Source organism: Glycine soja, chromosome 5 (genome assembly GCF_004193775.1).
Source record: "Glycine soja cultivar W05 chromosome 5, ASM419377v2, whole genome shotgun sequence".
Lineage (NCBI taxonomy): Eukaryota > Viridiplantae > Streptophyta > Magnoliopsida > Fabales > Fabaceae > Glycine > Glycine soja.
This window is the reverse complement of record NC_041006.1, coordinates 30,384,735-30,456,823: the sequence shown is the minus strand read 5'-3', so window position 1 is coordinate 30,456,823 and position 72,089 is coordinate 30,384,735. Positions and strand designations below refer to the sequence as shown.

At 35.0% G+C, this 72,089-nt stretch overlaps 2 protein-coding genes and 1 non-coding gene across 3 annotated transcripts; all 3 read right to left on the bottom strand.

Moving 5' to 3' along the window:
- Positions 1-5,739: 5,739 nt before the first annotated feature.
- On the bottom strand, positions 5,740-6,481 carry LOC114412495. Its single transcript, XM_028376419.1, has one exon. The coding sequence runs from the start codon at positions 6,425-6,427 to the stop codon at positions 5,867-5,869; it is 561 nt and encodes a 186-aa protein (XP_028232220.1). The 5' UTR covers positions 6,428-6,481; the 3' UTR covers positions 5,740-5,866.
- A 14,063-nt stretch (positions 6,482-20,544) lies between these two features.
- LOC114412494 (U-box domain-containing protein 30-like) lies at positions 20,545-23,003 on the bottom strand. Its single transcript, XM_028376418.1, has one exon. The coding sequence runs from the start codon at positions 22,357-22,359 to the stop codon at positions 21,025-21,027; it is 1,335 nt and encodes a 444-aa protein (XP_028232219.1). The 5' UTR covers positions 22,360-23,003; the 3' UTR covers positions 20,545-21,024.
- Positions 23,004-33,688: 10,685 nt separating this feature from the next.
- Positions 33,689-33,795, bottom strand: LOC114413841. The gene has a single exon (XR_003666987.1). It is a non-coding gene; the product is annotated as a small nucleolar RNA R71 (small nucleolar RNA).
- Positions 33,796-72,089: the final 38,294 nt, after the last annotated feature.

Sequence of the window (72,089 nt, the reverse complement as noted above, 5' to 3'; positions counted from 1 at the left end):
TTTTAATGACCTTAACCTATCTAGGGATTCACCACACATCCATTCTATTGGTCCATTCGGTGTTAGCCACAACGACAATCTCCAACACTAGGTTGAGGGCCTTCTCAGCATGCCTAACTTACATACCTACTCACATGCAATGTCACTCATCAATGCATGCATGTTATGATCATTCAAATCAATATCATACGTCATTATAAATTCATTCACCAATCTCAACACCATAAGAGGTTATAATATTGTAGATTCACCATTCATATGTTCATCACACTCATGAACCCACATATAGTTCAATAAGTATAGCAAGTCATTCAAACACCATGAATTCTTGCAAATAACTCTCCAAAAACTCATAGGAATATGAATCTCATGATCTCAATATAGCGTCAACTGTCATAATAAACAACATCATCTCAATTGCATCTCATATCATCATAAATTTATTAAGATCTAAAAATAATAAATTTATGCAAGGAAAACAAACATTAATGACATCCACATCAAAACTGGTCACTCGACTCAAAACTGGTCATTGGACTAAAAATGATCATTGGACTCAAAACTGGTCTTTGGATTCAAAATGTTCACTAGACTCAAAACTAATCATTTGACTCAAAATGGTCACTAGACTCAAAACTGGTCACCGGACTCAAAAATAATAAGTGGACACAAAACTGGTCATTACATGCACAACTGATCAGTGGACGCGACATTGGTCACTGGACGCGAATATGGTCATTGGACACGAAAATGGTTAGTGGATGCGAATTTTGCAAAATTTCAAAATTTCTATAAAATTTCTTCTCATGGCTTCCAAATTATCCAAAAACAAATCCAAACTCTTTCCTATCAATTTCAAATACATAAAAAACATCAAAACTCTTCACAAATAAAAACTTTTGATCAATATTCATCAATTAATCAACAACCTAAATTTCAAAACGCAAAACCTCAAATTCTTAAACCTTTTTTTTTAACAACATGATTCATTTTCCAGTAACCTTGAAACCAATCTACAATAACCTAAGCATAGAAAAAGATAAAGCTTCCCTTACCTATCAAACCTGGGAACTTGCTTTAAGATAAAAAAAAAAGGAAGAAAGGAGGGAACTTTAGGTCCAAGGAGGAATTTTTCTTCAACTCCACTAGCAATTCAAATCCACACCCAAAACCAACCCAAAGTTAGATTCAAACCCAAAAACTAAGCTTTTTCCATGGAACTTTCATGGGCGCCCTACTGAAAAATGAAAATGGTGTTGGACCTTGTGGCCTCAATAATCTTATGAGGGATAGGCTTAGAATGCAGAAGGGATAGGCTTAGAATGCAAAAGAAGCAACAATAATCAATTTAACAATGTTCTTTAAACAAGCAAGACACAATTGATTGCAACAAAATAAATAACATAAGGGAAGAGAGAATGCAAACACAATTTTATACTGGTTCGACCACTTCCCGTGCCTACGTCCAGTACTCAAGCAACCCACTTGAGATTTCCACTCCCTTCATAAAATCCTTTACAAAGTCTGAACCACACAGGGACAACCCATCCCTTGTGTTCAGATGCTTTACAACAAGAGACTTCATAGTCTCTTAGCCAATCTCATTGAATAAGAAGAATGGAAAAAGAAATCTCTCTTAAGGAGAAGAATATTACAATGAAGATCATGCAATAATCCTTATAGATTTTGCAAGTATTTGGTCAAGGATTTCTTTTGAGAGAGCATTTGACAATGAAGTTCTTTTGGAATCTCTCTCATTATCTTTTGAGAGGATAAGACATTTTTGCTAAGCAAAACTCTCTCTTAATTTCGTCCCAAGTCACACATATATATAGGCTTTTGATGGCCATCCAAAATCCACTGAAAAGATGTGATTGTTGTCAGATTTTCTGAAAATTCTCCACTGGTAATCGATTACAATGTTTGTGTAGTCGATTACACAGTTATAATTTGAAGGGTCATGACTTTTGAATTTGAATTTCAGAAGTTTCGTTGCTGGTAATTGATTACAGACATATGGTAATCGATTACATGTTGAAAATTCAAATTCAAAACTTTTTTCAACAGCTATTTCTCAACCCTGTCTTCTGGTAATCGATTACACTTCCTGGTAATCGATTACCAGAGCCTTGCATGTCTTGAAAGCACTTTGTTTTAAGGCAAGGCTTGATCTTTAGTGAATCTTGAAACAAGGCTTTGTTTGTTGAAGCACTCTTGAATTATTCTTGAAGCAAATGCTTATCATTTGAAGCAGCCTTGTTTGATTCTTCTTTGGCATCATCAAAATCATGTATACATACATTCACAAATGGAATATAAAAGAAGGAGAAAAGGTGTTTACCACACAAAGGAACAACCAATGAACACTAAAGAGATGAGAAATGACTTCCTTTGAGAAAGACAACCAAGCTCTCAAATCTTCAAGGAATGAGTTTTCTTGGAGAGAAAGAAGAGAGTAGAATAAGAGCTTTTGTATTTGTGTTTCAGATTTTTGTGAGTTGAAGGAGAGTTTAGGACTCTTGTAATTCCTCATTTTCACCCCTAAACCTTACTATATACACTCACCTCTCCAATCATAAACTAAAGTCCATCCTCTTAAGCCCAAAACACTAAAAACTCACTAACCACATACACATAAAATCAAATCACCAAATTTATTAATTAATTCTTTGAAGTACTTAAATTAAATTAAATTTCTCTTATAATTTAATTAAATCACTTAAACAATCAATTGATGAAACACAACGTTACAAAGGGTTTTTACCGAAAACCTGTATGTATATGTAGGTGATGACTGTATTGAGTACAATTGTATGGAGCTTAAAGACGACAATTAAGTAGGAAGATGTTTTTAATTTTTTCACAGTTTAATTCTAAAGGTCTAATCGAGTTGTATGCAATGGTTGGTTGATCTCCAGAAGAAATACTTGTCCTACTGTATAAACAAGGAAAACCAAGACCTGCTGAAGATATCATTACTCTAATGTGTGGATCAATGGCGAAAACAAGCTCTAACTCTATTTAGTCATGTTTTTAATGGATTTCATTTATGTTAGTTTTTGTTTCTTTTCTAAGTTTAATCGAATTTTCATTCTTTATTACATTACTAGGCGTGTGTCGTTTAAACATAAAAATAGGACAAACATAAACGACTAAATATAAGTTCATAGAATACAAAAATAACTACACAAACAACATCATAAGTCGAATACATAATAATAATAAAAATAATAACACAAAATGACAAATGTTGTTAACCATGCTCAATTGCCCTTGCAGCCACCTCCCCTGCCACCTATATTAGGTTTCTTCCTCAATGGCAGTCACTCCTCAATTGAGCTACACCCAGTTGCAAGACCTTCTTGTGCCATCAACATAAGCTATTGTATGGCCTGATGACTATTTGTCCCTTCAGGTACAACTCTCATGTTCAATAATCTTTGTGTGGACACTGACATCATCTGTAATCAATCCTATATAAATATTAAAGAATACAATTAGTAGTTACTTTTTCATTAAAAAATAAAACAAAATGATTAAAATATTTTTTGTATTACCTAACAGGGGTAAACAACACCTGGTACATAATCTGGTATCTAACCACCACCAAATTATGGATGAGGTTGAGGCTACAACAGAATACGAACAGGATTATGTGGTGGTTTTCCTTCCTGTGGCGGAATTGATTATGGATTTGAATGCTTGTAATACCAAGGCAGGTATTATATAGTGCAGGCCCATGGAGCCCCATGTGGAACAACCTTGCCAAGGCCACCAGATGCTGCTCCCACTCAACACATGCCTTACAACATTTCCCATATGCAGCAAGACACTTGGGTGGGTCCAAGGGAATCCTCTGTACGTACCCAAACTGCTTCAAAGCCCTCTTTGGTAGATACGATGCCATGTCTGTCCCAACTCTAATGTAGCCAAAGTAGTATATGTCTAGTCCTCAAAAGGTTTGATGTCTATGCGTGATGCATATGGGGATCAAACAACATCAATCATTTACAACCGATCCAACAAATTGTTTGGTCCTAACAACCTTATTGTTACCCCTCAACAATAACCACCTAGTTTCAAGTTGCTTCTTACGATCATAATCCAAAACCTTATCACTACAAGGAATGGTTGGCAGATGCTCAAACACCTATGCCAGTAAAACATGAAATATACTTTTAGCGTCATATAATACTAAGTAACAATTATGTACACACAAAAAAATCATACCATGAGTAGCATCATATAACCTTCCATCTACTTATTGTTATACTTGCACGCATATGAAAACTGGTCATAAAGATAAGCCAACGCAGCTACCCCCCAAGCGTACTTGTGGTTGCGATCTAGATCGTTGAGGTACTACAAGTTGTAGATGTGTACATGCGTCGCGCTCTTCTTGAAAAAATAGTATTGCTGAGCAAATGCAACAAATACACAGTAGTAGCCTAGACTAACGACTCACTAACAACGTAGGTGTGATACAACTCATGTAACAAACTCAGAGCCACCCGATTGTTGTTTGTCGTCACAACATCTCCTCTTGGTCCATCATAATACCAAGTTCTGACCTCAACAAACCTTTGATTTCTATCCTGGTGTAGGTTGTGTCTGTGTAATCAAGGAAACAACCCAAAAGAGGAAAATGTAAAAGACATGACACATCATTGAGGGTGATGGTCATCTCTTAAACTTGAAGGTGGAAGGAAGAGGTCTCACTATGCCATCTCTTGATAAAGGCATTGATTATGCCTTTATTCATGGACATGTACCACACATCAAACAAACTCTTAAGCCCTGACCTATCTACGTACTGCTTCACTTTCGCCTGAGTAGGGTAAGACATAAAATTGTCACCATGATAGGGAGTGGGAGAGAGAGGCACATGTGGGGAGGAATGCGAGAGTGGAAGAGAAAAAGACGTATGAGAGGAAGTGAAAAGGGTGGGGGTGAGAAGAAGAGGGTTGGGCATATGGAGAAGGGAAGGGGAAAAGGTGGGGTTAGGGGAAACCGCCTTAAGACCAATTTCGTATTTTCACTACCATTTTAAAAAAATGGTAGTGACAATAACAATGGATGTAGTGGGAATAGCAGTCCCCTGATACAAATACTATGTTTGAGAACGAAGATAATGCATACACTACTATATTCAATGAACTTTAGTTAAAAAATAGGCAACTCTAGAAGGTGTAACCAATGAATTGTTGAATGAGATGAAACATAATAGAAAAGGAAGGAAGTTGTGATGTTTAAGGCAGATTTTTTATAAAAAAAAAAAAACTTATGATTGTGTGGAATGAGAATCTCTAGATTATTTTGTGCAAAAGATGGGATTCTCATTGAAATGGAAGAGATGCATAGTAGAGTGTTTGTCTACATACACACTAATAGTAAATGGAAGTTCAACATAAATCGCGTTATTATAAATTCACTTTTAATTAATATTAATTTTGCATGACACGAATTCGAATTTGTATAATCAATAGTTCGTGATAGCTTTTTTCTATTCGCACCATAAACACTTCATAGAACAAGCAAAATCAGAACAAGATAATTAACGACTCCTTAACTTAGTTTCGAAATTGCGACCGGAAATAAGACAAAACATTTAGCATGAAACAGAAGAGAAAAATATAGATAATCAAGGCGGTTGGACAAGTTTACATTAAAGGGACAATAAAATTTTGTAGCAACAGTTAGTAAATTTGTTGTTTTGTCGGCATTTGACTACCCATAAAATGATAATAAAAGTTGAAGGTTTTCCGATTAATAATTTAACTGTAATAACAGTAACAAACTAAAAAACAAAGTAGAAAATGGAACAGAAGTACATATCAATATAGCATATAGAATCTTGTAAAAAGGCCTAGAGAACCTTCCCTGGTTCCAAACTGGTGACACCGCTTGGGCTCAAAGGAGGAAAGAAACAGAAATTACTATACGAATTTGGTGAGAGCAAATTCATTCCTAGAAAACCCGGTGCCATTGCTCCATCATTATTAGTATTAGTCTCCGGAGAATTCATTCCTAAGAGAAACTCCTGGTACCATTTACCGCACGTGTCTCCGCCTGATTGGTTTTGCTTCGGTGGCACATTAGGAGCATCAGCAGATTCAGCACGTGCGATTTTGATTTGGAGATGCTGCTGCTGGGACTCGTGCTCGGGTGCACCTGTGAGCTGCTGAACCACGTCACGGAAGTTTATAGCGTCCACTTTGTAAACTTTGATCGGTGTTGGTGGCATTGGTGCCACTGGTGCCTTCTTCCACGGCTTTGCTGGTGTCTTTCTCACGGAACGGAGCCACGAATTGTGATTTTGAAGAGGGTACACTTGCTGTTTCACGTACCCTTTTGAGTCCTCATGGTTGTTTTGGGTCAAGTATGAAGAATTGGATGACGAGGAATAAGAACTAGAATAGGCTTCCATGATGAAAAGTCCTGAAAATTTTATTATATGTAATTGCGATCACAAGCTGAGACTGACTAGTGTGTTGTATTTATAGATTTTTTTTTTGAGTTTGAGTATGAGCAATGAATTGTGGGCAAGAGTAAGTGTGTGTTAGGTTTGATCTTAAAATATTATTGATTTTAAGTTTAAAATTAATTTTAGATATATTTTTACATGTTTAATTTATGTTTGAGAAAATTTTAGAATTGATTTCAGATTCATAATTAATTTTAAGTTGAATTCAAAATTTTATATTAAATTTTACTTTAACTTGATTTTATAATAAAATATTTAAATTTAAATTACATCACTTTAAAATTAATTTTAATTAAAATCAATTTTATAAAATTAATCCTATTTAAAATTAATTTTATCGGCATTCAAATAAACAATGTAACTGTTGGGTTGAATTTCAAATAAGACCAACGACTTGAAGATGAGGCAGCCGGGGGAATGAATTGAATTGAATCTTGATAGAAGAAATTCAAACGTGGATTTTGTCGTCACCGTCGGCGGATAAATAAAATTAATTCATATAATGTATAGAATGTTAGTGACATGAGCGGGCCAATCCTCTAAGGTCAAAAGAATAATGAGTTGGATGAGTTAGCAATGAATTACAGTATTTTATAAGTTATGAAAATCACTCCAAATTTGTCTTTCTTGAAACAATAATTATATATTTTTTTCTTGAGGAAAAAATCACGGATATCTTTTCATCCATTAAATCATAAATTAATTTCATTTATAAAATATGATTGTCATTAACTAAAAAAAATTATACAAAATAAAAATTAAATATAATTTTTTCTCTAAATAAATCATTTTCAATAGATCAATACACCAATCCTTTACAGCAATTATATATGTGAGCTTAAGTCAGGCTCTACTCAAAGTGACTCAGGTAATTGAGATTCAATTCAATGAGTTGAGTCATTACTTCAAAAAATAAACAAAGGAAGCAAGAATAGCCGCCTCTGTTGTGTGTCCTGTCGTATTCAGATGGGACTTGCAAGTTATTACTTCTACAGTTCTACTAGAACTAGTGGCAGCGTGGATGGACCGCGAAGGCTTTTGCGGCCCAAGCTATTTATGTTAATGTATTTCTTTTTTACGCATACCACGACGGTTATGTGACATGTATTATTAATTATTTTCATCATTCCCTTTGTTTATAAAGAATAATTTTAAATCTATATACAATATGCTATGCTAATTCTTTTATTTATTAGTTAACAGAGTACTGTATTATTTTCTATATTATTAAGTAATGAATATGTTATTCTTTTATTTGATGTATTTTTCTATACAAAATAAAAAATATAAATAAAAAGATATTGTAAAAAAAATATAGCATTACATGTTTATAAAACCATCAATTCTCACTTGATGATCTGGTGGTGAAGAGTTAAAATAGATGTATAAACTATAAAAATTTAAGATCGATCTTTTTTTTGGTCATGCATCATAAGATCAATAGTAGTTTTTTTAATAGTAATAAAAAAGTTAAATATCACTTTTTTGTTTTTTATACATTAAATTTTAAAAGTCTTATTTTGATCATTTATATTTTTGAAAAATTTTGTTGACTCTTTTTTCAATTTTTCATTAACAATGTTTGTGTTTCATTAACTTTTAAATTTTGAAATAATTAATTTAAAATACTAATAATTTTTTATCTATATTTTGATCTTATTGGTCTTCTTCAAATTACATCCACCATAATCATCACAACTTTCAATAAGTAATTCATTTTCAACCTCACCACCACATCCGTGTGGCCACCATATAGCCAAACATAGGCGACACCACCCTCAACCCCATTAACCTAGATTTGAGTGACTACCACCACCCAAACAACACTACAAGTGTCCATTGCTATCCTTAATCTCATGAGCATAAATCCCCTGACCACCACCACTCAAACATCGCCACCCTTAACCCCACAAACCCAAATTCTCGTCACCACCCTTAACACCCGCACATGCATCACCACACGCCGCCAGCAACCCCAAACCCATGTTGGCAAAGTGCCCATATTTGAAGATAATGGATAAGATAATTTGGAAGAGGAGGGTGTAGAAAAGACTTAAATATTAAAGAGAGTGGACAAACAATTTTTTTATTTATAATTTTTAAAATAATAAAGATAATCGTTGATTTTAGTTGACATTATGTTAAATTAATTAATTCAAAATTTAAAAATTAACTATACACAAACATTATTAACAGAAAAATAAAAAAAATAATTTAAAAACAGAAAAAATTAAAATGAAAATTTTAAAATTTAGTGTAAGAAAAAACACTAAAAAAATTACATTTAGCCTAAAAAAAGAAACAATTGATCCTTTGTTTCCTCCTCCAGGACGATTGATAATCGTTTCCACATAATGTATTCAAGATATTTTTCATCCCCACTTGAATAAACATTAAGTTATTAGCGTGCTATGAGGCAATGCCTACCATGGGAAAGCTAATAAAGTTTCCCACAACACAGTGAGAAAGTATTTTATAACTATTTGATATATAACATTTTAATCAAATGTCAAGATTATTCTCTATTTTTCCTTTTTTTTCTTCTTATTTTATCTGCCTTTCCTCCCTTTCCTACTTTTTCCTCTATCCCCATCTCTCCCACGAATCAGCACCAAGAGCCAACACCGGTGACACCACTGCAATCATCGTGTCAACAACATATGTGACACCCCCTACCCCAATATACATATTTATATAATAAAACACATGAAAATGCAGAATTACATAAAATGATTTTAATCAATAAACATAAAGGAATTCACGTGGATAAAAGGTTTACATTCGTGTTAATCACCAAATTAAAAACTTATCAATTAAGGGTATGAAAATATTTCCGACTCAAAACAAGGTCATCCAAAACTTCAGAGAATGAACTAAAGACTCAGCATATGAAACAAAAATGATGAAAACTACATGTTCAAAAATTCATGCAATTAATACAAAAATCCATGCCCTAATGTCACATCACCCACCTTTACTGTACAAAGCATACATTGAAAATCAAGTAATTATAATAAAACCCTATTGTCATCAAATAATGGGTTTATTTTATTTTATATGTATGAAGCTCTCAAAAGAAGTAACCCAAAATGATCGCGTTGATCTTGTTTTGAGAGCAACCGGTGGTGTCCAAAGTCTGCCATGCATGCACTAACGACATCTCTGTGAAAGAATTTGATTTCAATTTCTAGTTTGGAAAAATTTGTTTTTTCTTGTTCATTTGGAAATAATAAAGTTAGTCTCTACCAAAATTCAAATTTGATTGGTTCTGGTTCTTTAATTGATCATCTATATATACTAGATGTTATTTGTTCCTACAATGAAACACGACAAACAAATTCACCTGGTGCAAAACAAAAATTAAATGAGAATTCACTCACCTTATGGCATAAACGCTTAGATCATATCTCTAAACAGAGAATTCAGAGAATTTAGTCAGATGAAATTCTCGAACCTTTAGATTTATCAGACTTTGAAGTCTGTGTTGAATGCATAAAGGAAAAACAAACAAACATGAGGAAATTAGGTGTTGAAAGAGCTAAAGACATCTTGGAACTAATACATACGGACATTTGTGGTCCTTTTCCAACACCTTCTTGGAATGGACAACAATATTTTATCTCGTGCATAGATGACTACTCTAGATACGGTTGCCTATATTTGATACATGAGAAGTCTTAATCCCTAGACGTTTTTAAGAGTTTCAAGGCTAAAGTTGAACTTCAACTTGGAAAAAAAAATTAAGATTGTCAAATTTGATCGTGGTGGTGAGTACTATGGCAGATATGATGGATTAGGAAAACAACGTCCAGGACCTTTTGCGCTTTTTCTCAAAGAGTGTGAAATTATTCCGCATTACACTATGTCATGCAAACCTAGCATGAATGGTGTAGCAAAACGATGAAACCAAACTCTTAAGGATATGGTGAGAAGTATAGTTAGTCATTCTTTTTTGCCAGAGTCGCTTTGGGGAGAAGCCTTAAAGACCGTAACTTACATCCTTAATAGGGTGCCAAGTAAAAAAATTAACAAAACCCCTTATGAACTTTGGACTGGCAAAAAGTCAAGCATTAAACACTTGTATATTTGGGGTTGTCCGGCTGAGGCACGACCTTATAGGTCGCATGAAAGAAAGTTGAATTCAAGAACAATTAGCTGTTATTTTGTTGGCTATGCCAAACGCTCTCAGGGCTATAAGTTTTACAATCCTACTTTAAGATCCTTTTCTGAAATGGGAAATGCGAGATTTCTTGAGGAAGTTGAGTTTGGAAAGGAAGATAACATAAGAAATGTTGTTTTTGAGGAAGAACTTGTTATTGGCAGTGCTCAAGTCCTCATACCTATTACTGTTTAGGAAACAACCCCAGTAATAGAAAACAATGTTGCAAGTATTTTTTATGACATTGTTCAAGAAGAAGACTACAATGAGGTTCTCCCTCAAATACCTATACAACAACCTCAAGAAGTGCCATTAAGGAGACCTGTTAGAGAGAGAAGAAGTTCAATCCCAGATGATTATATTATCTTTCTCCAATAACATAAGTATGACATTGGTTTAACAGAGGATGATCCAATCAACTTTAGTCAAGTTATGGGTAGTTCTAAGTCTCAAAATTGGATCGATGCTATGAAGGATGAGATGAAATCTATGCAAGATAATGATGTTTGGAATCTTGTCAAATTGCCTAAAGGTGTGAAACCTATTGGTTGCAAATGAATATTTAAAACCAAAAGGGATTCAAAGGGCAATGTCGAGAGATATAAGGCTCGTCTAGTCGCTAAAGGTTTTACTCAAAAGGAAGACATTGACTATAATAAAAACCATTTCTCTAGTATTTTCAAAGGATTCTTTTAGAACAATAATGGCACGGGTAGCTCATTATGATTTAGAGCTACATCAGATGGATGTTAAGACTATGTTTCTAAATTGTGGCATTGAAGAAACAATTTATATTGTGCAATCAGAAAAGTTTGTGTGAATAATGCAGGTTTTGATGATCCTGAAACGAATTCACTTGCTAATGATTGTCATCATCAAAAAGGGGGAGATTGTGAATGTATGAATACATGATTTTGAGGATGTCAAAGAATAATCAAACAAGGTTGCTTTCAAGATTACTTCAACAAACATTCAAAGGTTAAGCATTGCTTCAAGATTAATACAAGGTCGCTTCAACAAACAAGCATTGCTTCAAGATTCATTCAAGATCAGTTTTTGCCTCAAAATGCATTGTTTCCAACATATCAAGGCACTAGTAATTGATTATCAAGCAGTGCAATCGATTACCAGAAGACAAGTTTGCAAATCAGCTTCTTAAAAGGGTTTGAAATTTGAATTTTGAAAGTTATAATCGATTACCATTGATGTGTAATCGATTACCAACAACGAAACTCTTGAAATTCAATTTGAAAAGTCATGACCCTTCAAAATATAACTATGTAATCGATTACCAGTGAAGAATTTCAAAAAAAACTTTTTGAAAAGACACATCTCTTCAAACCATTTTGAAAAGGCACGAAGGGCCTATATATATGTGTGTCTAACTTCGAAAAGCAAGAGAGAGATATTCTAAGAAAACTTCATTGTCAAATGCTCTCTCAACAACTCTTGGGCAAACACTTGCAAATCTATTGAGAGTTCATCCAGGAACATCAAATTGTATTATCTACTCTAAAGGAGAGAAATCTTTCTGTTCATTTCAGAAAGTAAGTTGTAATCAAGAGACTGGTTGTCTCTTGAATTATGAGTTTCCTGAACATAAGGAAAAGGGATTCCTTGGGTGTTCAGAAGTTGTAAAAAGGTTTTTTACAAAGTTAGTGAAAATCTCAAGTGGGTTGCTAGAGGACTGGACATAGGCACGAGAAGTGGTTGAACCAGTATAAATCGAGTTTGTATTTCTCTCTTCCCTTATCTCATTTATTTTATTACAATCAATTTTATCTTACGCATTTAAAAGAACATTGTTAAATTGATTGTTTCTTCTTCTTCTTTTTCTTCTGCATTCTAAGCCTATCATTTAAAAGGGAGGTTAAAGCTTGTTAGTGAGAAAATTGTGAAACTTAATTCATCCCCCCTCTTAAGTTATTGAGGCCACTTGTTCAACAATTTGTATCAGGCGACTCAAAGTTTATGGTTTGCAAACTTATGGTCTGAAACAGGCTTCCCGTCAATGGTATTACAAGTTCCATCAAGTCATTACCTTATATGGTTTTGAGGCAAATGCAATTGATGATTGTGTATATCACGAGTTCAGTGGGAGTAAATACTTATTCTTGGTATTATATATCGATAATGTACTACTTGCTAGCGGTGATATAGGCTCATTACAAAAGACTAAAAAATTTATGACGAAAACTTTTTAAATGAAACATCTTGGGAAAGCCTCTTTTGTGTTAGGTATTAAGATACTAAGAGATACTAAGAGATCGCTCTCAAGGTATCCTAAGGTCGTCACAAGAGAGTTATATCGATAAGGTCCTAAATACATTTGGTATGAAAGATAGTAAACCAGGGGATACCTCGATAGCAAAGACAAATTTAGTCTCAAACAATGCCCCAGTAATGACCTTGAAAGAATAGAGATGCAAAAGATTTCTTATGCGTCAACAGTACGAAGTCTAATGTACGCTCAAGTTTGCACTCGTCCCGATATAGCATTTGTAGTAGGAGTTCTAGGCAGATATTTGAGTAATCCTAGAATGCAACATTGGAACGTAGCAAAATGTGTGATGTGTTACCTGAAGAGAACAAAAGGATACATGCTAGATGTCAAGATAGTAAACGTTCCACATTTGATACATATTTATGTTGGCTGGAGGAGTTATCTCTTGGAAGTCTGTTAAATAGACTCTCGTAGCTTCTTCGACCATGGTCGTGAAGTTCATTGCTTGTTTTAAGGCATCCAACCATGGGATATATGGCTGAGAATTTTTGTCATCGGTTTGCGCATGGTCGATGGCATTGAAAGACCATTGAAAATTTATTGTGACAATAAATCAACAATTCTTTACTCCAACAACAATAGGAGTACAATCAAATCAAAGTTTATTGACATTAAGTTTTTGGTTGTTAAGGAAAGAGTTTAAAATAAACAAATTTCCATAGAACATTTAAGGACTAATGATATGCTAGCTGACCCACTTACAAAAGGTTTCGTACCTAAAGTTTTTCATGAGCACATTGCTCATATGGGTGTGGCTCCTTATAGTATCTTAGTTTAGTGGAAGTCCCATTTATGTTCTATGTTTTATGTTTTTTAGATATTTGTATAGATTGAATTTTCTATAAAATAAAGTTGAAGTTTATCATTTCATTTCGAGCTTGTTTTATTTGTAATACTTATGTTGTGTTTGGATTAATCTCTATAGAATAAAGTTTGAACTAGTTGGAAATGAACATGAATAAGATCACATTACATGTAATTTTCATGCCGCTTATCCATATTTGATCTATGTCATCATGTATATGTAACATTGGTAATCATTGTAGCTCAATCACATTGGATTGTGATGAAAACTACAACGGTTTCGTGTTACTATATAAGATGGACTAGATTGTTTAAGGGAAGTCTATAAGTAAATAACATACTGTTGTGTGCCTAAAGACTTTTGTAGTATAAATGATTAAAGTTAATGTGAAGCCCAAGTGGGAGATGGTTAGGAATTTTATAATTTCTAATTAATAATTAATGTGGGCTACATATTATAACATTTATATTAGTTATTTACATTTTTTATAGGCTCAATAAAAGTTATCTAATTTGGTGAGTCTATTAGACTATCATCAGAAAATTAATATGGGCTTAATAAGTGAAAACCAGTTTGGTCAGTTAGGGAATAATGAGAACTCTAACAGGTTAAAAATCTAAAATATGGTTGTGGTTCCCAATACATCAAATCAAGAAATCATATTCTCTTCTCTCCGTCTGATGAGAAAACGAAGGTCCTAACAAAGGAAACATTGTATTCTCTTCTCTCCGTCTGATGAGAAAACGAAGGTCCTAACAAAGAAAAACAGTGATTTGGTTAAGAAAGATCATCAAACTAATCACTCCTCATAATTGTTAATTCCGTTGTGTACTATGGATCCAGGTATTCTTCATAAACTCTCTTGATAATCTAATATAATATGTTCCGGGTGATTATTGGTATTTTATAAAGAATCCCTAAAATTCCAATAAAAATTGATCTAACAATTCATTAATCCTAAAGAATATTAAGAGGTTGATGAATGAAAAAATCTCACTACTTAATTAATTTCATTTCAATTTGTTATGAAAATATAAAATTATGCCATATAGAAACAGAGTAAACCTAAATAAGAAAACAAATAAGGATTGTGTCTTTCTAATTTTCCTAATTAAATAAGAATCATATCTTCTTAATTTTTCAAAATAAAAAACAACAAAATATAAAAAAAATCCTGAAATAAAACAACAAATATTCCTAGAATTACAGTAAGTCATCAGCGTGAAGATTGGATCAGCTTCAACCCCATTGACATTGTGTGAAGCTAGAACCCAAAGTCAATAGAGCACGCTTAAAACTAGATATAGTTAACTGATTTGGTTTGTTTTCGTTTTGTTTGTCGTAATAAAAGAAAAATGAGATAAACAATTATTTGGTTGAATGGTGAAATTTCTCCATCCTGAGAAAAATGAGAGTGATTCACGAAACTGTAATATACTATGCTAATTTCTTAATCCTCGCCTATACACGTATAATTTGTAGGGATGGTGCAAAACGTAAATCAGAGATTGAGCAAAGGATGCATAAGGGGGCTGAAGTGCTGAAGAAAAAGATGGTTTACACTTCTACTCAAAAACTCTTTGTATATATTAAATTTAAATTATTCAATCATCAAATTAAAAGTCTTTAATGAATATATCAAGTCTATAAACTTAATAAAAAAATTAAAATTATTTGGTAATTCAATAAAAAATTATTTTAATGAATAATGTATATTTTAAAATATAAGTAAATATCAACTATAAGATTATCTAACTATAAAAGTTTGATTAATTAAAAATTTAATGAGTATGATCAGTAACATACTATGTAATATTCATTTTTTATCATTAAAATTTAGGGTTTATTATCTTTTTAATTACTAAATATTTTATATTTTCTCTTCTAATTCCTAATTTAAATTTTGACAAGTCAAAGTATTAAACTTTTTTTCATTATCAATTTTTAATCTAGATTATCAACTAATAATATTAACTAAGAGTGACATTGATAGTCTAATTTGTTATGCCATTGTCTAAGGGGACAATCACATGTATTATTTTTAAAACTATGTTTTTAATCTTTCATTATTTAAAACATCAATATTTACACTTTAATTTATAAGAGATTAAAAATACACTTTATTCAAAATATAGTCATGGTTATCGTGTCACACTCTTTGATATTGTGAAAAGTTATTCAGATATTAATGTCACTATTATGTCATTATTATTGTTACTAGGGACTAAAAGTGATAACGGAGAAAATATTCAAGAATTTTGATCGGTCAAAATTTATATTAAGGACTAAATACAAAAAATTTGAAAAACTTTAAGAACCAAAAAATAGTAATAAATCCTAAAATTTTATATTTAACAAAAGTCGACTATGAAAACATAAAAACAACTAATAACAACAATCAAAACAAGATTACAAAAAATAATAGATAGTGAACTTAAAATACTTACAAATTCAAATTAAAACCTCATGTAGTCCTCAAATCTCTTAAAGATTCACAAAACAAAAATCAAATCTAAAATATATCTCAATTATCATATTTTAATATATTTCAACTATAATGTCACTCTTCTTCAATATTGTCACTAACCCAACACCATCACCACCATAGTAGTTGTCGTCACCATGATTACCACCTCTAGCACCACTAGAGGTGAAGGGAGTGAACCCACCCCCTGCCCCCCGCCCTCCCAAGATTTTAAAACTTTTATGAGTATTATATATAAAATTATTTTTGGTTCCCTTTTCCTTAATTTTCTAAGTTCTTTTTAGTAATATTTTATTAACATATTTTATTTAAAAGTGAATTTTTTTTTCATTTTGTACTTTTCTTTATTTGACAATCATATTCAGTTTCTCATACATTTTTGTTTCTGCAAAATGGAAATTTTTTTTCCATTGTTACCTTTCCTACTTTGTGCTATGAATTTCTTTTACTATGCTTCTAACATTTTGCATCTTGCATTTTTTTTATTGTCTAAACATCTAGTTATAATGATTAGCTTTAAATTTGCAATTGCATCCTAAATGTATGTTTTTTTATTGCATCTTGTATGTTCTTTCTTTTTAATGTGTATTAAAGGTTTTTGCATTGCATTCCATTCCATTATTGTGAACAATTTTTTTTTCTATTTTTTTATTCTTACTTATTAACTTTCTTTCATATTAATTAGACTATTATGGTAGTGATAGGATTAGGCATCCACTCAAAATCTCACATGTGCTTAGGCTTTGTTATAAATAGTCCTTCTATTCCTATATATAAGATTCATTGACCTAATCCATTAAGATTAAATAAAGTGATTAATTTAGTTGGATAAAATAAAGTGATTAATTTAGTTGGTAGTAACGTATTTGTCCTAATTTTTTTATTCAAAATCATCATTGTCATTAATACTCGTCATTCTCTTATAATTGTTAATTTGATATAAAAATATTAATGTAAGAAACATTATAGATTGAATCTTGTCAACAAGAACAAGCATCACTCGTGATTTAGGTCCTATGAATAAGAATGAAAGGAGTTGCAAAATACTTAGAACATCAATTATATGGACGTTTATAACAACGGACTTTTTTAGTAATATTTTTTTTGTAGATTTATAGCTTTTATTTTTATTAATGATACATTTATACTTAGTTAACTAATCTAAGCATTTGTCAAGTGTAATTCATTTAACCAAATATTTCTAAGAGTTTTTCATGCGTAACATCAAGTATCTATTTTTGAAATATTTTGAACAATATGTTTTGACTATAATGAAAATTTCCTTTCAATTAATTTAAATGAAATTTTTTCTACTTTTTTCCTCTTTTGCATTCTATTGATCTTTGGACTTTGGACACTTATGTGTTGGATGCACTTTTTGATTAATATCTCTTTTATGCTCAACACAATTACATTTTTTACTCAAAAATATTAGTTATATATTAAATGTCATACATGTAAAATTTAAAATATTTATATCTAAGTCGTGAATTTTTTATATCGATCCCCCTTTTATAATATCCTTGGCTTCTCTCGTGACCACCACCATGACTATTGTTGTTAGTACCTCCATGACCACTACACATCACTGTTGCCACAATCATCATTATTGTTGTCACTACCACTATCGATGGTGACAACTACAGTTATAATAGTGATGGCGGTCATGGTGATGATAATCATGATGGTGATGATAAAAATTTTTTAACTTGACACCCTACAAAAGTTTTTCCATGAGGTGAAAATATTACTTTTTTCTAGTTAAAATTTTCTTTTACTACAGTAAAAATATCATAATATTTTATTTGATTATTTATTATGATAAATAATTAAAGTAACTAATAAAAATATTATATAATTCTTTGATTTCCAAGAAATTTATCTGAATATTTCTAAAACATTTATAATCAACCGAACAAATATTATTCATTACGAGGAATCATGATTATCAAAATTCATGATTATCAAGGATCATAATTTCCGAACATGACAAAAAATTTCTCTTGTCAAACATCCCATAATGTTAATATAAAAAAAATATAATTCTCATTTACTTAAGTGTTTCTAAACAATGAAAAATTACGTTCTTCTCATTTTAATTCTTCCAAAACAGTAATTTAGATTAATCAAAACTATTGTTGTTTATCAATTCACTTTTACTTTCTATATACATTTAATTTTGGGCTAATTGTATTTCCAAGCAAATCACTAATACTATAAAGTATTTCACTATAATATTTTGTTTTTATTTTAGTTAACAAATTTTTAATCTCTTTTATTGCCTACCTTTAAACTCATAGTGACTAAAAAAATGAATAATTTTTAATCATATATACTAAAAATTAAAATTTGTATAACTATAAAAGAGAGGTGAAAGTGATTGCAACTGAAGAGGAATAAAAATAGTAGGGTAATGATGTTTGGTGTGTGAAAGAGAAATGAAAGTTTTGAAATAAAAGTGAGTTTGATGGTGTATTACTTTCATGTCAAAATGAGATTAAATGAGACGAAAGTCACATACTACCATCACTCCCCGTACATTAGGGAGGAGTTCTCAAAATTGGCCGCCCTCGTGCTCCTCCGTAGGCCGTAGCCATGCCCATCCCACCTCACTTTAGGAAAGGCCGCACATGTTGGATTGGAGTGGAGATGATAACTATTTTTTTTTTGTGAGTTTTTTACTCCAAAAATAAAAATAAAAAAATTGTATAATTAATACGAGTTCAAAAATATTTACCAAAGTGATAAAATCACTGTTCATAGATAGAAATTGATCCTTTTCAAATCGATTTCTCACCATCCCACTTTTATTTTTTTCTTCCCAACATTGGAAAATTGGTTTTCCACAAACCGATTTTGCAATGTGCATTTTTTTTGTTTTTCTATTTTGTGTTTTTTAATTGTATATTTATTTATTTTGTTTTTAAAAATATTTTTTTTCTATGTTTTAGAAACACAAGCTCTAACAATGTTAATTTTAATCTTATGTTGGATTGTTTGTATTTTTAATTTTTATTCAAAACAACAGTAATTTTAATAAAAAGTTGTATTATTTGTAATTTTTTTTTCATTTCATGTTAACTTAATCTTTTTTTTTTCGTAAAGTTGTGGGCTAAATACAAATTTTATTATCAACAAATTATTTTTTTATAAATATTAAAATATTTTTAAAAAAATGAAAATGAAAAAAAAATAAAAACCACTCTATAAAAAAATAAAAAATGAATAAACAAAAAATATAGAATTATAAAAATGAAATAAAATAAAAAAAAAGACATGTTGAGAAATCGGTGCATGGAAAATCGATTTCCCAACATTGAAAGCAAAAAAAAAGAATTTCATACACTTTGAGACATCAGTTTGAGGGGACCAATTTTTCACTTTGGCAAATATTTTTACACTTGTATTATTTGTGTAATTTTTTATTTTGTAATTTTGGGATAAAAAAACTATTTTTTGTTTTGTAAAAAATGGCAAAAGAAAGATCCTACAAATTCTACACAGATAAACTTTATTTTTTAATTAAAAAACGATTTTTGTTTCCTAAATATGATATCAAAAGCACTTTTTTTTTACTCACATCTAACCCGTTCTCGATAGTAAAATTAAAACCTATTTGCACAAAAAGAAAACAATTGTGCCAGCTGTTAGAATTGGAATTTTTATGCTCAGGATATTATTACAAGCTTGTATTATTGTTCTACCAGCAATTAAAAACCAGCAATTTTTTTTAAAGTTGGAGAAAAATTGAAATTTTATAAATATTTAATTTTAATCATTTTTTTATTATCTATCTAATCACTTAAATTCAATTTTTGTTTTGGAATCTCTTTTGTCTATATCAAACAATCTCAATCTTTTTTCATTCCTCATATACTTTCATTCCTATTCATTCATATCAACCAAACACACCTTAAGGAGAACCAGCTCTTCAACGTTCCTACTCAGTGAGAGGTATATCCTATCCTTTCTTTATTTCCCATCATCCGGTGATTAAGTGAGAAGTAATTTTACATTGGGCTTTTGTCCTCAAATTGTGGCACAAAAAGTATGAAAGTTGGCATACATGCATCCGTATGTCTACACTCAAACGTCAAGTCATCCAATAAATGGGGTAAACTTAAGGACATGTGATGAATGCTATCTCTCTGCGGTCCAAGCCTTTCACTGTTTGCTCCCCTTCTCATGTCATTTCACTAGCTGCAGAACACAACTTAATACATGAACAAGGATGCAGTTTCTTCTCTTGGAAATGACAGAGAATAATTGAGATCAAAGAATTAATAATATCAATATAATCGCTTGAAGAATTTGCAGGTGCAGTGTATACTAAGAATGGTTATTTCCATTGTACAGATTTAATGAAAATTTAAAGCCATAGGGGCTCTACATCTGCATGTTTGATGTCAATCCCCGTGTTCTCAAGGGAAAATTGGAGGCCTCTAAAACCCCCAAAGGGAAGAAGATACAATACAATGAAGCCATGGAGCAAAACAACTTAACAATGATAACTGAAATTACAAGCTCCACATTAATTGCTATCCCTCTCCTAGGTATCTTTATCCAAGAATAGCAGATTTCTTTCATCTATACATGAGTTGTGTCAAGTCCTTCACTCAAATATCAATTGTTGGAATCAAAACACGAAAAAAGGTATATATACATGAGTGATTTGCATTCCCATGCCAACTCTTGGGGCTTTTTATTAGCTCAGTAGTGTGGGAAGTAGCTGGTCTTTTGCTTCTCTTGCCTACAAATTTACAAATTGTTGATTGTAGATACAATACAACCAGGTTAAAATCCAGGATCATTGGATTGTTCTAGTAAGCTTGCACTTGGAAATGAAGATTGTATCTGAATAATTCAAACTACACAACTTCAAAAGCTCGGTGGATTGTTGTTTCAATATAGGATTGCAACCGCTTTGAATCACAAGGAGGAGCTTTGCAGCAAGTCCTGCTTCCACAGCAATCAAAGAGCACTCATCAGGTGCAACATTGCACACAGACCATAGTATCGACAATGCATATTGAGTGCAGTTCTCTGAGACCCTCATCAACAGTTTCACCATAACAGGTATGGTATTAGAACAATCCTTCAAAGCTAATATGCCTTCAGGGACTGATGCCAATGCATCCAAAATTGAAAGAGCCAATTCCAAACATTCATGCTCCAAACCAGGCAACAATTGAACCAATTGAGAAACAGCCCCAATGCTCACTAGCAGACTCTTAACTTCTGAATGCAAGCACAGTGTTCTGAGGAGCCTCAGTCCAGAGCAGATTCCATTTGTGTGCCTCTTGTCCTTCACAAGCCTCATCAATCCAACCAAAAGGCTATGGCTCCTGAAAATCACCATCTGAAAATCCTTCTCTTCAATCAGTGTCTCAATCAGCCACGTGCAATTGATCTTCGTCTCAATTGAACCCTCATTCAAAATGTCCACCATCAGTGAAACCTTTGCAGGCTGTACTAGACTCCTCTTGGACTCACAATCAAGGCTCAAACTCACAAGAACACCAATGACCTCGGCCCCAACGGTGTGCGAGGTGAAAGGACTGAGCAACGACGACACCACAGAGACTCCGCCACCGTCAACCAACGCCTTTCGGGCAGTAGCGTGAGCAGCCACCACTTGATGGAGCTCCTTGAGGGCTGAAACACGAGCTTGACCCTTAACTTTCTTGAGAGTTTCAACGATCTCCAACACCCTCCCCTGCACGTCTTCTGATCTCTTCTTCATCACAAGGTACTTCTGAGAAAACCAAGTGGATATCAAACGGTGGAGGGTAGTGTTTGGAGTGAGGGAACCGTCCCAAAGCTCTTGCATTGTGGTGGGGCAAGTGAAGTGCCCCAAACTGAACCATTTGAGAATGTTGCACCTCTCATAGGTCTGGCCAGTGCAAAGGGTCACAGGGTCCTGCATTGGCTCAAGGGAAATTGGGCAAATGAACACAGAGGGAACTTCACACAGGTCCAACTCTTCAATCATTTTCCCAAGATCCAATTTTTCACCAACCCCAGTTCCCACAACCCCAGTATCCACACCACCACCCAAAACCCCATCTTTCACCGCCGTGTCCAGATCTAGAATCTGGCCCTCCACCCCACCCCTCTTACAATGAGGCTCAAACATTGGCATTTTCAAAACCCCTTTGGGAAAAAGGAACCAGCTTTGGAGAGAAACCAGAAAACCAAAATCACTGCAATGAGAAACTGAAACACCCTTCAATGGACAACAGCATTACACACGTGAAGCGGGTAAAAGAAGAATAATAAAACTCCCGAGGCATGAACAGTTTCCAAGCAACAAACTTGCTTTATTGTAATTTTTTTTTCTTTTTCTCTCTCTGCTTTATCTTATCTCTTTTAATGGTCAAAAGAATCATTACCATCATATTTCAACATCATAACTATATAATTAAGCTTGAAAGGGGGGGCCTTAACAGTGAAGAATGTAGACCAATCAAAGAGCAAACAGTGAAGAACAGTGGCCTAGTAACCAGAAGAAGTAAATCAATGGCAGAAGAAGATTCTGACAAGCTGTTGAAAGAGGCATTGGGGTAAATAATTGAAGGGAAAAATGGAAAGAAGGGGTTGGGAGTGATAGATAAATCAAGAGGGACCGTACCGGCATGGGAAAGAAAGAGTGGGAAGAAGAAAAGACAACACTGGCACTGCCAAAGGGAAAGGAAAGGCTCTTCCTACACACAGCCAGACTGCCACTGAACACCTCTTCTCTTTTCTTTTCTTTTTTGACAGATTTTTGTAAATTGTAATCACCCCTCACGAAATAGTGAGCAGATTAATTTAGTTGAGTTTTTTTATCCCAAAAGAAATTAAAAATTATTCAAATAATATAACTCACGAATAATCTACACAAATGATACATTCTATTGTGCTAGGTATCAAATGGCTTCCCCCCAAACTAATTTCACAGTGTGCTTTTTTTTTCAACGTTAAGAAATCAACTTTTTAGGAACCTATTTCTTAATGAGATTTTTTTAATTGATAATTTTGTTGTTTTTAATTGTTTTTGTTTTTTAATTATTTTTTATGTCATTTATTAGTTATTTCTTTCTATTTTTTTATGTCTTTCTAAAAAAATTAATTTTTTGTTAATAAAATTTATATTTAACCCACAAATTTACTTGAACTAAAAAATGATTTTAAGTTAACATGAATTATAATAGAATTACAAATAATATAATACTTTGTTTTTGTTTTTTAGGGGTGTAAACGACCAAACACTTTTTTCTACTAAAATCAATGGAAGATTATGAGGTCTACTCTTTGTAAATAGATCCAAAATATTTTTAGAAGTTCATTTGAAGTGGCTTCAATCAATAAAATCCTTGTTGCTTTGATCCTGAAGGTTAAGGATGCATTGATGTTTACTCAATTCAGGTCGATAAGTCTATATGTAATCAATAATCAATAATCAATAGTATTTGATTTTTTTTCAAAATTTATATGTAATATATATATATATATATATATATATATATATATATATATATATATATTACATATATTAATAATAATAATGTAATACAAATTAATGAGTCAATGAGTTGGGACAACGGGTTCACATATTAAAACCCATGACCCAACCCAAAATTCAACGATTTTGATTGGTTCGGTTCGAATTTGACTCAAATACAAAAATTATCCAACCCAAACTGTTTGGATCAATTCGAGTTTGCGGGTGACCTGCACCTAGGCATGACACCCGCACGGGGTGGGGGTGGGAAGTACTCCCCCGCTCCCCGTCCCCTAACCTTACTCTGCTCCCCGTCTTCGTCCCTGCTTCTCGTGGTGGGGGTATTTTTTGTCCCGTCTCCTTCCCCGGCTCCCCGCGGGGACCCCGTTTTACATTAAAAAATATAAAAAATTATTAACAATTTTTTTTTGTTTTATCTCAATTTTTCAACAATAATAAATTTAAGGTTTAATTCTAAGTTCAAAACATGACTAAAATACCAAAATAAATCAATAATAATATTAATAAAATCACACAAGCATAAAAGCATCCAAGAAATATCCAAGTACACATTAATGTTACAGTATTACACAATAAAAACAACAAAACTAGCATAACATTACAAGTCTTCATACAACAAATTAACATCATCATACTGAATCAAGTCTTCATACTTCCATCCAAGTGCAATGAAACATCTTCAGCATCAAACCTACACAATGAAACATGTAAATATGTGTTTAGAAAATATAAAAAAGTCATGAATTAATATAATAAAATTTTCATACCGTTGGCGTTGTTGTGTCTGCATCGTCAACTATTGAGCAAAATTCCATCTTTGATTTTAAGGAACCTAATGACACAATTATACAATCATTAAAATAAACTAATTGCTTGGAAGAAAAATTTACATGTAAAATTAAATTTATTACCTTCAATCTCATTACGCAACCAATCTTGAGAGCACATCAATGCCTCAACAGTGTCTTCATTTAATTTGCTACGATGTGGAGTCAGAAACTGTCCACCAATGCTAAATACAGACTCTGAAGCAACCGTTGAGATAGGAATAGCTAGAAATTCTTTAACAATCCTTTGCAAAGTAGGATACTTAACCCCAATGTTTTTCCAATATCCCAAAATGTCAAAGTTACTAATATTTGATTGATTAAACAATACAGGCTCCTCCAAGTATAAATCCAATTCAGATTTAACACAATCACCAGAAGAAGTTTCTTTAACATATTTTAAAAAGTTAGAACTCCAATCAACCTTTCCACCATTATTATCCAAACCAGGCACTATTGAAGATGAAGTGGAAACAGAAGTATTCCTCTTTTCCCTAGATTGATATTCAGAAACCAAATCTTCTAATAATTTTGTCACCTTATTCAATTGATTTGTGCTTTCACTTCCATACATGAGAGGGAAAAAATAATTTAGCAACTTCATTTTCAACCTAGGGTCCAAAATAACCCTTATTGCCATCACCCCATTGATCATGCCCCAATACTTCTCAAACTTGGGAATCATACTGTCAGTCATACCTTGAATGGTGCTATTAGAAGAAAAAATCCATTCATTCAAAGCCAATCGAATTTCACATGCTTTTGGAAAATAAACATTTGAAGTTGGATATTGTGTACCTGAAAATAACTCAGTAACTTTATAAAAGATTTCCAACTTCTCATAAATTTCAGTTGCCATTTTCCAATCATCATCACTTGGCATTGACTTATATTGAGGCTCTCATTGAGTCAAATGCTTGAAAACTTCAAGATATGGCAATACAGAAACAAGCATTAAATAAGTTGAATTTCATCTAGTTCTACAATCCATCCTAAGTTTCTTTGAATAAGGAATTTCCAATTGTTCACAAGCCTCAATAAATTTTTCTTCCCTCTTTGGTGTTCCAACCCAAAAGGAAACACTATCCCTAATCTTCTCAATGGAATCATGGATAATTGACATTCCATCCTTCACAATCAAGTTTAAAATATGGGCACAACACCGCATATGGAAGGAAGTCTCTCCCAAAATAAATGAACTATGTCCAAACTTGCTAATAATTTTAGGAATCATTGCATCATTAGTACTACAATTATCATTAGTTATTGTAGATACCTTTCTATCTAGATTCCATTCAAAAAAAATGTTCAATTATAATCTCTGCAAGAACTTCAGCAGTATGCGGTGCAGGAACATACATAAACCTAAAATAAAATAATTATTCATCTTAATATACATATTACCAATTATATAAAATTAAAATCATAAAACTTTCAAGTGAATGATTATTTACCTCATAAGCCGACTTTGCAAATTCCAATTGTTATCAATGAAAGGGGCGGTAATAGTTATATAGCCTTTGTTTTGATTCGATGCAGTCCACATGTCTGTTGTTATAGCTATGCGACTTGAATTTTTTTGAATTAACTTCATAGTTTTGGCCCTTTCACTCTCATAGAACTTTAGTATATCCAGCTTCAATGTATTACGGGATATTACTTTGAACAAAGGTTGGACAACATTACAAAACCTTCGAAACCCAATGTGATCAACCATAGCAAGAGGGTATTCATGCAATGCAATCATCTTTGTCAATTCCATCCTAGTAGCATCTTGATTAAAGGTATAGTTTCCAACTAAAATAGATTCGCCTCTATCTCCTACTGAAGATAATGATTGTTGAAGAGTTTTTAGTATTGATTGCTTTGGACCCCTCACTGTTCGAAGCTTACAGGTTCTAATGTTGTCGTGCAAATGCTTCGTACCTAATCTTGTATCACCACCAAGTTTCTTTTCACAATATTTACATATAGCTTTCCGTTTTCCCTCTATTTTCTTTCTTTTGAAGTGGGTCCAAGCAGCGGAAGTTAATCCTCTTTTATTTGGACTTCTTTCAACATCTTCAACTTCTTCTATATTTGGAGAATTTTTTGCTTCTTCCATCGGATTGCTTTGTGCATCATTAGCAACTTGTTGTGTTTCTAATGGAGTAATACTATTAACGGATGGATCAATAGGCGTACCCATTTTTTGTACAACAAACAAGTAACAAAATTTACAAATATGAGTCATGTAAAATTGTAAATGCACAAATCTAACTCTTATTGCTAGATTACAAATTTTTAACTCAATGAATCAGCCAAACCAAAACATTACAATAAGCTAGCAACAAAACAAATTATTGAAAATATAACAGAAACAAATAAATAAAACAGAGGAAGAACATACAATATAGGAAGAACAATTTGAAGTTGTGAAACCCAAAAATGCATGGTGCGACTCGAAGAAGAAAAAGGTGCAACGAAGGCTTCCACGAGTTCACGGCTGAAACGAACAATGAAGAAGGAACGGTGAAGAAGGAACGATGAAGAAGTGAAGAGGGTGAAGACACTGTGAAACGGTGAAACGAACAATGAAGAAGTGACGAAGGAACGAAGGTGAAGAAGGAACAAAGGTGAAGAAGGAAGTCAAGGAACGAAGTCTGAATGTTTGATGCAGCGTTTTAGGGTTTGGGTAATATTTGTGTCTTTGTGACGTCTAAGATATTACTTATATATATGATAATTTTATTTTACTAGTAAAATACTATATTAACCCGTATATTTATGTTATAAATATTATAAGTTATGAGGGTATATAAGTAAAATTCTATATACGTGGGGATACGGGGACCTTGCGGGGCGGGGAGCATAGTTCCCGTCCCTGTCCCCGAATTAGCTGTGGGGGGTTTTTCATCCCCATCCCCGTCCCCGCGGGAAATTTTTCCCCGACTGCAAGGCCCCGAATGGGGCAGTCCCCGCGGGGATCCCCAAGTTGTGGGGAGAATTGTCATGCATACCCGCACCCGCTTACACCCCTAATTTTTTTATGTCTTTTATTATTTATTGCTTTGAATTTTTTTATCTTTCTAAAAAAAGAAAAATTAATTTTTTGTTAATAAAATTTGTATTTACCCCACAAATTTACTTGAACTAAAAAAGGGTTTAAGTTAACATAAATTAGAATAGAATTACAAAGAATACAATAATTTGTTTTTAATTGTTTTTGTTTTGTAATTTTTTTATGTCTTTTATTAGTTATTCCTTTGTATTTTTTTGTCTTTCTAAAAAAAGAAAAATTAATTTGTTGTTAATAAAAATTTTATTTAACCCAAAAATTTACTTGAACTAAAAAAGATTTAAGTTAACGTGAATTAGAATAAAATTAGAAACAATACAACAATTTGTTTTTAAGGTTGTTGGCTTAGTGTCCAACACAATGAAGGCATTTGTTTTTTGAGTGACCTGGATTGCGACAAATGGAACATCTTTTTGGCTCACTCAATTCTCTCATATCCATTTGGTGTGTGTACGAGAGGATACTGGACAACCTTTAGAATTTCTTAACATTTTTGGGTCATGCCAGATTGGTGGTTCGTGACACTGTGGCCAATACACTTCATTGTGCAATTTGCCAAAAAATCCACTATACACATTTGAGACACTTTCCAATGTGTACACAATCTATTTAAGCCCTATACTCATGGTGAACACGCTTATAAACAACAACGACATGCAAACAAGACATGTGTACCTTTTGGAATTTACCACAATTACACCATATTTGATCTAGCTTAACCATGAAATTTCCAGCTGGCTGCACCTTTCTTGGGTTAATTATCTCTTGCACTAAGAACCGTGTATCACATCAATCGAACTCAAGAAAATGGTAAGAGTTGGCCTTTCTTTGCACGTCTTCCATAGCTTGTTTAGTATTTCTATATAAACATGGTCAAATCTAATCATTGTTGTGACTTCTCTCCTTCTTTCGTCGAATAAGTTATTACACCTTTGATAAGTCAATTTGACCAACACACTTATTGAAAGATTTCTTATTTTCTTGAGTACCGAGTTGATTCACTCAGCCAGATTGGTGATCATGTGATCATCAGCCTCCATCCCATGCAAGAGTCCAAATGGATATGAGAGAATTGAGTGAGCCCCATGTTTTAACCCCACACCCTTAATAATAGAGCCCAAATGAAATAAAAATTGCTATTTACACTCCCTTTTTCTTATTTGGCTCTATTATTCTTTTTTTATTTATCATTGTCTAGTTAGTTCGTAGTGTATTGTAAATATTTCGTCACCTATTTACTTGCCCCATGTTTTAATCCCACACCCTTAATTACTTAGTGTATTCCTCGCTTCTATTATATTACATTATATTCCCATTCGATTTATTTGTGTGTCTCGTCTGTTGATTACTTAACGCTACGTTAATCATTTTGAAATTTTATGTTAGTATTCTTTAGTACATGTTTACATTCTGTGCAGTCCATGTTAGGTCTCTGACTTGGCGGTGTTTTAATAAACGTGTGGGAAATTTAGTAAATGTCATGTTGGATCTCCGACTTGCTTGACTTCGCAAAGTTTACCGCAAACCCAAAATCCTTTTTCATATTTCGTGCACTCCATGCTGGGTCTCCTACTTGCTTGACTTTACAAAGTATATTTGAGGTTCTCCTTTTTCTTCATAAACAAATAATCACTCAATTCTCATTTTTCTCCATAAAAATTGCACATTACTCGAAATTGCTTCAAGGTCCAATGCCTGAAGCGATTCTCTTCGCTATTTTCTTAAAACTCAACGTCGTTTCAAGGTCCACAAACTTAACGACTTTTTCATATAATTAAAACAAATCTTTCAAAAAATAAAAATTAAAACAAACCCCACACACAAGTTGTTTTTTACGTAAGTCTGATTTCCTCATTGCACTTGAGGATACTTAGAAGCGAAGGAAACCCCTTGTTGACCTAAAAAACTAAAAACCCATAAAATTCCCTTTGTTTCCTAAAAAAATAAAAATTTGCTTTCTTTTTCCAAATAAACAAAAAAATATAACAAACACAAGTCATGTTCTCAAGGGAAAATAAATAATTAAAAAGTTACTTTATTTTTAGCACACTCGATTAAAGGTTGTCGTCTTCATGACGGGCGCGTGGGGTGCTAACACTTTCCCCTTGCGTAAACAACTCTCGAATCCTTTTTTTCAAACCATAGACCATTTCTTATCCTTTTGGTTTTCCCGACTTTTTCCTTAAATAAGCGTTAGTGGAGACTCCTCCAGTTTTCCTTTTTGGAAGACCTCTTTTTATCTTTTTTTATCATTGTCCCGTCATGGCCCACGTTGTGACAGATGACAACTGCACTGGGAACAAATTAGAGAGTTAAGCTGTTTAATCAAGCGTGCGATTTTATTGTGACTTTTTCCTTATTTATTTTCCCATTTTCTTTCATCTTTTCGTTGAGCTCTCGTTCGTTGTCGTTTCACTCTATTACCGTTCTTTTCATGGTTTTGCTTTGATCTCGTTTCTTTTATTCTTTGTTTCACTTATGCTTGTATATATCCTTTGCTAAATTGTTACTTCTTTGTGTCTTTTTATCACTTTAGTAGTTAGAAGTAAATTGTGCCATTGAATCCTAGGGTAGGCGACATGTGCTATACTTGTAGAATCTGCCTTGGAATTTTTTGGTCGTTTTGTAGGTGGGGTTGGGTAGTTCTTAGGTTGCTTCATTCACACATGACACTTACACTTTTTGCACACCCTTTGAGATATTGGGCCCTGTACCTGGGTCTGTGTGAGCCATAGGTAGTGGAGGTCAATCTATGGTCGTGTTGGATCTTCGACTTGCTTGATGATAGTGAAACCTCATCTAAAGTTTTTCTCTTTTTGTGATGCATTGCCATTAGTAGTCCCTATCATCATAGTGTTATTACCCAAGAGGATGATATCTCTAGAGGCTAGTGAGGTTACATGAAACTACCTTTGGAAGTTGTCACTAGATAGTGAAATTTTAGACCTTTTCCATTAGGTTCTTGAATTAGGGACACGAAGTAGACTCACCCCAACTTGTTTCCTTGATCACATCATGTGTCTCTTCATAGCATCGTGATGGACATATGATTTCCGCATTCATCATTTATCATATTCATGCACTGCATTTGCATAAGTCATTGCATTTCCATACATATTCATTTAGCATGTTTTTTGTTCAGACAATTACATACATTCTATTGTCATTATTCACATGTTATGTTCACTCATGCATGGTCTTATCATATAGTTGCTCATGCCTTGCATTTTCCTCTGCATCACCCCAAAGTCACAATGAAGCACGAAAGCTTACAGCATTCTTGGTTATGCGTGTTGGGTACTATGGTGATAACTATAAACAAACCATGTCGGGGTTATACACTCTTCTTTCTTGAAAATGATAAAAAAAGAAGAAGTCATGTGCACATGGTACCCAATGCATCTAATAGCAAGAAATGATGGTATTTCGGGTGTCTCGTGTCGATCTCATAAATACATCTGCCATGTGTAGCATAGGTATGTCCTGCTCATTGATGTGCCATCATTTTCTTCTATTTTCTAAACCCTTTTTGCACCATTTTAATTACTGATTGGTCTTAATTGTCAATTAATCAGGCAGTTTTATTATTTGGGCTCATTTAGCTAATTTGATGTTTTTAATCTAATTTCAGGAATTAATGAAACATTGGGCTTAATCCGGATTTTGGTTATGGACTTGAAGAGGGCAAATTAAGCAGCGCTTACCTTAGTTAATTTCTAATTAGGAAATTTCGCAATTTTATTTTATGTTGTTCAGTGTTTATTTCGTTTTGGGCCAGAGTATTGTAATAGGGCCCAGAGACTTTGAGTGACTCTTTTTAAATAGCAGCCTTGGGATTCGTGCAAGGTATTCTGTTATGCTATTCATTATTCAGAGCTTTTGTTTTAGGGTTTTCGTTTTTCTACTTAATGCTACTGTTCACGTAATGCAATTTTACGTTTTCTGTTCCTAATTACAATTTCGTTCTTGCTTCTTCTTCTACTCTCATTTACGTTCCTGTTTCATCTACGTTTATGTTCATTTACGTTTTTGTTCATTTACGTTTCTGCTTCATGTTTCATTTGCGTTTTCTATTTGAATCCATGGAAGGCTAGATTTTCTGGTGTTGTTTCCTTTTGAGGATGAAGCCCAACTCTCTTTGAGGTTTCGCTTGAAATGTGGTTCCCTGACAGTTTTCCCTTCACCAGTTATCCCAAATTCGTGAATATTAATCAGTGCACGCTTCGTGTTCGATTAATTGCCTCTGAGCCTAACTTGCGTTCATGCTTAATGGACGAAGGGCTAACTGGTGTATGTGGTGCCTAATCACGTACTGACAACCCTAAGTTGATTTTCGCTTAGTAAATTGAAATAGGGTTGGATTAAGTGGTTGACTGTTAGGGACGAATTCTCCATAACCCAGGATAAGAGAATGGCTTCTGAATCAAAGGAAACAACCCGCTTTTAATATTAGTAATTTCGTATTCCAGTTTACTTGTTCTGCTCTTTAATCACAAAACAAACAAACCCCCCCAATCGTTACTGTTACTGCAAGTATATTATGAACATTTGGTTTGTCACTGCTCGTTGGGAAACGACCTAGGATCACTTCCTAGTTACTGCATTTTCATGTTTATTTGATTCGGGTACGGCCTCGATCAAATTTGGCGCCGTTGCCGAGGAGTAGTGTCCAAAGGTTCATAATAGCTAGCTAGTGTTGTGTGTTTAATCCTTTCGTGTTTTATGTTTAAATTGTTAGTATTGTGTTAGTATGTGTGTTAGTGTTGTTTAATGTCCTGGTATTTTGTTTAATGTGTGTTCTGTTTCAGTTTTTCCATTAAGCGTTTCCCCTGTTTCAGTCTTGGGTGTTTTGCTGTGAAGATTGTGCTTGCGGCAAAAACAGAGTAGTAGTAGAAATCAATTAGAGACGGATTTTAGCGACCACCCATGCTGAATTATTTGAGATTTTTTGTTTTAGTAGCTAGGGTTGTTAATTTTGGCTGAATTTTTTTGTGGTAACTTCTTTTAATCCATATTTTGTGGGAAAAATAACTAGAGCCTTTAGTTTGGTCAGATTTGAAAGTTCCAAAAAACTAGCAAATTTTGTGTTTGTCAAAACTTCAAACGGCCATAACTTTTGCTCCGGTTATCAGAATCGCAATTATTATATATGCATTTGGGGTAGAAAAAAATTTCCTACGCTGTGGGAGCAGGCCATAGGCCGGCTGGGGTCTCCATCGTCCAAAAAAAAGCGATTCTGTCAAAAGTTTTTTATTTTTCAAGTTTTATTCACTTATTTTTCTTAACTTACCATTTTTAGCTTTCATAGTTAGACTTTGAATTTTTGTCTGAAATTTTTTGTGCTATCTTCTCATCATTTTATAAGGTTGCTCACAAAATTTCAAGTCATTTGGATATCATTTGAGGGTAGCTGTAGTTCAAACCTACACCTTTATTTACATGATAAGGCAACTAGTTGTGTGCATGTTGAATGTAGTGTATGACTAGAGGTAATCCATCTGACTTACAACCCTTTGATCCTGAGATAGATAGGACATTTCATAGATTAGTTAGGCATCATTTTATACCTTTTGATCATTCTAAGCATTCCATTACTGGTGAATCTATGCATTCTGTTATTGGTGATTTTGAACATCCTGATCTTGAACATTATAATTTTGAGCATTCTGATTCTGAGCATTCTGATTTTGCACATTCTGAGAACATGGCACAACCTCCATCCCGTGAGAGGACTCTAAGGGAAATGGCTGCACCTGATTTCACCTACGAAAGCTTGTGCATCCAATACCCTGATGAGGATGTCCCATATGTTCTTAAAACTGGACTGATTCATTTGCTTCCAAAGTTTCATGGCCTTGCAGGTGAAGACCCGCACAAACATTTGAAAGAATTTCACATTGTCTGCTCAACCATGAAACCCCCAGATGTCCAAGAGGATCACATATTTCTGAAGGCTTTTCCTCATTCATTAGAGGGAGTGGCAAAGGACTGGCTGTATTACCTTGCTCCAAGGTCCATCACGAGCTGGGATGACCTTAAGAGAGTATTCTTAGAAAAATTTTTCCCTGCTTCCAGGACCACAGCCATCAGGAAGGATATCTCAGGTATTAGACAACTCAGTGGAGAGAGCCTGTATGAGTACTGGGAGAGATTTAAGAAACTATGTGCCAGTTGCCCCCACCATCAGATTTCAGAACAGCTTCTTCTCCAATATTTTTATGAAGGACTCAGTAATATGGAGAGAAGTATGATAGATGCTGCCAGTGGTGGAGCCCTTGGAGACATGACTCCTGCTGAAGCCAGAAATTTAATTGAGAAGATGGCTTCCAACTCTCAGTAGTTTAGCGCCAGAAATGATGCCATAGTCATTAGAGGAGTGCATGAGGTAGCTACAAACCCATCTGCATCATCTGAAACTAAGAAGCTTGAAGGCAAACTGGATGCATTGGTTAACTTGGTAACCCAGCTGGCCTTGAATCAGAAATCTGTACCTGTTGCAAGGGTTTGTGGTTTGTGCTCCTCTGCTGACCACCATACAGACCTTTGCCCTTCCATGCAGCAACCTGGAGCAATTGAGCAGCCTGAAGCTTATGCTGCAAATATTTACAATAGACCTCCTCAACCTCAGCAGCAAAATCAACCACAGCAGAACAATTATGACCTCTCCAGCAACAGATACAACCCTGGATGGAGGAATCGCCCTAACCTCAGATGGTCCAGCCCTCAGCAACAACAACAGCAGCCTGCTCCTTCCTTCCAAAATGCTGCTGGCCCAAGCAGACCATACATTCCTCCACCAATCCAACAACAACAACAACCCCAGAAACAGCCAACAGTTGAGGCCCCTCCACAACCTTCCCTCGAAGAACTTGTGAGGCAAATGACTATGCAGAACATGCAGTTTCAGCAAGAGACCAGAGCCTCCATTCAGAGCTTAACCAATCAGATGGGACAATTGGCTACCCAATTGAATCAACAACAATCCCAGAATTCTGACAAGCTGCCTTCTCAAGCTGTCCAAAATCCCAAAAATGTCAGTGCCATTTCATTGAGGTCGGGAAAGCAATGTCAAGGACCTCAACCCGTAGCACCGTCCTCATCTGCAAATGAACCTGCCAAACTTCACTCTATTCCAGAAAAAGGTGATGACAAAAATTTACCTAACAATTTCTGTGCAGGTGAATCTTCTTCCACAGGTAATTCTGAATTGCAGAAGCAACACATTCCCCCTCTTCCATTCCCTCCAAGAGCAGTTTCCAACAAAAAAATGGAAGAGGCAGAGAAAGAGATCTTGGAAACGTTTAGAAAAGTAGAGGTAAACATACCTCTGTTGGATGCGATAAAGCAAATTCCAAGATATGCCAAATTCTTGAAGGAGCTGTGCACTAATAAGCGGAAGCTTAAAGGAAGTGAACGGATTAGCATGGGCAGAAATGTCTCCGCATTGATTGGTAAATCTGTTCCTCAAATTCCTGAAAAATGCAAAGATCCAGGTACATTCAGCATACCTTGTATCATAGGGAATAGTAAGCTTGACAATGTCATGCTAGATTTAGGAGCTTCTGTTAGTGTTATGCCTCTGTCTATTTTTAATTCTCTATCTCTAGGCCCCTTGCAGTCAATTGATGTGGTAATTCATTTAGCTAATAGAAGTGTTGCCTACCCTGTTGGTTTCATAGAAGATGTCTTAGTTAGAGTTGGTGAACTGATTTTCCCTGTTGATTTTTATATTTTGAATATGGAAGATGGATTTTCTCAAGGATCAGTTCCCATCATTCTAGGCAGACCCTTTATGAAAACTGCTAGAACTAAGATAGATGTTTATGCAGGCACACTGTCTATGGAATTTGGTGACATAACTGTTCATTTTAATATTTTGGATGCTATGAAATACCCATCTGAAGATCTTTCTGTATTTCGTGCTGAAATAATTGACCATGTTGTTGATGAATACATGACTGATCTTTATTCTAATCTGCATGCCTCTCACTCTTCATGCATTGAGTCTGAAATTGTACTTGATCATATGTCTGAATTTGATGCTGAGAGTGAATCTGAGAGTGATATTGATTGCATGCCTGGTGCTGGTGTTTTACCTCTTGAGATTGATTTTATAGAGTCAGATAGGACTAACCATGTTTCAGGAAGTACACATACCTCTGACTTTCTTTATGAGGTAAAGGCTGAGAAACCATCCCCTTCTACCACTGTCTAGCCGACCACACCAGAATTGAAGCCTCTGCCATCAAATTTAAAATACGCTTACTTGGATGATAGCAAGAGTTTTCCAGTGATTATATCTGCCTCCCTTGCTGATGAGCAAGAGGAGAAGTTGTTGTCAGTTCTCAAGAAGCATAAGAAGACTATAGGCTGGACCCTGGCGGACATTCCTGGTATTAGCCCATCCACATGTATGCATCGAATAAATTTAGAGGATGGAGCTAAACCAGTAAGACAACCACAGAGAAGACTCAACCCGGTGATTCTTGATGTAGTGAAGAAGGAGATAACCAAGCTTTTGCAAGCTGGAATCATTTATCCTATCTCTGACAGCCAATGGGTGAGTCCCATCCAGGTAGTCCCGAAGAAGACCGGCCTCACAGTGATAAAAAACGAGAAGGAGGAGCTAATTCCTACTCGGGTGCAGAACAGTTGGAGAGTCTGCATTGATTATAGGAGGCTGAACCAGGTTACCAAAAAGGACCATTTTCCCCTGCCATTCATTGACCAGATGCTTGAACGCCTGGCAGGTAAATCCCACTACTGTTTCCTTGATGGTTTTTCTGGTTATATGCAAATTACTATTGCTCCTGAGGATCAGGAAAAGACCACATGCACCTGCCCCTTCGGCACTTTTGCCTATAGGAGGATGCCTTTTGGCCTGTGCAATGCCCCTGGTACCTTCCAGCGGTGCATGATTAGTATTTTCAGTGATTTTTTAGAAAATTGCATAGAGGTGTTCATGGATGATTTCACTGTATATGGATCCTCTTTTGATGGTTGTTTGAATAGTTTGGAAAAAGTTTTGAATAGATGCATTGAAACTAACCTTGTTCTAAATTTTGAAAAATGTCATTTTATGGTTGAGCAAGGTATAGTTTTAGGCCACATTATTTCCAATAAGGGTATTGAAGTAGATCCTGCAAAAATTTCTGTTATTTCACAATTGCCTTACCCCTCTTGTGTGCGAGAGGTGCGATCTTTTCTTGGTCATGCAGGATTCTACAGGCGCTTTATAAGGGATTTTAGCAAAGTAGCCCTTCCATTGTCCAACTTGTTGCAAAAGGAGGTGGAGTTTGACTTTAATGACAGATGCAAAGAGGCTTTTGATTGCCTCAAAAGAGCGCTGACTACCACCCCCATCATCCAGGCACCTGACTGAACAGCCCCTTTTGAGCTTATGTGTGATGCATCAAATTATGCATTGGGGGTTGTCCTTGCTCAGAAAATTGATAAATTGCCCAGGGTGATATATTATGCTTCTAGGACTTTAGATGCTGCCCAAGCAAATTATACTACTACTGAGAAAGAGCTTCTAGCCATAGTTTTTGCTCTTGAAAAATTTCGATCTTATTTTCTTGGTACTCACATTATTGTTTATACTGACCATGCAGCTCTAAAGTACTTGTTGAAGAAGGCTGATTCTAAGCTTAGGTTGATCCGATGGATGCTCTGGCTCCAAGAGTTTGACTTGGAGATCCGTGATAGGAGCGAAGCACAAAATCTAGTTGCTGATCATTTGAGTCGGATCAAACGTGTCTCTGATGCAAATTCACCTATTCGGGATGATTTCCCAGATGATCATTTGTATATATTGTATAGTATTTCTGACTCTCTTTCTACTCCCTGGTTTGCTAACATTGTCAATTATTTAGTTGCCTCTGTTTTTCCTCCCTTAGCATCTAAGGCCCAAAAAGATAAAATTAAAAGTGATGCTAAGCATTTTATTTGGGATGACCCCTACTTGTGGAAATTATGCAGTGATCAGGTCATTAGACGGTGCATTCCAGATCATGAGACTGACTCAGTCCTGCAGTTCTCTCATTCTTCCGCACCGGGAGGTCATCTGGGTGTTCAAAGGACAGCTCGCAAAGTGCTTGATTGTGGTTTTTATTGGCCCACCATCTTTAAAGATGCGTGGAAGATCTGCAGCACTTGTGAGCAGTGTCAGAGAGCAGGAAATACACTTACATGGCGACAACAAATGCCTCAGCAACCTATGCTATTCTGTGAGGTGTTTGATGTCTGGGGTATAGATTTCATGGGTCCTTTTCCTGTCTCTTTTGGTTATGTTTACATTCTCCTTGCAGTTGACTATGTTTCAAAATGGGTGGAAGCCAAGCCCACTAGAACTAATGATGCTAAAGTTGTCGCAGACTTTGTCAGGTCTAATCTGTTTTGCAGGTTTGGAGTACCTAAAGCAATTGTTAGTGATCAAGGAACCCATTTTTGCAATAGGACAATGCATGCCCTACTTAAAAAGTACGGGGTGGTACACAGGGTATCCACACCATACCACCCCTAGACTAATGGACAGGCAGAAATTTCTAACAGGGAAATCAAGAGAATTCTAGAGAATATTGTGCAGCCAAGCAGGAAAGATTGGAGTACCAGGCTTGATGATGCTCTCTGGGCACATCGGACTGTCTACAAAGCACCTATAGGAATGTCTCCTTATCGGGTTGTCTTTGGAAAGGCATGTCATCTTCCAGTAGAAATTGAGCACAAAGCATACTGGGCAGTGAAGACTTGCAACTTCTCTATGGATCAAGCTGGCGAGGAAAGGAAGTTGCAACTGAGTGAGTTAGATGAAATCCGCCTAGAAGCCTACGAGAATGCCAAGTTCTACAAAGAAAAGACCAAGAAGTTCCATGATAGTATGATAGTTAAAAAAGACTTCGTGGTTGGGCAAAAAGTGTTATTGTATAATTCTAGGCTTGGACTCATGAGTGGTAAGTTGAGGTCTAAGTGGATTGGTCCTTTTGTTGTTACTAATGTTTTTCCTTATGGTACAGTTGAGATCAAAAGCGACTCCACAAACAAGAGCTTCAAGGTCAACGGACATCGACTTAAGCCATTCCTCATGAACCCTTCTTTAGTGGACGTAGTGGTGGAAGAGACTTCCTTACTCCACCCTACTCTTCCTCCACCATGACTTAGGGAGTTTTTCTTTTCCTATCTCCTTCTTTGCTTTTATTACACTTGTCCGATTCTCTTTGATGATTTAATTGTTTTTAATCTTTTAATTGTGCTACATTGAGGACAATGTGTTGTTTAAGTATTGGGGGGGGGGGGGGGGGGGGGAGTGTTCTTTGGTTTTGCTAGTTTTGTTGGTTTTGTTAATTTGTTAGTTGTGTTAATTTGTTAATGTTGTTAGTTTCGTCGGATTTTTAGTTTAATATTTTGGGTCAATTTTGTGTGCACGTACGACTTTGCATGTTTTTCTTTGAATTATAGGATATGTTCAAGAAATGGGTAATTGTTTTGAAAATAAAAGTTCTTGACATTTTGTGACTTGAAATCCTTGATTCTTCTCTACATGTCATGATAGTTTCGAAAGCTCAATTTGAAAGTGATGATTTTACCTTTGTGAGAATTTGAGCCATCCATCATCATAATCATTTGGTGTGTTTTGCCCCATTGATTGCTTGCACAATAGCCTTGGCTTGATTCTTGTTGATGTGTCCTAATTCATATGCATATTTGGAAATGATTGAGGCAATTTTGTTCTTATAAGCTTCTAGCCAAATGGACTTACCTTGAATTAATTCCTTTGATATCCCTTTTGAGCCTTGTTTCCCTTTCCTTGTTTTGAAGCTCACTACAAGCCTTAAGTGAAAAACCATGATATCACCATATCCTTAAGGAATTTTGGAGCTTTGGAATTGTTTTGGGAATAAGTATGGGGGGTTTTTGTTTCATTGGACAACTTGTTTTGTTGGCTATGCTTCATGATGTATTTTGGGCCATACTTGATGTACATTGTATATTGGTTAAATGTTGGACATGCTAAATGAAATGTTGTTTCTCAAAGGCTATAGAGTAAAAAAAAAAATATTTGAAAAAAAAAAATTCGAAAAAAGAAAAAGAAAAGCAATAAAGTTGAATGAATAAGATCTTAAATGGCACAAGAATGATGAAACTCTTGGTTCTACTCTTCATGTTTAATTTTTATCTTTACTTCTTTTTATTTTCTTATTTTTTTCTTAATATGCACTTATTCCCCTTTGCTCCTCTATTCCCTTGGGATTTAGCCACTTATTCCATATTTATCCATATCTTGTCCTTGGCCCCATTACAACCTTAAAAGACCTTTTGATCCTCATGTGCTTGTGTTTGTGGGTTGATTGTCAATTTTAGAATCTTGCCAAGTCTATGTGGTGTTTGCTTTCATGGGTGCTTTGAGGGTAAATAGTAGCCTAGACACTTGAGAGATAGAGTGTATATCTTGTGAGGCTTTATCACTTTTCATTCTTGAGCTGATTAACTATTTTGCCATGATTGGGTTGCTTGGATGATTTTCATGAATGTCTTGACTTTTTGGATCTCCTTATGTTAGATGTTACCCATTCCTTTCATTCCTTGATGTTCATTGAGAAATATATGAATGTGTTTGTTTGTCTCTCTTTGATATCCTTGGATTTTGTTCTTTGTTTCATTTTGCCCAGGAGTGCAAAAGGCTAAGTATGGGGGGTTTTGATGTGCCATCATTTTCTTCTATTTTCTAAACCCTTTTTGCACCATTTTAATTACTGATTGGTCTTAATTGTCAATTAATCAGGCAGTTTTATTATTTGGGCTCATTTAGCTAATTTGATGTTTTTAATCTAATTTCAGGAATTAATGAAACATTGGGCTTAATCCGAATTTTGGTTATGGACTTGAAGAGGGCAAATTAAGCAGCGCTTACCTTAGTTAATTTCTAATTAGGAAATTTCGCAATTTTATTTTATGTTGTTCAGTGTTTATTTCGTTTTGGGCCAGAGTATTGTAATAGGGCCCAGTGACTTTGAGTGACTCTTTTTAAATAGCAGCCTTGGGATTCGTGCAAGGTATTCTGTTATGCTATTCATTATTCAGAGCTTTTGTTTTAGGGTTTTCGTTTATCTGCTTAATGCTACTGTTCACGTAATGCAATTTTACGTTTTCTGTTCCTAATTACAATTTCGTTCTTGCTTCTTCTTCTACTCTCATTTACGTTCCTGTTTCATCTACGTTTCTGTTCATTTACGTTTTTGTTCATTTACGTTTCTGCTTCATGTTTCATTTGCGTTTTCTGTTTGAATCCATGGAAGGCTAGATTTTCTGGTGTTGTTTCCTTTTGAGGACGAAGCCCAACTCTCTTTGAGGTTTTGCTTGAAATGTGGTTCCCTGGCAGTTTTCCCTTCACCAGTTATCCCAAATTCGTGAATATTAATCAGTGCACGCTTCGTGTTCGATTAATTGCCTCTGAGCCCAACTTGCGTTCATGCTTAATGGACGAAGGGCTAACTGGTGTATGTGGTGCCTAATCACGTATTGACAACCCTAAGTTGATTTTCGCTTAGTAAATTGAAATAGGGTTGGATTAAGTGGTTGACTGTTAGGGACGAATTCTCCATAACCCAGGATAAGAGAATGACTTCTGAATCAAAGGAAACAACCCATTTTTAATATTAGTAATTTCGTATTCCAGTTTACTTGTTCTTCTCTTTAATCACAAAACAAACAAACCCCCCCCAATCGTTACTGTTACTGCAAGTATATTATGAACATTTGGTTTGTCACTGCTCGTTGGGAAACGACCTAGGATCACTTCCTAGTTACTGCATTTTCATGTTTATTTGATTCGGGTACGGCCTCGATCACTCATTCATCATATCTCCTCTGTGATAGGTTGTCGAAGTATTGGTGATCAAAGTTTCTATTCTTTGGAACATGGGGTTGAGCCAAGCACAGTCTTTTAAGAAAAGGTTTTGTCAAGTCAAGGTCAAAGTCTAGAAGTAGTTGGCTTGCGAAAGTTGGGGAAAAAAATGGATGTTGTGCAACATCAACCTTTTAGCAAGGTATATGGAAAGATCTGGGATCTGGCAATGATAGAAATGTTAGTCGAGGCCATTGCAGCTCTCACCCAATACTATGACCAACCTCTAAGATGTTTCACTTTTTGGGACTTTCAGCTAGCACTGACCATAAAGGAGTTCCAGGGGATCTTAGGATGGCCAATGGGAGGAAGGAAGCCATACCTCTTTTCTGGGTACTACTCTTCTATGGAAAAGGTGGCGAGAGTAGTCAAAATCTCAGAGTGAGAGTTAGATCAAGTGGAGAAAAGGAAGAATGAAGTGGTAGGTATACCTAGGAAGTGTTTGGAGGAAAAGGCGGAAGCTTAAGCAAACCAAGGGAAGTGAGCATCATTCATGGATGTATTAGCACTGCTGGTGTTTGGGGTGGTACTGCTTTTGAATGTAGACGGACTTGTGGATTTGGCTGCGATTGACGCCTTTCTTGTCTATCACCGTAGTAAGGAAAGCCCAATTGTTGTTGTGTTGGCAAATGTGTATGATACGTTCGACCTGAGATATGAGAAGAGTAGTGTGAGGATTGTCTATTGTACACCTGCCCTTTATGTATGGTTAGTGTCACATGTCCTTAATCACTGAAGTAGATTTGTTTGTCCTCTATAGGATCATCACATGTGCTTGGGGAAAGACAAAGTAAATTGGGAAGAGCTGTTGACAAGCGCAACGGGATTTTTCATTAGTTGGTTCCCACGATGGAAAGAAGGGGTAGCAGGGGTATTGTGTTCAGGCGAAGGATTTCTGAATGTCCCTTTGATGATGACAAGGGGTTGCATTAATTATAACCATATGTTGGCAATAAGACAGTTAGGGTATCCTATGAGAGGTGCGCCATCATGTCTTTCATTACACGAGGATTCAATGAAGCTAATATGAGGATATTTCAGAAGATTTGTAGGGTGTGGAATCAATTGGAAAGGATAGATAAGAAGCTTAGGGGAAGAAGGAACGGTGCCATAGGCGGTTATCACAAATGGCTGAAAGTTAGAGTGAAAGGGATTGCTTGGCTAAAAAAGTTGGAGGGTCCGAATAAGGTAGAGACGGAGGTGCTCGAGGAGAGCAAAGAGGTACGAGTCTTGAAAGCCAAATTGGAAAGGACAAAAGTGGCGAAGGACAAGCTGAAAGGGGTGATCACCTGGGTTAGGCAAAAATGTGACAGGCTAAAGGATATCAACATGTCCACAGTTGAAGCGCTAGAGCAGGAAATGAAAAAGCCCGAGGGGAAGATTCGAGCAGAAAAAGGTTCCAATGGGCTTTGCTAGGCAATAGCAATGAGCTCAAACTAAGAAGGGTTGAGAGAGACGAAGCAATAATTGAGAACGTAATGCTAAAGGCTGAGTTAAGAAATTGTCGGGAGTCAAAGGAAAAGCTTGAAGGAGCAGTTGAGCATGACAGAGAAGAATATGTTGATAATCATTGACCAGTATAAGGAGAAGCTGATGAAAGAGAGACATAATCTAGCTACTATTCATGAGCAGACGTTGAGATATGAGCAGATGAAGGTGTTGGCCTTATAAGCTGAAAAGGAGGCAAGGGAAGAGGTGATGGAGTTATTACATAAAGAAGGCATGAAGTGGATGGACAGGTTCACTCTCACACTAAATGAAAGTCAAGAGCTCCCAAAACTACTAGCTAAAGCCAAGGCGATGGCCGCGTATGCTCTACTCCCGATGAAGTTCATAGCTTTTTTTACTACTGCCCGCACATGATTGAACTAATGACTTACATAATTAGGAACCATGGATGTGACCTTGACACCATGAACAATGTTGTTTTAATAAAAATTATAGTCGATTCAACCCTATGTTCTATTAAGCGTTCTGTATAAAATTTGTCATACTTTAGCAACTTATCATTTACATGCATTCATGCATATTTGTTTTGCTGCATTTTTATGCATTGCTCATGACATTCTTTCCTTTAAATAAGAAAAAAGTAATCATTGTGATAAGTAAGAAAGACTGTGCTTTACGACACCCATACTAGATGCATGCCAAGACTAACATAATGAGTGACATAGAACAAGTACAAGAGCAAATGAAGGCCGATATGGAGGCCATGAAGGGGCAAATGACAATGATGATGGAAGCAATGATGAGCATGAACAAGATGATGAAGGACTTATGTAAGAATTTCAAGATCCAACACCATGATTCGACACCTTATCAGCCCAAGATGAACGTTGCAGTTGAGGCCACCAATAAGAAAATCAAGAAGATCATCCAAAAGATGACAGTGACATACAAAGATTGGCATGGGGTGCTGCCATTCGGATTGCATGGTTATCGAACTTCTGTGCGTACTTCTATTGGGGCAACCCCGTTTTCATTGGTATATAGGATGAAAGTTGTCCTCCCTTTTGAAGTAGAGATTCCTTCTTGTTGGACAAGTGGCCTCAATAACTTAAGAGGGGGGTGAATTAAGTTTTAAAATTTTCCTTTTAACAAATTTAAGTCCCCTTTTAAATGATATATGATAGGCTCATAATATAGAAGAAGAAGAAGAAGCAATCAATTCAATAATGTTCTATTAAATGCACAAGATAAAATAAACTGCAATAAAATAACTGAGATAAGGGAAGAAAGAAATGCAAACTCGATTTAGACTGGTTCGGCCATTTCCCGTGCCTACATCTAGTCCTCAAGCAACCCACTTGAGATTTTTACTATCTTTGTAAAACTCTTTTACAACTTCTGAACCACCTAGGGATTCCTCTCCCTTGAATTCAGGATTCTCACAATTCAAGAGATAAACAGTCTCTTGATCACAACAATTCTTTTCAGAAAGTACAAAAGTTTTTCTCTCATTTAGAGAAGATGATACAAGTAGAAGATCTTAGAAGAATACTCAATTGATTTGCAAGTGTTTGGACAATGATTTGTTCTTAAGAGAATAAGACAATAAGGTTATGAAAAAATCTGAAGATTTTCGTAGACAAGTCACGTATTTATAGGCCCTTGATGGATTTTCAAAAACTTTTGAAGAGATGTGACTTTTCAGAATATATTTAAAAAATTATCTTACTAGTAATCGATTACAGCCTCTTGATAATCGATTACACAGTTATATATTGAGGGGTCATGACTTTTCAATTTGAATTTCTGAAGTTTCATTAGTAGTAATCGATTACAATATTTAAATTTTAAATTTTAAATTTTAAATTTCAAACTTCTTTTTGAAAAGCCTCTATAGTAATATGTCTCTGGTAATTGATTACATTGCCTGGTAATCGATTACTAGTGATAAAATATTTTTAAAATTTTGTGTAATCATTTTGAAAATCATGTTTTTGAAAATCATCTTTTTGAAAAGCCTCTATAGTAATAAGTCTTATCTTTCTCTTGATCTTTTTTTCTTGATCTTGAAGTAATCTTGTGTTGCTTACATCTTGGCATCATCAAAACCTTCATACACATACATTCACACTTCTTTGAGGGTTCTTTTAGAAGCAAAGTTGGAAGAAGTAGAATGGGTCCAGACACATTTTGACCAGTTGAATCTTATTGAAAGAAATACATTGGCTGTTTTGAGTCACGAATAGTTGTATTAAAGAAGAATGAAGAATATTTTCGACAAAAGGGTGAGCCCGCGTAGATTCATTGAGGGAGATCTTGTTTTGAAGAAGGTGTCACCTGTTCAGAAAGATCTTCGAGGGAAATAGGCCCAAAACTATGAAGGACCTTTTATGGTGAAGAAGGCATTCTTGGGTGGAACACTGATACTCACAAATATGGATGGTGAAGAGCTGCCTTCGCCTGTGAATTCTGACGTTGTCAAGCGATACTATGCATGATGCTTGGAGCAATTTGAAGATTTGCTGCTGGATATTTCCAAGGACTCATCAATGTTGGATCAAGTGGCCTCAGAATAATTAGGAAGGGGGGTTGAATTAATTATGAACGTGCCTTGACTAACTAAAAAATCTATCATTCTTAATGTTACTAGATTCAATTAGGCTTTTACTACAAAGTTAAGAAAGTAAAGAACAAAAATAGAAACTTAACCAAAAGTAAAAGCGATAATTAAAAGTACACAACAAAAATTAAAGAGTGTAGGGAAGAAGAAGACAAAAACAAGATTTATACTGGTTCGGCCACAAACCGTGCCTACATCCAGTCCCCAAGCAACCTACGGTTCTTGAGATTTCTTTCAACCTTGTAAAAACCTTTACAAGCCAAAGATCCACAAGGGATGTACCCTCCCTTGTTCTCTTTGAAAAACCAAGTGGATGTACCCTCCACTTGAACTAATCCACATGAGATGTACCCTCTCTTGTTCTCAGTATAACAATCCCCAAGTAGATGTACCATCTACTTGTACCATAAAGGATGTACCCTCCAATGTGTTGGGACAAAGAATTCTCAGGCGGTTAGTCCTTTGAATCTTTGTAAGGGGAAACAAAAGATATCTCAGGCGGTTAGTCCTTTGAAATCTTTTGTTTAAGGGGAAGGGAAGAATCAAAAGAATTCTCAGGCGGTTAGTCCTTTGAATTCTCTTGTAAGGGAAAAGAGAGACATAAAAGAATTCAGGCAGTTAGTCCTTCGTTCTTTTGGCAAAGGGAGAAGAGAGACACAAAAGAATTCAGGCGGTTAGTCATTCTATTCTTTTGGCAAAGGGAGAAGAGAATGAAAAAGAATAGTACAAGTTTTTGATCAAAGAACCTTTCTTGAAAGAGAAAGGACTGAACAAAAAGATTTTGAAAGATGAAGAGAAAATGAATCATAAAGATATTGAAAGATATTTAAAGATGTTGAGAGATGATGTTGAAAAAAGATTGAAAGATAGATGATTGATAATTGATAGTTGATTCTTTTATTAATTTTGAAACTCATGCCATGGTCACATATTTATAATCTCTTGATGACTTAAGTCAAAGCTTGTGACTCTTGGCAATTTCTTTAAAACTAGTCACTTAAAAAGTTGTGACTTTTGAAAAAAATTTCAGAACAAGGTCACTTGAAGAATTGTGACTTTTTGAAATGTATTTTTCGAAATCAGTCACTGGTAATCGATTACCATTAACAGATGTGACTCTTCATTTTGAATTTTGAAAATTAAAACGTTTAGAAGCTCTGGTAATCGATTACAAGTGTTGTTTAATCGATTACACTAGTTTTAAATGATTTAAAACTGTTAAACACAAGTTGTAACTCTTGAAATTTGAAATCTTAACGTTTTAAAACACTGGTAATCAATTACTACCTTCTGGTAATCGATTATCAGAGAGTAAAACTTTTTGGTAATGATTTTGTGAAAACTTCTTGTGCTACTCAATGTTTTGGAAAACTTTTTTAGTACTTATCTTGATTGAGTCTTCTCTTGATTCTTGAATCTTGAGTCTTGAATCTTGATCTTGATTATCCTTGAATCTTGATTCTTGAAACTTGATTCTTGAGAACTTGATTCTTGAATCTTTGAAATTTGCTTAACTCTTGATTCTTTGGCATAAGCAAAATAACCTTGGAAGGCATTAGTTCCACAATTAGGATTTTCATGTTTTTGCTATTATTGCAAACAACAATTGCAATGTTAATAATATGGATGAATTTGATGTCAACATCTCTCATTCTCTCACAATCATATCTTTGCATATTTATTTAATTTTCACTGGAATATGAATGTTCGCCACTAGTTTGATTGTTCATGTGACCTGTGCTTCGGAGTTGATCTCCAAGTTTGTCCAATAAGAAATTACGCATTCTACACGTTTGGTAGGGGTGTCATAAGCAACAAGTAAAATTGAATAAACATTTGATCGACTGTGTTTCAGATTAATAAATAATAAGTACAGACATTCATGCAACCTCATCTTATCTTTCTTAAAATTTTTGTCTTTCTTAAAAGTTTTGTGAAGAGTAAGAGTCATTTGGTTTAATCTGTCAATAAAAATTATTTTAATATTCTCGTCCTTGAAAATTCTCTTTCGAAAACCTGCACAGTTTCTTTCATATCTTCTTTTCTTTCACTCTTTCTTAGTACAAAGGCGCGACACGAGGAACGTTAGTAGAAGATACCTCTAAACCCTACACTAGGGCAATGACAGGCACCATGCACGAGCTTCAAGTGAACCTAAGGATAAATAAGAAGTTCTCACCTAGTAGATTGAAAACCCGAAAAAGGTAGCCTAGGCAAAAGTTGGGTATATATACAAGAAAAAAAAAGAATAAAAAAATGAAAAAAGAAGAAGAAGATGAAGAAAATCAGGAACATGTTTATTAGAGGTTCTATCCCAAAATTCAAACTGTAAGAGTCTCCATTCAAGATTTGAAATGACACATGGTCGTGTTTCTTCATCCCAAACACTAATTTATCCCTTGCTACCCACTCTAAGCCAAAATATAATTGTTTTCTTAAAATAATATATATATAAACAAAAAAAACAAGAGTAGGAACCACCGCCAAACTGGCAAGAAAAGCAATGCAAGCAACACGTGCATGAGGTTGGGCCCGAATGATGTTAAAAAAAATTCCACCAAAGACGGGTGAATTAAAAAGAGACAAGTTCTCCAAATTTCACAAGGAAGGCACAAAAGTGCCATGATGGTCAATGTATAAGACAAATGAAGTAGAGCCTAGCCCGAAAAGTTGGAATGAATAAAAGTGCGAGCATAGTGCTCAAGGTTCTTACTCTATGTAACCCTTAAACACTCTTTGAGCCTCTCAGACCTTTTCTTTCATAGCCCTCTTAACCCCTGGCCATGTTATAAGCCAATAAAGCTCATGTGGATCAAGTAAGGACTAATTTTGCTTATGAGTTTGGATTCTAGAATGGAATACGCACACGCTTGTGGTTGTAAAAAAAAAAGGAATCCCGAGGTTCCCACTTGCACATTTGAGAAGAAAACTCATTGAATTAGGAGCTCATGAAAGATGCACGAAGGCAATTATGATAGTAGGGTACATCCAATGTCAGTCGCTCACATAGAGTCCCTGGGGTTCCTTTCGAATCTAAGGGCAACCTTTTGTTACATAAACTCTTTTGGGATCATCCCATATCATCAAGCTTCAACTGGATCGATGGACCTATGGCATCCCTCTATGATCTTAAATTAGGAAAGTTTCACTTGGTCATATACCAAAGAGTAATAATCCATTGCCATCAATGGTTCACGTGGTCGGTCCCAAAGCCTTATATTTCCTTGATGTGCAGAGTAATCGAAGTTTTAAACAAAAAGAAAGGGACAGACCTTGGAATCAATATTTTAGTTGATTGATTAAATGTCAAATGGCTCCACTATTGTCATCCAAAATTGCCAAGCATATGAATCAAATAAAAGACAAGATGAGGTTGCATGAATTGTTACATCTTTTAGAAAGACACAACCAATCTGTGCTTTAAAAAAAAGCAAAAGAAAAAAGAATGCCATGAGCATTGCGTATTTTTCATGACTAAAAGCCTTATGCATCACATTGTTGGGTACAAAGCCTGCATTGACTGTGAAGTTCACATGCCTCTTTTTATTCATGATAATGCATTCCAAAACTCATATGCTTTATGAGCATAATCTTCTCTACATATGCCAGTTTCCAAGATCAATGTTTTCCCTTTTGAGTTTGGGATGAATGGCCCTTTTAGAGAGTCAGCCTCTCGCCTTCTTACAAGTTTGAGCCTCTGTGTACCAATACCTGTTGGCATGTTCATATGACTCAATGTCCTTTGTCTTTAGTTTCCTAGGACTCAACGTCCTCTATTTTTAGTTTCATAGGACTCAACATTCTCTGCTTTAGGTTTCATAGGACCCAACATCCTCTTTTTCAACTTTATCTTTCATAGGACTCAATGTCCTTTGTCTTTAGTTTCATAGGACTCAACGTCCTCAGGTTTTAATTTCATAGGACTCGTCGTCCTTTGCTTTATGTTTCATAGGACTTAACGTCCTCTTTTCAACTTTATCTTTCATAGGACTCAATGTCCTTTCTCTTTAGTTTTATAGGACTCAACGACCTCTATTTTTAATTTCATAGGACTCAACGTCCTTTGTTTTATATTTCATAGGACTCAATGTCCTCCATTTTTAGTTTCATAGGATTTAACGTCCTTTGTTTTTAGCTTCAAAGGACTCAACGTCCTTTGATTTTAGTTTCATAAGACTCAACATCCTTTGTTTTTAGTTTACTAGGATTCAATGTCCTCTTTTTCAACTTTATGTTTCTAGGACTCAACGTCCTTTAGTTTTAGTTTCATAGGATTCAACGTCCTTTGTTTTTACTTTCATAGGACTCAACGTCCTCTGCTTTATGTTTCATAGGACTCAACATCATCTGTTTTAAATTTCATAGGACTCAACGTCCTCCATTTTTCCTTTCATAGGACTCAACGTCCTCCCTTTTAGTTTCATATGACTCAACGTCCTCCGTTTAGTTTCATAGGACTTAACCTCCTCCTTTCTAGTTTCATAGGACTCAATGTCCTCCGCTTTTAGTTTTATAGGACCCAACGTCCTCCTTTTTAGTTTCATAGGACTCAATGTCTTCCATTTTTAGCTTCATAGGACTCAATGTCCTCCTTTCTAGTTTCATAGGACTCAATGTCTCCTTCGTTTTTAGTTTCATAGGACTCAATGTCCTCCTTTTTACTTTCATAGGATTCAACGTCCTCCGCTTTTAATTTCATAGGACTCAACGTCCTCCTTTTTAAGTTTCATAGGACTCAACATCCTTCTTTTTTACTTTCATAAAACTCAATGTACTTCTTTTTAGTTTCATAGGACTCAACGTCCTCCGTTTTTAGTTTCATAGGACTCAACGTCCTCTTTTTTACTTTCATAGGACTTAATGTCCTCCTTTTTACTTTCATAGGACTCAATGCCCTCTGTTTTTAGTTTCATAGGACTTAATGTTCTCCTTTTTTAGTTTCATAGGACTCAACATCCTCCTTTTAAGTTTCATAGGACTCAACATCCTCCGTTTTTAGTTTAACAGGACTCAACATCCTTCATTTTTAGTTTCCTAGGACTCAATGTCCTTCTCTTTACTTTCATAGGACTGAATGTCTTTCATTTTTAGTGTCATAAGACTTAACATCCTCCGTTTTTAATTTCATAGGACTCAATGTCCTTCGTTTTTAGTTCCATAGGACTCAATATCCTCCATTTTTAGTTTCATAGGACTCAACGTCCTTTGTTTTTAGTTTCATAGGACTTAACGTCCTTCTTTTTACTTTCATAGGACTGAATGTATTTCGTTTTTAGTTTCATAGGACTCAACATTATTTGTCTTTAGTTCCATAGGACTCAATGTCCTCCATTTTTAGTTTCATAGGACTCAACGTTCTCTATTTTTAATTTCATAGGACTCAACATCCTTTGCTTTTACGTTTCATAGATTCAAAGTCCTCAGTTATGATCTTTCCAAAGATTCTTCGTTCTCATGTTTTGATCTTTCGAAGGATCACCTGAACAGAATTAGTGTCACCGTCTTTACTTATTTTTTATTTTCAATAAAATACAAGTAAAGAGGGGCAACTGTCAAACCCTAATTTTGTTTGGACAAATTTTTTAACAAAAAAAACAAAAAAAAAATGAAAAAAAGAAAGAAAGCACAAAAAAAGAAATTAAAAAAATAATAAAAAAGAAAGAGAAAAAGAAGAAAAAAAAGTAAAAAAAAAAGAGAAAAAAAAGGAAAGAAAAAGAAAACAAAAAAAGGAAAAAAAAGAAAAAAAAAGAAAGAAAGAAAATAAGGAAAATAAGGAAAATAAAAAACTAAAAAAATGAAAACAAGAACAAAAATAAAACAAGAAAAATAGTAATAAAAAGGGAAAGAATTATAAAGGATGAAAATAGAAACAAAATTTAAAAAGAGGAGGTCTGAGCATCACAATTATAGAGAAGAAAATAATTACACAGAAAACAAGAAGAAGAGACACAAATCCTGAGGAAGCAAAAGAAGCTTACTGCATCACATTATTTGACACTACAATCATGAGAGGGACCTCCAGGTATCCCCTTATTCCTTTTATCTCATCTCTTTCCTTCTTTCTCTTTACTTTTTCTTTCCTTCACTCTTCCTCTTCTCCCTTTTCTTTCTTTTGGTCTCCAACTTGGTTCGTTTCAACTTGTCGGTGAATCCTTAATCGCTGGCAAGACTTTTAGAATTTTTTTTTTATAAAAATTTACTGTCTATCTCTTTTTATAATAAAAAACAAAAAAAAAACAAAAAAACCGAAAAAAGTTAAAACAAAATAAAAATTGCTAGTTACACCTTTAACACCACCTTTTTCACATATATAGGTTTTTCTTTCATTTTGGGCCTAACCCATTTTTTCAAAAAAATAATTGTACATAAAATAAATATCACTAGTCACACTTTCATTTACATGCACACCCCGACTCCTTTCCGGCACAACCAAAATGAAGTAAAAACTACTATTTACACCACCCTTTTTCATGTTTGACTTTATTATTCTTTTTTTTTTATTTATCATTGTCTGATTAGTTCGTAGTGTATTGTAAATATTCCATCACTTATTTATTTTTCCCATGTTTTAACCCTACACCCTTAATTATTAAGTATATTCCCTGCTTATATTCTATCCATTTCTATTCTTATTCGATTTATTTGTGCATGTCTTGTCTGTTAATTACTTAACGCTATGTTAATCATTTTGAAATTCTATTTTAGTATTCTTCAGTAAACGCTTACATTCCATGCACTACATGTTGGGTCTCCGACTTGCTTGGCAGTGTTTTAATAAACATGTGGAAAATTTAGTGAATGTCATGTTGGGTCTTCGACTCGCTTGACTTCACGAAGTTTACCGTAAACCCAAAATCTTTTTTCACATTTCGTGCACTCCATGCTGGGTCTTCGACTTGCTTGGTAGTGTTTCAATAACGCGTGAGTAAAATTTCGTGAAAGCCATGCTGTGTCTTCGACTTGCTTGACTTTACAAAGTATACTTGAGGTTATCCCTTTTCTCCACAAACAAATAATCACTCAATTCTCCTTTTTCTCCATAAAAATTGAACATTACTTGAGATCGCTTCAAGGTCCAATGCATTAAGCCATTCTTTCTGCTATTTTCTTAAAATTCAATGTCGTTTCAAGGTCCAACGTCTTAAGGAATCTTTGTCATATGATTAAAACAAATCTTTCAAAAAAAAAAATCAACCCAACACGCAAGTTGTTTTCTACCCAAAGAACTACGTAAGTCTGATTTTCTTATTGCACCTGAGGATATGTAGGAGTGAAGGAAACCCCTTGTTGACCTAAAAAACTAAAAAAACATGAAATTCCTTTTTTCCCCTAAAAAATAAAAATTTGCTTTCTTTTTCCAAATAAACAAAAAGTATAACAAACATAACTCATGTTCTCAAGGGAAAATAAATAATTTAAAAGTCATTTTATTTTTAGCACACTCAATTAAAGGTTGTTGTCTTCATGACGGGCGTGTGGGGTGCTAACACCTTTCCGATGCGTAAACGACTTTCAAATCCTTTTTTCTCAAACCATAGACCATTCCTTATCCTTTTGGTTTTTCCAACATTTTCCTTAAATAAACGCTGGTGGCGACTCCCCTAATTTTCCTTTTTGGAAGACCTCTTTTTATCTTTTTTATCGCTGTCCTATTGTGGCCCACGTTGCAACAGTGATAATGTGATCATCGGCCTCCATCCCATGCGAGAGTCCACTTTTCTCGTAGAATTTGGTTAAGCCAATTAATGGCTCATTCACTATTTGCTTCCTCCTTCAAATTATTGTAATAGTAGTATAAAGTAGGCTTTGTCCTTGCATATGCTTAGTAGTTAAAAACATACAATTTTAATATTGGAATAATGCAAAATTAAGTGATATTTACTATGAAGAAAAAAAAGTTTGTCACTCTCCCATACTAATAATAAGTTTTATTATGTCATTATTTTTGTACTTCCTCGTGTAATTTTGTGCAATGTGTCAAATGTAGAACACATGCACAAAATTCTCTAGTGTTCTTCCACTATCTTGTCTTGAGTAGGCACTTTTGATTGACTTGTGCTTGTCTGAAATCAAACAAAGACCATCTTGTGGTGTGACATTCCTTTTTAAATTGTTGAGGAAGAAGAACCATGCTTCCGATGTTTTACCCTCGATAATGGCGAAGGATATTAGAAGGATTTTGTTGCTCCCATCTTGTGCAACTACCACAAGGAGAGTCCTTTTGTACTTTCTGTACAACCAAGTTCCATCGACCTAAACAACGGGCTTGCAATATTGAAACCCATCGATACATGGTCTAAAACTCCAAAAAAGACAACAAAATTTGACAACACCCTCTACCATTTGACCTTGTTCTATGGGAATTGATAGTGTTTCCTTCTTTACAACCATACTAGGAAACTATGCTTGCATAGCTTGCAACAATCTTGGTAAATCATGGTACAATTTTTCCCAGTTGCCATAGATGTTTTCAATGCCCTTTTGTTTTGCCAACCATGCTTTTCGGTACGTCGTAGTGTTTCCTTCAATGTTTTTGACATGTGCTATCAAGGCTGGCACTGAAGTTGATGGATCATTGTCAATCAACCTGTGGATATTTTTACTGATGAGCATATAAGATAACTATGCACGATCTTGTGATATGGTAGGATTTGAACATGTATGAGATTCATGGAGCTTTTTGATTTCTCATTTCTTACTTGCAAGGATGTATGTTGCTCTGCACCTCTAAGCACATCCATTGTCATCACATTTGACAGTTAGCTTTGTTGGATTTGACAATTTGGTGTTGTAATTAGCTCAACTGTTCACAGGATACTATTGCAAAGCATGCTGAAATTCTTCTTTGGTTTCAAAATGCATCCCTTCAAAGAGGATTCCCACCAAATGTTAGACTTCTTCGTGATCCAACGTATAACCGTTGAAAATTACATTCAAGGTCAACATTATGCATGTGTGTTGGCATGTAGTATGTTGGTACGATTGTTAATGAAGGTATAGGATAAACCTCTTCATCATATTTTTCATGGGGTTAGTTGCATAAAATTTCATCGTCATCATCACTAAAGGGGTCAAGCTCTTCGTTAGGTAAGGCGAAGCCTGCACATTTAGGCTCATTTGGTTGAGTTGATGGGATAGGCTCTACTTCAGGAGTACTCCAATATGCATGAGGTTGATCCTCAGTAAGACCAAATGATTATGAGGCTAACAAATTGATGGAAGATGGTGTGGAAAGAAGTTGTATAAAAGAAGGTGTGGTCAGTTTCCATTCATGTACTTGTGATTAGGTTAAATCTAATGTCAGCTAGTAGAAATCAGCATGAGTATATGATGGGGTTGCATCTAATACATGTGCAAAATTGGATTGGGGATATGAATAATAATAGGGTTCATCAGGTATTGGTTAAGGAATCAGGGTGGGAACCATATTTAGCTCAATGCTTGCATACAATTCAATAGATGAAAAAACCTCATGTTGGCGAATAACATCAATCATACCTTTAATGTCGTCGTTGTCAACAATTTTCATTGAAGTAAACTTGAGCATTCCACATCCAACTAGTTGGGGGTATCAAAATGAGATATCATTGACTTGGTCATGTGGTTGAAGTCCAATCTTTTGGTGGATTCTCCTTTTCAAGGCTATAAGTGTGATGCCTCACTTTGACGTAATGAACACTAGGTTGGGGCATTCAAATATATCCCCTTCACTTGATTTGACTATTTAACCATTGTAGTGCAAACCAATGGATAGATGAGGAAGACATGTCGTGTATCGTGTTTGCAAAGTTGAAAGTAATCAATTGAGAAAGAAAGTGTTGTGCGGATGTGTAACTGAAGGTGAATATGCGTTGTATATAAAGGAAAAATCTTAGACATGATATGAATCGTTCATTTTTGAGATACAATTTGTATCGTTTGTTATTTATTTTTAATTAAAGTTTCAAATTCCTTAATACCTTAACACAAAGCAAAGGACTCCCTGACAAACTGATGCACTAACGCAAAGCAAAGGATTCCTGATGCACTGACTTAAAGCATTGGATTCCCAGACGCCTTGGCACAAAGCAAAGGAATCCTGACGCACAGATGTAAAGCATCGGATTCCCTGACGCCTTGATACAAAGCAAGGGATTCCCATACGCACTGACCCAAAGCAGAAGATTTTCCTAGCACACTAACGCAAAGCCAAGGATTCTCTAACTCCATAACATAAAGCATCGCATTCCCAACATAAATAAGGATATGTGTATCAATTATTTTAGTTCAAATAATGATTCATCCATTAGTTTCATGTTGATGAAATCAATGATACAACTCTCATGACTCCAATCATCTTAAAATGAATTAAAAAAGTGCCCAAAAACAAGAAAAAATCATTTTTACTTCACAATTTGATGTGAATGAGGTTACTATTCACCCATTAAGAATCTTGCAAAGCTTCATCTTTTGTGATAGAAAAGCAGTGGTTGAGATAACACGGATAACAATCAACAACCCAAAATGCATTGGCGTAAATGAGGTCATTGTTCACTCATCAGGAATCTTATAGAGTTTCATCTTTTGTGGCCAAAAAATAGTGGTCGAGATAGCATTGATGCCAATCAATGACCTAAAATACATTGATGTAAATGAGGTTATTGTTCACCTGTCAGGAATCCTGTAAAGCTTTGCTTTTGTGGCAGAAAAATAGTGGTCGAGATAGCATTGATGCCAATCAATGACCTAAAATACATTGACGTAAACGAGGTTATTGTTCACCTGTCAGGAATCCTGCAAAGCTTTGCTTTTGTGGCAGAATAATAGTGGTCGAGATAGCACCGATGCCAATCAACAACCCAAAAAGCATTGACGTGAACGAGGTTATTGTTCACCAGTTAGGAATCCTACAGAGCTTCATCTTCTGTGGTAGAAAAGCAGTGGTCAAGATAACATGGATGCCAATCAACAACCCAAAATGCATTGACGTAAATGAGGTTACTATTCGTCCGTTAGGAATCTTGCAGAGCCTTGTCTTTTGTGACATAAAAGTAGTGGCTGAGATAGCACAAACAACAACCAACAACCAACAACCCAAAATGCATTGATGTAAACAAGGTTACTATTCACCAGTCAGGAATTCTATAGAGCTTTATCTTTTTTGGTAGAAATGCAGTGGTCGAGACAATACCGACGACAATCAACAACCCAAAATACATTGATGTAAACAAGGTTACTATTCATCCATCAAGAATCCTATAGAGTTTCAACTTTTGTGCCAGAAAAGGAGCGACGAGATGACAATGGATGAAAATGATCGACAATATATTTGTAAAAATATGGGTAATTTATAGATGTTAAACTTCAATATCTCATCATCTTCAAACCATTTATTTTCCTCATAAACTCATTCATCATGGACAATACACTATGGAAATTTCTTGACATTAACGACTTAGACCTCCCATCCTTTTTTCGCTCTTGTAACCCAAATCAATCATCCTCCAGTTCAATAGCACTTATTCCTGGTCCCGCAGGGGTTGTATAGGTTGTCATGGTGAATCGCCAATCTAGGGAACCACTCCTAACTCAAGAATTCATAATGCGTGCCCACCAAGAAAGTCGACGTGAATTTTACAAGTAAACATGCTTATGTGTTTTAGAATTCGTTTGATCACAAGGTCAGTTACCGTAAAAAATTTATTGTATTTGATACACTTAAACCCTCAATTGATTGTTGAATTTGTATAATTGTAGGACTGGTAAATGCTAATGATACACCCCACGAGACACCGTTAGGGTCCATTGATTTTACTTTTGATCATGTAGCTTTAACAGTCGTCATTGTCAAAACTTGTACCCATAATGGTTTTGGTGACATGAGAGTTACGCTCAAGGTAGTCAAGCTTAATTTAGTCTCTAATGATTACAATGTTATTTTTGGGATATTCATTTGTGAGAGTTCCAATTTCAGGATCCTACAAGCACTATTGATGCCACTTTGCGATGGACAATCATACAAGATTTAGATTTTGGCCGATATATAGCTGAAGGAGAATTGACCCATGTTAAGTATGTATTTCATGTGTGTAACATGTCATCAATGTCATCAGATGTGATAAATAATGCTTCAACAATATGTTCAAGCAATAGCTTTCCCGTTTATGTTTGTTTTGTATGGTCTTATTTATGCTTGTTTTATGAATTTTTTGTGTAATCTTCTTCTTATTGTAGAAAAATAAAATTGGTACCGTTAAATATTATGTTGTATTGTATATAATTTTATTTTTTTATGTTAACATAATCTTTTTTTTAGTTCAACTAAAGTTGTATGTTAAATACAAATTTTATTAACAAATTAACTCAATTTTTTAGTATAGAAAGATTGAGATAATTTTATAAAAATTGAATGAATAAAAAAAATATACAAAGACATAACAAAAACATAATAGAATAAAAAAATTTAAAAAACTAATTACAAAACAAAAAAATAATTTTATAAAAAAACTAATTACAAAAACAAAAAAGTTTAAAAACAAAATAATTTTTAAAAAAAATCACATTAAGAAATCGATTCTCTAAGAAGATTCTTTAAGAATCGATTTCTTAATGTCAAATACAAAAAAAATAAAATATGCCACGTTAAGAAATTAGTTCTTCGGGAACCAATTTCTTAACATCAATAAAAAAATAACGCATTAAGAAATCAGTTCTTGGTGAACAAATTTCTTAACATTGAAAATAAAAGGCATAATATGAAATCGATCTAGGGGAACGGTTTCATACCTAGTACAATAAAGTGTATCATTTGGTTAAATAATTTGTGGGTTGTATTATTTTAGTATTTTTTTAATTTTTTATATTATAAGGGTAAAAATTCTAATTTAGGTAAAATTACTAAATGAAGATGATAATTAATTAAACCCCACAAAAAAGAAGATGACAATTAATTGGGCAAATACTCATTTTTGTCATTGAATTTGTTAGGTGTTGATAGTTAGATTCCAAAAGATGAAAAATAAAAAATTTTCCCCTGAATTTGCAAAAAGTCCGACAAATTAGTCCCATTCTTAGTTTTCTCCGTTATCTTAAACAGTTGTACCTATGTGACACTTTCGTTAATGACATGGTAGTTGACGGTTATCACATGTCATCCACGTGGTTGTCATGTGTCATCTTTGTGGTTATCACGTGTCAAAAAGTTGACTTTTGGATTTGGTCTTCGAACTTAACAACTTGTTGTCATTTTAGTTCGTTAACTTAATCATTTACTGACATTTTGGTTCTTGAACTTAACATATGTTGTCATTTTGGTTCCTGAAAGCACTTTTAAATTTTTAATTAAGTCTCATGTTGCATGAAATTATTAACATATATAAAATATAATATTTCTTATTTCTATACTTGATAATTATTTTTCATTCCATTTTCATCACCATAAGTAATTGTTGTCACTATAAACAAATGTCATTTATTATCATTATATCGATAACTTATATGTAACATGACACTTAATTAAAAATTCAAAAGTACTTTTAGGGATCCAAATGACAGTACGTAGTTAAGTTCAGGGACCAAAATGATAACAAGTGGTTAAGTTTAGACTAAAATGATTGCATGTTGTTAAGTTCCGAGACCAAATCAAAAAGTCAATATTTTAACACGGGATAGCCACATAGATGACATATGACAACAGAGAAAACTAACAGTATGACTAATTTGTCGCACTTCCTATAAATTTGGGGACAAAATTTTAATTTTGCATCTTTCAGGAACCTAATTGTCAGTACCTAACAAATTCAAGGATAAAAATGAGTATTTATCCTAATTAATTAAGTAATGGGATGTTTATTTTTTTTAAAAAAAAAAGCTAAACATGTCATTAAGCAACACAAAATTATGGCCCAAGAAGTGACCACACCAAACCAATATTTACACTGAATGGGATGTTCAAATTAATTTGAGAGTTATTTTTATAATTGAATTGCACTTAGATCACTTAAGCAAAATTTAGTTTGAATCTTGTGGATAAAAAAATATTGTTGATAAGAAAAACCTCATTAAAAGTTGTGAATCAATTTCTTCAACAAAGATTAATCAAGAAAATCAATAAATATTCTACATCAATAAACTAATGGAGGTATCTTTTATGTATTTTTTTAATCTATTTTTAAATTAAATAAATGTAGAAAAATATTTTAATACACATGTTAAATAATTAAGTAAATGTTTATTATGATGTAATTAAAAGATTTAATTACACTTCCATTCCTCAAGTATCACAATTGTATAATTTTAATCTTTTAATTCTAATTTTACAAATGTAACATTTTAGTCTCCTAAATTTCAATCCCTCCTTAGTATTACAATTAATTGTGCAATCAGATATCAAGATTTGGATTGACAATTGGATCCCAAAATGCAACAGATAATAGAGTGATGGATAGGGATGTCCCTACACAAGACTGACCTTCATTAGAAGTTGATCTTACCCTACATGAACACAAAAACTAGAATGAGTCAGTTTAGGATGTTTATGAGTCGTTAGAGGGTTTCTTTCAGTAAAATCTAGATACTAGCTAGCCCTCTCAATAGTAATAGATCTAGAGGCTTTGGGATGTTTATGAGTCGGTTTGATTTGGATTTGGGAGAAAATAAAATCCAAACCAATTGATTTTAATTGGTTCAATTTGGTTAGGATTTTAGAATTTTTTTGTCTAACTCGAACAAAAAAAAATTGATGATGAGCAGGTTGGTTTGATTCAGGTCATGGAATATCTGACCACAAAAATAAAATAAAAAATAAATTTTGAAAAAAAATTAAGAATAACATGATTTTGTACCAAATTTGACATATTATGTTGTCATAAAATCATGTAATGTAAGCAACACATTTGAATGTAATTGACTTTTACCAACAAAATAATAGCATAAAGTTATAAAAAAATAACACATGATTGATTGATTGATTAAATCATAAAACTCGATCTATATATAATAATAGAAGGGAAATAGACCAAATTATCCAAGACCTTGATTCTAAAGGCAAATTAAAGGAAAACACAATGAAAAGATTCAAAAGACACACAATAGTAGGTAAGTAAAGCAGTTAAAAAGTAATATAAATAATAATAGATATATAGTTGGTTTGGTTTGGATTGATTCAGATTTGGAATGTATGAATCTGACACCCGAACTAGTCAACATCAGATTTCAATTGGTTTGGTTTGAGTCCAACCACAACAAGAAAAAAAATATCTGAACCAATCTAATTGGTTCGATTTGGATTGTCGAGTCCGCCAAATTGATTTGAACCAATGAACACCCCTACAGAAGAATCCACTAGTGATAAGAATGGACCTAGAAAAATTCAAATAAGTTGCACCAAAACGCCATAATTTAGTTTGGACAATAATCTATTGGGATATAGTACTTGTGTGAAAGAATCAATACCGTAGGGTGAGGCTTATTGATATAGTGTGTCCATGTTGCGTTAATGAAATTGAATTAGTGGAGCACACTTTCCCTCTTTGTAGGGAAGTAAAGCTAGTATGGGTTGCTACTGGAAAAATTAATGGAATGTTTGATTTCAATATGGATATGAAGTTTAATTTGTGGTTGGCTGAGTGTTTTGAGTTGAAAAATATGATGTTTATGCTTGTTTTTAGATGATTGTTATGGTCCATTTGGCACCGAAGAAATGATTGGGTTTTTTTTTATAGAAAAAATAGATAAGGCTAGAAGAGACTGGAACTTGTTTTAGCAGAGTGTATATTGGAACATGAGCCCAGAGATAGATGAGGGTCAACAACCACTTGCACAACACCTTGTAAACTGGTCTCCTCCATAACTTAGTGATGGTTTTATAATTAATTTTGATGCAATAGTTAAAACTTAAAAGAGACTTAGGTACTGGAATGGGTTTTGTTTGAAAGGATCAAGACAACCAACTTTCAACTTCTAGCCTTAGCTACAGTGCATCTCCACTAGACTTACTATCCAAAGATGGTAGACACACTGTGTTTTAGATGGGTTTTACAACTTGCATTCAAACATGCTTTCCTTCCATGATTCCATCATGGAGAGTGGAGACAGATTGCTAGCAATTGTTCCAAGCTTGATGTAACAATAAGGAGAGGACATGAAACTATTTCCGTGACATTTCTTGAAGATTGTGTTTGACTTACCAACTATGCATCCAATTTTAAATTGTTTGTAAATAGAACAAATAACGAAAAAGATGGTGGAACTCACAAACCAAGAGGAGGGTGAATTGATTTCTAAATCAAATCAAACTTTTAAAAAATAGAGTTATAAAAAACTTCTTTTCCAATGATCGTATCACAAACTTTTGATAAACCAATATTTAATCAATCATCCTTTACACAAAGTCTTTTGCTATAATTGTTTCTTAAAATATATTTTCTTTAACCTTCAGTAAATTGATCAAGACTAGAATAAGAAAGAAAGATAAGATCAAGAGAAGATGTGCACCAATTTTTATATTGGTTCACTCTCTATCTCTAGAAAAGCTAATCCAGTTATCCAATCCAACCTAAATTAGATTTTCACTATGCATATAAAATTCTTACAAGTAATCACAATCAATCTCTGTTCCTACCCCAACAAAAGAGACTAAGGTACCCAACCCTAGGGTCCTTTGTGAATAAGAACCTATGAGAAACCTACCCTTAGCCCAAACTAGAAAAACCTATTCTAGCATGCCTTCAGAAATTCATGCATATGCTAACAATGTACACGAAAATAAAGTCAAAGAAAGACACAACCTGATCAATCATACGCAAGAATCTTGCTTGAGTGAATGAGTTTGTTCTTGAACTCAAGAGAAATTCACAACTTACTTTTCACCATGAGATCTTCAAAACGAATTTAGAAGTTATGAGTCACACTTTTTCTAAGCACTTACTCTTCTATCTTTATTTCACTTATTCTAGCTTGCATTTTTAGCACACTTTTTCACACTCACAGAAGTGAGAACATAAGGTGGTTATTTATAGAGAAAACAATTATAACCGCCTGTAATAAATTAAATATGCAATGTAATCGATTATTTTGAAGAAGTAATCAATTGTATTATCATTTCAATCGATTAAAGTGTTCTTCCCAAATCTGGAAAACTTTTAATAACAATGTAATCAATTAGATTCTTGATGTAATCGATTAAAGTGTTCTTGATCACTTATGGGAACACTTTTAAGAACAAAGTAATCGATTACGATCACCTGATAATCGATTAAAGCAGAGACTCCTGAAAAACCAATCATTGTCTTAATTGAACTGTGTAATTGATTATGATTAGCTTGTAATCGATTAAATTGATACGGAAAACTTCTCTGCAAGCTACAAACACTTGTGTAATCGATTATGATTAGCCTTGTAATCGATTAAAACATAGAGTTTTATGCATTGAAGAAAGTTTCTAACTTTAGAAACACTCTTCTTACTCCTACATGACGATGCATGGTGTACATATGAAAATATAGAGACTAAGATGCAACACACAATACAACAATCAATACAAATGGCACTCAAGAGAGTTGGACATGTAAAAGACAAAAATTCTTCAAGCTTCTTCAAGCTCCAAGGCTTAGTCTTCATGTTGCTCCCCCTATCTCTAACAATAATCATGTGGTTGATGCCTATACTACTCGGACTTGACGAGCCTTCATACTCAATGGTCCCCCGAGTAGGCTACTCAAATCTAAAGAATCTAGTAGATATAATTAAGGTAAGAGGGAAACTCTAACTTCTACCAAAAAGATAAAGATATCCCTTAAAATCGGATGTTATATGTTATTAGAGGAAAAATAAGATAAAATCATATTTTCCCCTATTTACATTATCTTAGAAGGAAACCAATTGTAATCTGACCTACTTTCTGATACCTGTATACCTCTACACCTTTAACTTGAGCATCGAAGTGTCTTCCCAGGTACACCCCACCACCGTTCGTGGAAGATTATATGAAGGAACACAACTATGAGAAGATTCTGCCTAATCTGGCAAGAACATTTGGCACCCACCATGAGGTTAATGAAAAACTTTCCCTTTTACCACTACATCATCAATGGCAACAAACGACGACGACACCAATGTCATCATTCAAGGAACTCCATTGACACATTTGCGATTCTTATCACGCATTTTGAAGCTCAATACATGACGAGAAAACCACACTATCTGACAGTTGTGAATTAGGCAAGAAAAAGATGAATCACTTCACGATTTCATGGAGAGGTTCTCATCAATCTCAATTTGGATTCGAAACTTAAGCCTAGAAGTCACATTCACTTCAATAATTATGGCACTGAAGTCTAGTCCCTTCTCAAACAACTTATGCAAGAAATAGCATGCAGCATTAGACAAGTTGAAAGTAAAGGCTACTGGATTCATTCAGATGGAAGAGATGACCAAGTTTAGAGAGAAAGTGCGTGGATAATCCTCAAGGATGCCAACGGACCAGGAGGTGAAAATAGAGAGCGGTTGTAGTTGAGGAAAAGCCAGAGCCGACAGATCCCTTCAGTCCAAATTCATCCACTACATTCCGTTGATGAAGAGTCAAAGCCAAGTATTGGAGGAAGCTTGCAGTGTCGAGTTGATCCAATTGCGACTAAGAATCGACCTCCACCTGATCTCTAGTCATAACACTGAAGATTGCACTACCCTTAAGGATAAAATTGAAAACTTGATCCAAAAAGGGCACTTGCCAAAGTTTTTCAAAGACCCATTACATGATTAGGACAATGAAAGGGATTGAGATGATAATCGAGGACAGAGCAAGACCCGTAAGGAAACAAAAACACAACGTCAGGATGAAAGTCCCCCATCCAAAACTCAGCTTCAAGGTGTAATCAACACAATAGCTAGAGGATTCACAGGGGGAGGAAGTTCAAACTTGGCACTCAAGTGCTTTATCCATAGTCTTAAGTTTGTTAACTAACCATAGCTGAAAAGAGGGTCACAAGGAGCCTACCCCTCATTACTTTTACAAATGAGGATTTAAATGGGATAGAGTGATGTGACAATGATCCCATGGTAGTTGAGATAGAGGTTGCTAACTTCTTAGTATGAAAAGTTCTACTTGATAATGGAAGCTCGGTCGATGTCCTGTACTGGTTAGCTTTTAAACAACTAGGCATGCTAGAAAGCCAAATTAAGCCATTCCCAGAGCAACTCATACGTTTTGCAAAAGAGACAACAAACACGATATGATATGTGCACTTACTAACCACTTTCAAATATGAAAGGGGTCAAAGTCCATAATGATCAAGTACCTCTTAGTTGACATCTTAACCTCTTATAATATATTGATAGGACATCTGTCGCTTAACAAGTTAGGGGCCATCATTTCTACTCCCCATTTGGAGATGAAGTTTTTGAGTAAGGATAGAAAAATTATCATTGTTAGAGCTTATTAGATGACTACAAGGGAATGTTATGCTGCGAGTTGTTCACTTTCCCATATGGTTCCTTTTTCTCCAATTTTTAACAAATATATTCAAGGGAAATGAAATACCGGCAAGCGCATCGGGTCGTCAAGTATTTAAAATTAAAACGGAGTAATCCGAGTATCAAACTCAGGGAACTTGTTTATTAGACAGAGTTTTATTCAGAAATAAGGCATTGTGTGAACAAACATTGATAATTGAGAATATAAACAAAAGTAAACTAGATGCTATGTTAAAGAGCAATAAATGCAAGTAATTAAAAAGTTGACAGCAATAGGTAAAAAGCGTTGGGTCTTTCTAACAAACAAGTTGATGCATATGAGGATATTTCTCTAATTAATCATGTTCTTGTGTTCTACGCTGTAGCCTAAAGTACTAAACCTCGATCCCTCGTAAGTTTAGACTAATTTAACCTAAGCTTCTTCCGCAGATCCCTCTTGTAAGACTAGGCTTAACTTAAACAACATTATCATCACAACATATTTAGAAAACCAAAACCCCACAATCCATCCCTGGTAATGTAGTTATTTAGTCCTGCTTCTATCAAGTTCTAAGGCAACAGTACATTTTCCAATGCTAAAGCCACCTAACAGTACATACAACTGGGTGATCAGACCAAGAGCATGCAATAATTAAGCATTGAAAGGAGCATTGAACACACAAAACACAATTAATTATATATGAAAAGATAATTACATCAACTGTTCATTAGAAATCCCCAACTAGGGTTTTTAGCCAGCCATACAAGGAAACCCTAACACAAATGAGATAGAGAGTACAAAATAATTGTTACTTACACAAGAAGGGGGATCCCTCCTCCTCTTCTTTGCACCTCACAATCACTCAAACACTCTCTAATATCTCAAAGTGATGAACCCTAACTTCCTTGCTTAGCTGCTTTCAGAGCACTATTCACGAAGTCTATGCAAAAACATGCAGCTCTGATCTCTCAAAATCGTACCCTAATTCTAACAATTCAGGCTTAAATAGGCTCTGAAATCGTGATGTCGCGCTTAGTGCCACCCTCACGCTTAACGCGAGTAAGTGGATTTGGGCTTGGCGCCAGTCATGCGCTGAACCTGGCTAAAGACAAATGTCTCGCTTAGCGAGTTGATCTCGCGCTTAGTGCGTGGCCTTGATTATTGTGCTTTGCCTGATTCCCCTCTCACGCTAAACACACTGAAGTTGCACTTAGCAGTGGATGCGCGCTGAGCCCACAGGGTCCGCTTAATGCGACTGCTCCTTTTAGCACTTCAAGATTTTAGCCTCTTTTGACCTGAAATTGTACATATTTTCTCATCAATTCCAATTAAAGATACTCTAATGACAGGTATCAAAACATATCAAGACTTATTTACAAATTCCTACAAAAGAACTATAAATTGGGGAAATTATACATGTTTTAGAAAATTTTTTCTATACAAAAGTTAGTCGTATAAGACGACTAACACAAGCCTTAGGATTGCGAAAGGAAAGAAGGTGGTAGAGCCCAAAGTACAACTGGTTGCATGCACCCTTCCAACTCAGCAAAGAGTCATCTTAGTGTACCAAACTTGGATTCCAGATGAGTAGGGAAATATAAGAATCCATAGCCCAAGTACTAACAAAGAATGCCGACCTCTTTGCATGGTTAGCATTAAATATACCGGGAATCGACCTCAAGTTCCGCTATCACAAGCTAGCCATCTGTCCAAAGGCTAGACCATGGAATCCTGAAGAAACCAAAACTCACAGGCTGAATGATAGCTTGGTTTGTTGAGCTATCAGAATTCAGGATCAAGTACGAACCAAGGGGGCCAATGAAAGCTCAATGCCTATAAGACTTTGTTGTTGATTTGACAACTACTACAAAAGCAAAATCATTAGGGTGAAAGTTGTATGTAGATGGTTCATCAAATGAAAAAGGCAGTGGGGCTGGAGTCATTTTAGAAATCCCAAATGAAGTAATCGTAGAGAAATCATTGCAGTTCGAGTTTGAGACAATGAACAATCAAGCAGAGTACGAGGCCCTCCTAGTCAGCCTGAGATTAGCAAAAGAAGCAAGAGCCAAGTACTTGCAGTTTTGGAGTGACTCCAAACTTGTTACTAGTTAACTTAATGGAGACTATCAAAGTGATGATCCTCAGATGACAAGGTATTGCCACATGGATACTTGGCTTAAGGAGACATTCACCAAATTTGAGCTTAGACACATTGTAAGAGAAAACAATGAGAGCCGACTTGTTGTCAAAGCTCGCTAGTATGAAAAAGAAAGGTTAATACATAACAATAATCCAAGAAAAAATCTTGGAACCAAACTTGGACAAAGTGGTAATGATTGTAAATATCGTCGATTGAGAATGGATGATCGAGATTTAGGACTTCTTGGAAAAAGGCTCGTTCCCGAAAAATCCAACAATGTCAAGGAAGCTCAAGAGAAATGTCAACTACTATGTTATAGAGGGAGGAGATCTTTATAGAAAAGGCTTCAGAACCCTTCTATTAAAGTGCCTAACTCGGAATCATGTTGAGTACATGATGAACAAGATGCATAAAGGAATTTTCGAAATGCACTTGGGATCTCAATTAATGACTGCCCAAGTACTTAGTGTTGGATACTACTGGCCGACAATGAGAAGAGACAAAATAGAATATTTGAAGAATGCTAAAAATTTGGAAACATATATCACCTACCGGATGAAGAATTACACAATGTAGTGGCTTCATGGCCTTTCGCCTCTTGGGTAGTAGACATACTTGGACCTTTTCCCCTGCAAAAGGACAAGTAAAGTTTCTCCTAGTTGGCATTGATCATTTCACAAAATAGATCGAGCCTGAGCCTATAGCAACCATTTCAGCAACAAATGTTCAAAAATTCATTTGGAAAAACATTGTTTGCCATTTGGAAATTCCTAACACTTTGATCTCCGATAATGAAAAGTAGTTCATTAACAAAGGAGTTAAGGAATGATGGAAGTTTGCTTGAGAAGCTTCTATAGAGGCTGGATCTTTAAGCTTCAATGAGGTCCTTCAATGGTGATTTTCAGCCTTGGAATTGCAGCGGAAGATAAAGGAAAAGAGGTGAGAGGAGGCGCCATCCACTAGGGAATAAGCCATGGAAGAAGAAGCTTCACCACCAAGAGAATGTCTTGGATACGAAGCTTAGAGAGGAAGCTTCAATGGAGTTAGAGAATAAGAGAGAGAGAAAAAAAAAGTGGTGTGGGAATGAAGGAAAGATAGGGAGAGAAGTTGAACTTTGAAGTGTGTCTCACAAGACTCTTATTCATCAAAGTTACCACAAGTGTTACACATGCTTCTATTTATATCCTAGGTAGCTTCCTTGAGAAGATAGTGTTACACTCCTCCAATGGCTAAGCTCACCCCCATGCCAAAATACATGAAGGAAGAAAGCTTCCTTGAGGAGCTTCCTCGAGGAGCAAGTCCCCCCCCCCCCCCCCCAAATACATGAAATACAAAAAAAAATCCATACTACAAAAACTACTCAAAATGCCCTAAAATACAAGGCTAAAACCCTATACTACTAGAATACCCTTAACTTGTAGGATAAGGTGCCCTTAAAATGGCCAAAATACAAGGCCCAAAAGAAGGAAAACCTATTCTAATATTTACAAAGAAAAAGTGGACTCATACTTAGCCCATGGGCCCAAAATCTATCCTAAGGCTCATGAGAACCTTAGGGCCTTCTCCTGCATCTCTGGCCCAATCTTCTTGGAGTCTTCTATCCAATGCCTTTAGGGGGTAGGATTGCATCAAGGAATTCCTCACAAATCTGGGAATCAAACACGAAGAAACTTTAGTGAAACACCCACTAAGCAATTGGCAAATTGAAGTAGCCAATAAGGTCATACTCAGAGGACTAAAAAAACACATTGGAAATGCCAAAGGTAACTAGGCCAAAGAGCTTCCTTCTATCCTTTGGGCTTATCGTTGTTCTCTACAGTCAACAACAGGTAAGACCTTTTTTCGACTCCTATATAAGTCAGATGCCATGATATTGGTAGAAGTCGGAGAACCTTCTCTCCAAAATGTAAACTTTGTAGAGGAAGAAAATAGTGAGATGCTTAGTGAAACACTCAATCTAGTTAAAGAGACCATAAAAGAAGTCCACATGAGAGTCGAGTTGTACTAGAGAATACCCAACAAAAGATGCAACAGCCAGGTCAAGCCAGGTCCAGGTAGGCGAGTTGGTACTAAGAAAATGTGGAGAATCCTGGAAAGATGCTAGAGAAGGCAAGATTGCTGCAAATCGAGAAGGCCTTTTCAAAGTTATTGAATCACTTGAAAATAGAGCCTACCAATTAGAGCACTTATCTGACAAGGCGATTCCAAGAACTTGGAATGTCACTCACCTCAAATTCTATTATAGTTAAGCTTGTAATTAGTGATGTAATCTATTTCCTAATATAGCATTTTCCCATGAGGTTTTTTGTTGGAGAGGTTTTAATGAGGCATACCCGAATTTTACATTGAATAAAAGTATTCTTTTTATCATTATTACCGACTTTATAGATCTGAGTAGACCAATTTGTTTCTCAGACTAAATACCCAATCTGAGGCATAAATAATCTGAATAGACTGAAGATAACTAAATTAATTGGATAAAAAAACAGACCAAAAAAAGATTAAGTTGCTTAGCTAAAAATCAAGATCAAAACTAAACCTAGAGATTTGGCTCAAATTCAATAGCTAATAAAAGTTGGCTAAAAAGGTGAAAGTGATTGTATTACTGAGTAATTCCTAATTAAGAATTAGAGAATGAAAAAGGAATAAAAACCAAATACAACACTTATAATAAAAAGGCATTGATACACACACTCTCACACACACACACACACACACACACACATATCAAAAGATGGACCCTATTAGATAGACCGGGTCCAAGCTTTACATAAAAACAAAATTATGTACTAAGCAATGGGTTAGGTAGGCTCTTCAATAGTGCCTTCAACAAGTACCTTGACTTCATGAACCAACTCCTCCTAGCGGTTCATGTCCTTATCAGTATCGAAGAGGAAGACATCGACTTCTTTGAAGAATTACTTGGCTTGGCGAGTGGCCTTGAAGAAACTGGCTTCAACCTTGTTGAGAGATCACTCTTAAGATTTCCCTCAACCTTCTTAGCATTCACCATGAAGAGAGAAAACTTTTCATTGAGGCGGTCGATCATGTCTTGGAGTGCTTTGGCCAAGTCCTTAGCAATAGCCAACTTGGTCTTTAAAGCCTCATCTTGGGATTCAACCTATTTTAACTTAGTCTCCATATCCCCAAGAGACTTCCTAGAATCCTCAATTGATTGCAGTAGTGTCTCATTGGCCTTGGTAGCTTCAACAAAATCTTGTTCATCCTTGGGATGCTCAGATTGCGCCTTTTGGGGCTCGGAATTGGCCTTCTCAAACTCATTAGCCCAAAATTAAGCAATGCCTCAAGTCCTTGCCGCTAAGCAAGCAATAGAGTCCATCAACACTCGGGGGCCAGCCTCCCTTAGCATGTCACGGTTCGACTGATTGAGCATGGAAGATTGGATGAGGGCACCATAATTGAAATCTTTACTCCAAAGAGAAGTAGTCCCTTCCTTCATTGAAAGAAAGGTAGGATGACTCTCGATGGTGAAAGAAGTAGCAATTGGCATCAGCTCCACCCTTTGCCTTTTAGAAGGACTTTCATTTTAAAGACCCGAATTCAACCTGTTGGCGACACCCGGGTTGATAGGAGAAGGAGGAGGAACCCATTCATCTTTCAGGGTTTTATTTCCGCTTCCCCTTATCTTTCTCAGCTTTAGTCTTGGTAGCCTTAGCCCTTTCATCCTTCTCGATGTGAGCCTTCTTCATAAATTGATAATCAAACTTGGCCATAATCACTAAAAAAAGAAAGGCAAGGTTAGAAGTAGGCAGAAAAGAAAGAAAATAGAAGCAACGTAAAAGAAAAACTCACGATCCAAGTCCTCTTTCGGAGTCTTGGAGAAAGAAGATCCACTAATGTCTTATAGTAATGTCCTCTCGGAAACCTATAAAGTATAGTCATGTCCTCTTAATCAGAAGGAGACATATATGGAATAGGTTTTCAAATATATTTATTAGGGGAAAGGGTCCAATAAAGAGGAAATGGAGGTTCCTTCTACCAAGTAAAATAAATCAGCTTCGACTCGACTCCAGGGCACGCTCAAAAGAAGTTGCCTTTGAAATCTTTGTAAGAAAAAGTTAAGGGACTGATAACAACCATACCAGGAATGTTGGTAAGGGAGACCCAACCACCCTTTTTATTTTTTTTTACATTATAATAATGAACAAATTTGGGAGTAGGCATGATGAAAAATTCATCACATAACACCCTAAAGGCAGACATGGTCACCCAAGCATTCGAATGCAACTAGGTAGGGGCCACGTTTAACTCCATCAAAACATCAACCTTAAACCTGTTGAAAGGGACAATGAGGTGAAGATGAGAGAAAAGAGTGGAATACATATACATAAAAGGGGTATCATTTGGAGAGGCACACATAAAGACACACCCATCCTTTGAGCAAAACTCAATAAACCATTATGTTAGAACGATCAACATGACATAACTCAATGGATTCAAGGAACTCAATTACAGACACGTAAATTAAAAAACTAGTTGACTAAGAATTTACCTCCCTATGAACCCAGGTGTAACCTAGAAGGACAACAAGAGGAAACACCTTCTTGGCCTTACTAGGTTTTCTGAGTGGAGGAGGTGGGGGAGGAATAAAAGGACAAGGCACTATGACTTGCATAGGAGGAGGATTAGGCAAAGGAGACTCGACCTCATCCTCCCCAGGATTCTCACACACGTTGGAGTTAGAGCGGAGTCCTCCTTCAGCAGTAGCAGTGCCACCAATAGGGGCAACGACACCAGTGTTAGGAGGAGCCATGCCATCAATAGGGGCAGTGTTATCAGCGGGAGAGCTGGAAACATGATCACTGGCAGTGTTGAAGCCACTGTAATGGTGAGAGGGATCATCATTAGAACTTTCCCCTATTAGATGAATCTCTGGTGAAATCATTCTACCCTTGTTAGAGTGCACAAAATCCCCCTAGAA

Excerpts from the sequence above, each read along its gene's own strand:
- LOC114412495 (XM_028376419.1), bottom strand. The coding sequence starts at position 6,427 with ATGGAAGCCTATTCTAGTTCTTATTCCTCGTCATCCAATTCTTCATAC.
- LOC114412494 (XM_028376418.1), bottom strand. The coding sequence starts at position 22,359 with ATGCCAATGTTTGAGCCTCATTGTAAGAGGGGTGGGGTGGAGGGCCAG.